A 68,731-nucleotide genomic window follows, 5' to 3' on the forward strand; every position below is an offset into this window, starting at 1 on the left:
GGGCTAGGACCTGTTATTTGGCGGGCCTTGTGGAGGGATGTAATCCATCTCCTACAAACATTACCAACTCCAGCCATCAAGAATCCAACTACGGTGTCCTGTACACAAGAGACAAAGTAAGAGACGCTGGGACATAGCTTAAGGCAGATCAGTTGAAAGTAAGACAAGTTTCTTCTACTCCTTAGTTTTCTGATTCATGCGATGCATGCATCCATGGCATCATGTAGTCTATGTTTCTTTGAAGTTTAGTGGATTGCAAAAGGTTACTATTTCTTTGCTATTTAAGATCCAAAGTCTAACAGTAGTTTACCCACAACGAACCCGCATTAATAAAGATCACATTCTCTAAGATTCAAAACTTAAATACCACATGAAAGTCAACAACAGTTTCTAATGACTTTTCGTTAAAAAAAAAAACAAAAAAAAATTATAACCTCATCGGCGATCATTGCAATGAGGGCAGAGTTGCGAGCAGGGATCGAAGCTCTCCCAGCCATACTCACTCAAAACTACACACAAGGAAAAATCAATCCATCGAAGACAGTCAAATCAAAATCGGGTAATCAATTCCTGATCGGAGAAGCAAGCTCCAAGTTTTTTTCACTCGTGTTACCTTTGTTGATTCCTTCTTTGCTTTGATTGATGATTGATTCCAAAAAACTTGGATGGAAGCCAATAACCCAATTTAGCTGACTATATCCCTGTTCGTTTGGTTGCCGCAGGTTTCGGCGTCAGCGGCAGTGTCAATGATGACAGTTGTTGTTCGTTTCGCAGACGCTGCCGCTGATGCATATTATGTCGCGATCGCAGATTTATCGGCGTCAGCCGCAGGACGCGGCATTCGGATACGGCGTCAGACGTAGCTTTCTGTGTCAACGAAACGAACAAAAGTTGACGCAGAATGTTGTCGCTGCCGCTGCCGCCGGTACCTGCGGCAACCAAACGAACAGCCCTCATATTACCCTTACTACCTCCGATTGACCCTTCCCCGAGTTAGCCCAGTCAGCTTTCGCAGATACTGGGGATAAGTCCTTCGACATTATCTTAACCAAGAACCGCTTGGCGAACTCAAGACAACCCGTCTCCGTCTATCCGAAAAAAAAGCAAGTCCTGCCGCTCTCATAATAATTACTAGATTTTGATCCACGCGTCCGCACAGATAGAGCATGAGACGGCTCAGATATCCGTGCAATTTTAAGATATTCTGGTCCGAATCTTTATCCGGCGGATCCGGAATTTTATTATCCTTATCCGGATCCGGGGTTCTCAGATATCCAGGTATCGGATATCCTTCTAAAAATTGTAATATCCGGCGAATATCTAGATCCGGATTTGGATCCTTAAAATAAATAAAAAATAATAATAATATATATATAAAATATTAAAAATAATTTTAAAATAAAAATAATATAATATTTTTAATTATTTCTATGTATAATATTACAAAATTTACATAAACTTTATATAATAGTTAATAATAAAACTTAAGGATCCGGATATTCGGACTAAAAATTAAGATATCCGGATCCGGCTTTGACGGATCTAACATTTTTATTATCCGGATCCGGATACGGCCCCTCAGGATATCCGGATTTTCGGATCGGATCCGGATCGAATCCGGATCTCGGATAAAAGTTACAGGCCTACGCACGCGTGTATTTTTGAAAAAATATGATGCTATTTGTTTTTTATGTTACTATTTAGGGTTGGACAAAAAACTCGAATTCGAAAATTCAAACCGATAACAATCCGAATAAGTAGTATCAAATATGAACCGAAAATGATTAAATATCCGAATTATTAAAAATTGGGTAAATTTTGGTATTCGAAGAACTGAAACCTCATCCGATCCGAACCGAAGTATTTTGGGTATCCAAAATAGATTTATATACTTATATATATTAATTATTTCTAGATTTAATATATATTAAAACATCCAGAATATATATGATACTTTTAAGTTCGTTTAAATACTTGAAAATATATACAAATAATCAAACGTAAATATCAAAAATAGTTAAAATATACTCAAAACTCCAAAATTACTTAAATAATTATTAATTCTTTATCTAAATATTTAAACCAAACCAATTTAAATTGGTTATCCAAATCCGAACCGAATCTTCAAAGATCTGAACTGAACATGAAATCCGAAACATACCCGAAAATGAACCTGAACGCCCACCGCTAACCACTATTATATATCTTACCCATAAATTTATATGTTATCATATAATTAATCGTATTTTATACGTACCATCAAATAATTTTTTTTATAATTAATAATATTTATACATACCTTCATATAAATAATAAAATTTATTATATTTTTAAATTTCAATGTGAAATATAAAAACCATAATTTAAGTTAGTGTTTGAAATTGGGCTATTGTATTGTATTTTTCTTATATATATTGAAAATATTTTTATAATGGTTATTGGAAAATATGTTAGTAAAAATCAAATTTTCAATATATGTATATTTTTGAACTTTTGTTATAAATCAATTTTAAATTATTATTTTGATTTGAATATGTATATTAAGTAACATAAACCCATTATTTTTTTAATATAATGTAATAAACTTCTAATTTTTTAATAACATAAACCATTTACTTTTTTTTCTTAACTTACTGCTATCAATGTTTTCAAACATCACTATTATCTATTTTTTTAACTGTTATCTATGTTGTCAAACAAAAGTTTAAAGTACTTCTACTTTAATAAGATAGATTTTTTTTTCCAAACTTAATGTTATCCATGTTTCCAAAAAACATTATTTTTTTTTAACTGTTATCTATGTTGCCAAATAAAAGTTTAAAGTACTTCTACTCTGATAAGATATATTTCCTTTTTGAAGATCTGATAAGATATATTGCGCTTTTGTTGTGCAAAATTGTAATTAATGGCCAAGGTAACTAGCTGTTTGAGTGAACCAACTAAGTCTTATTTAGAACAGTAAAAAGACCGTCTTCTCTCTCAAGTCCCCTAGGGTTTTCAAAGTTCTGGCCGCCGCTCCTCGCCTCCGGTGGCTTCCATAGCACCGGAGGTGAATCTCTGTGTCTTATTTTCGATTTAGCATATCCGTGTCTTGCTCTTTTCTGCGTTTAAGATCTTTCTTGGTCCGGGGTGGGTGAGTTCTTGTGCTTGGAGGCGAGTGGAGGCGTGTTTGAGAGTTTATCCTTCGTGTGGTGGTGTTGATTCGTCCGTGCTCTGGTCAGTATTCGATCGTCATAGATCTGGTTGGTTTGCTGGCTACTGGATCTGCGTTTTCTTCCCCTCAGTGTCTGGTTACTTTTTGTGTTAGACTCTCTGTTCTCCATTTTAGTCAAGATTCTCTGTTTTGCCTTGCCTTTCTCATCCAACGGAGAGGTTGATTTCTCTGAATCCTTAATTGTCTCTTTGATTTCTCTGGTCTCTTCTCATCATCAGTGCGACTGTGGTGTTTTGACGAGTGCGTGAGCATACCAGGTTTAGCATCTTTACTGTGAAGAAGTTGGTTGGTGTTACCTCTCCTTGTGAAGGAGTCATCGCTACATTTGATTAATATAGTGTTAGTCGTTCCCGGTTTGTTTGATTGACCTCATAATCCCTCTGTGGCTTCTTATTGGATGTTTGAAGCAGTATAATGAGGTTGGGGTTTGATCCATTCGGATGAAGTTGTAGCTGTTGAGGGGTTTGTCCCAGGTGTTTTAGGTTCTTGACTCCGGGAGTCGAGGTTGGTGTGTGTGGTTGATGCTATTCGGCGTGGTTTTGTCTCTTCATCGTGAATAGGAAGTTCAGGTGAGTTTCGGCTCCGCTTTGGTCTATCGCCTACTTGTTCGCTTGGCTATCTTTGGTCTTTCATTAGACCTATGGTTATGAAGGCCTCGACTATTTTATCTCTGAGCTTTGAAGGATTGTAAGAAAGTCTTTAGTCGTAGAAATTTGTGTTAGTCTCGTAAGTTATGTTTAAGATGCCTATGTGTGGGCTTTAGTTTCCCTCCTATGGGACATGTTTCCGGGGATTTCATTGTGTTCCGCCGGCTTATGTATTACAAACTTGGATTTTAATATAAATCGATTGACGGAAAAAAAAAAAAACTAGCTGTTTGAGTAGAAATGGAATCATCTCCTCTCATGCCCCTATATCTCATAACACAATCTCAAAAGGACCCTTTTGTTCTTTTAATTTTATATGTCAAACGAAAAATCATAAAATTAAAATGAAAACATTAATATTTTTTATTTGATTTATACAATTTGATAAAAATATTTCAAAAATCCAAAAACGTTGTTTTCTATATTTTCGAAAAAATCATCAAAATATGATTAAAAACGATTTTAAAATATTTTTTTTTGAATTTGAAAAGTATAGAATTTAAATATTTACCCATGGGTTCACTAATCCATAGGGGGGGGGGGGGGGGTTAGGGTTTAGTTTTGATAACTGGGAAGGATTTGATTTGGGAGTTTAGATTTTGATTAAAAAAAGAATTATGAAATAGGGGTATAGGAGATTCTAGGAGCTCATAGGAGATTTGGCATTTTACATTTGGGGCACGCTAGAAGTTGGCTCGTTGGCTCGTAGAAATGTCATATGGCTTAAACCGTACCTGAGTAGTCTCAACCCATAGCGGATTTAACAATTATGGACCAGGCAGATCCTTCGGATGATGTAGAAATGTCATATTGGTTCATATATATTCATGCCCCTCCCATATATCTAAGCTGTTTTGGGGACCGAGTCACTCACTATTAATCATGTTTAAAATATAATAGATCAATTCTATGGTTTTAATGTCAATCCAGAATAAGTGTAACTTATAAAAAGTTTAATCATTGAATTTTTTTTCTTGTTTAAATGACATGTATTAGATTAAAAAAAAATTTAACTTTCAGAAAAAAAATAGATTATAGAAAGCTAGAGAACATTAACAAATATATTTTACAATATATTTTATCATTTGAATTATTTACTTATATTACATTTCCAAAAAAGCCAAAAATAATTTATAGGCATATACTAAATCAGTTGATATAGAACAAGAGTTTTTCTTAGGTTCATCCCTTAGGATGAATCAACCAATATAATTTAGTTATTTAAGATTAAACATCTTTTAAAAATAAAACAAAATAATACAATTTGTTAAATTATATTGTAATTTCAAAATAAGTAAAAAAAGTAATAATTAATAAAAAAAAGGATTTTTTTAAATATTATTAACACTGTCAGCAAAACACTAAACCCTAAATCTTAAACCCTAAACCTTTGGATAAAATCTGAATCCTTGGATAAATCCTTAACTCTAAATCATAAATATTAAACTGAATCTTAAAAACACTAAATCCTAAATTCTTAATCGTAAACCTTGAATCCTTGGGTAAATCATGAATCCTTTACGGTTTATGATTTAGTGTTTTGCTGATACCGTTAACAATAGTAAAAAAACTTTGTTTTGGTAATTGCTACTTATTTTTATCTATTCTAAAATTATAATATAATTTAACAAATTCTTATTATTATTATTTATTTTTAAATATGGATCTTAAATAATTAAATCATTTTGGTTGGTGAACCTGTAGGTTTTTTTACTTTTATAATTAAATCACTCTAGCTGATGAACCCAAGAAAAACTCATAGAATAAATGAAAGTTAAGGCGCTAAGAAAGTTGAACGATATCAAACGCCTTGTTTTTGTGTTGAATGATATCAATCAGACCTAGTTTTCTATGTTGGTAGGTTAAAGAGCTAAAGTGTGGACATTCATCACTTCTGAAGCAAATGAGTAACATGAATCACAAGTAATGTTGTTGCTGCTGTTGGCAATAGAGAATACTAAAAGCTGACATTGAGACATTGGGTGCTAAGGTAATAAGAGAATCGTCTTTCTACATAACAATCTTGAAAAATACATTTGTGAATCACAGACTTTTTATTTTTGGACAATGAATCACAGACACTCATGGCTTGTACAGTCTTGTCTTGTAACATTACAAGATTCTTAATAAGAAAATTGCTTTCTATTTATAGAATGTTTAATCATCCGTTTTTATCCAATTATAAAAAGGGAAGGTGAAATCATATTCACGTGACTTTTCTAATATCTCCTCACATTAGATACCGACAATCTCGGCGAGTTCTATGTTAGATCGACCAAACCAAACCACAACTTATGTTTCAGAAAGAAGAACAAAGAAACAGAGGAGAAAAGAAGATGCCAAACAAGTAAAACAAAAAAAAGCCGTCCATCTTTCTTTTCTTCTCGTACGTTTTAGTCAAAATGAGTTTGAGTAAGCTTCAACGCGTCATTGGAGCCGTCAAAGATCAGGCAAGAGTAGGTTTAGCCAAAGTCGGAGGTTGAAGCAGGTCTTTAACGAAACTAGAAATAACCATCGTCAAAGCAACAGGCAACATGACATGACGACAACCCATCGAATGAGAAATACGTACGTCAGAGAGATCATAAGCCTAACATCTTACTCACGCAACTGCGTAAGCGCTTGTGTGTTGATTCTTTCAAGACGTTTCAACCAAGACCAATACTGGTTTATTGCTCTCAAAACCTTGATTTTGATCTAGAGGTTGTTAACGCAAGGCGACCGAGCCTACGAGAAAGAGATCTTCTTCACGACCAGGCGTGGAACTAGGTTTTTTAACTTGTCTGACTTCAAAGACGCAAACCGGTCTGATTCGTGGGACTACTCTGCTTTTCTTAGGAAGTATGCTGTGTGTCTGGATGAACGGCTTGATTTTCGGATGCAAAGGAGAGGGAAGCACGGTGGTGATAATGATGATTCTAGTGAGGAAGATAGATGATCTTCGAGAGACCAATACCAAAACTCGGTCGAGAGCTCTCCTGGTGAAGTCTAAACCGGTCACAGTGATGAAAATAGAGAAAATCTTTACAAGGGTTCAACTTTTGCAAAAGCTTCTTGATCGGTTCTTGGCTTGTCATCCAACATGTAATACCTTAATTAACTACTTTCAGTTTCTTGCAGATTGTACAGGAAATCCAGGTTTCAATTTCCGGAGCAAGCGATTTATTCAACAATTATGCGATTACGGAAGAAAGACTTACAAGGATTTCTCAACATGGTGCAAGTAAATCCAGTCAGGCATGATCTTCATAGGACGGCTCAAATGATGCAGTTAGACGTAGATCCTCATAAGGCAGGTAGTATTGTCGGTTATCGAATCGTCTTTGTAATCTTTCTCATAATTGTAATATCTAAATAAATCCCCGACAAAAAAAAAACTACTTTCAGTTAACTTGCCTTTTACTTGCAAGTCAAGGCTCTTTTACCCCCACTCTCAACTTTCTTGATTAACAAATTAGGTTTCTAAGGTTTTTACCCTAATTTCAACTTTCTAGGCTTACAACTTCAAGAAGTAATGCGAAGAACAACAGGGTGGTGATTGTGGCTCTGACCCTATAGTAAAAGAGAGTTTTTAGATATATTACATCATAACATAGATCATGGGAGTGTTGATAGATCGATTCATGGAACTAGACATTCATGATTCCATCAAAGTCTATGAAATCTTCGGTAAAGTTTCTAAACAGTTGGATAAGTTAGATCCATTTTACGGGTGGTTATTAGTGTATATAGCTGGTTTAGGTTGGTTTAGTATAGAATCATACCGATGGTTAAGTCTCATTTAGCTTAAACCATTGTATATAAATTGAACCCAATGTACATTTTACAGGATTAAGAAATCATATTCACATTAATCAATATGGTATCAGAGCCATCAACGGCTTCTCCTTCTTCGATTAAAGATTCTTGAGCTCTTTTCATGGTGTATCGTCTCTATTGATGTCGCTTAGCTTCCAAAATTTTCGAATCTTAGCTGATTTCTTCGATCTTCTCGCTTCCATCATCAATTTCACTTTCTGATTCGTCATTTTCCTCGTTTCCTTCCTCTGATTCTCTCTGATTCTTGGTTATATCACGCTTCACACTTTTCTTGGGCTCCGTTCTCTTCTTCGATGGCGTCTTCGCAATCGATTCCAGGATTTCAAGATCATTATGAGAATCCATACTTCCTCCATAGCCACGATCATGCTGGTTTGGTCCTCGTCTCCGATCGTCTTTCTTCTGGTGCAGAGTTTCATTCATGGAGTCACTTAGTTCGAATGGCTTTGAATGTGCGCAACAAGCTCGGATTTATTGACAGTATGATTCCTAAACTGCCTGAGACTCATCGTGATGATGGATCTTGGTCAAGATGCAATGATATGGTTGCAACTTGGCTAATGAACTCGATTTCTAAAAAAAATTGTTCCAAGTTTTTTGTTTAAGTCCACTATTGAATCGATCTAGAAGAATTTGCTAGCTCGTTTCAAGCAAGATGATGCTCCTAGGGTGTATGAGATTGAGCAACACCTAGGTAGTATACAACAAGGATCGATGGATGTAACAACATACTACACTGAGTTGATTACGATATGGAAGGAGTACAAGAACTATGTGGAGATCCCAGTCTGCACTTGTGGTAAATGCGAGTGTAATGCTGCTCAATCTTGGAGTCTCTGCAGAAACGAAGTCGAGTTACAAAGTTAATAATAGGACTTAATGAGTCTTTTGAGTACATCTGGCGACAGATCTTAATGTTGAAACCTCTCCCGAATATTGAAGATGTGTTTAATCTCATTACTCAAGATGAGAGACAGAGAGTTGTGAAGCCATCTTTGAAGGTTGATAATGTGATCTTTCAGGCTTATGGACTATATGTTCCTTCTACTTTCACTGGATATATTGATAATCCGGTTCTTTCTGCTCAGTAGCAGAACAACTATCATTAGAAGCAACACCATGTGTGTACCTACTGTGGCCAGTTTGGACATATTGCTCAAAAATGTTTCAAACTTCACGGCTACCCTCCAGGACACCGGCTTCATGATAATTCTGTTTTGCAATAGGGCTCAGGTCAGGTGTCGACTACACAGAACAGTCATTACAGTAATCAATGTTCCATGCAGTCTCAGCCGCAACAGCCATATATGAAAAACAATACGATAGCTAATGTTGTCAGCTCCAATTCATGATCGGTTCTAGTTAACCTTGATCTTAGTATCATAAACGTGGATCAAGTTAATAATCTCATTCAAACTTCAATGTCAAGTTCATCCTTCTGCGTTTGTTATTCATGTTCATTGTGCTTCTATAACTGATGCTGGTTACATGTATCCTCAATCCTCAACTGGTATAATACATTGTCTTTCTACAAACTTAAGTTATGAACACCAAACTTTAACATTTCATCACCAATGCCTTTCCATGTTATACAACTTTCTTCCTAGTGGTTCTTGGATTCTTGACAATGGAGCCACTACCCATGTGTGTTCTGACTTGACATGGTTTAGTGTTCTCTCTATAGTGGTTGGTGTAATAATCTCACTACCAAATGGCGTTAGGGAAATCATTAGTCATATAAGAACTATTCATCTATGTCATACGATTGTTTTACATAATGTGTTGCATGTTCCTTCATTTCAGTTTAATCTCATTAGCATCAATACTTTGATTAAAGACACAAAATGTTCTGCTCACTTTTATCCTGAATGTTGCTTGCTTGAAGAGTCTATTAAGGGCTTGATGATTGGTAGAGGAACTCTTACGTGCAATCTCTATATTCTTGATACAGTCGTTGATCTTGCTACCATCAATCTTTGTGGAACCTTGCAAGGGGATGGACATCTTTGGCATCAACGCCTTGGACATCCATCATTGAACAAGTTACAACATATTCCTGGTATTTCATCTGTGTCTAAGTCTAGTTCTACTTCTATAGTTTAATGTCTTGTTTGTCTATTAGCGAAACAAAAGAGGTTACCATATGTGTCTCATAATCATCTTTCGGACAACCCATTTGATATTGTTCATCTTGATATATGGGGTCCATTTTTAATAGAGTCAATTGAGGGTTATAAATATTTTTTAACAGTTGTTGATGATTGTACCCGTGTGACATGGATATATCTTTTACGAAATAAAAGTGATGTTTCAACAGTATTTCCATTGTTTCTTACTCATGTTAAAACTCAATATAACTTATCTATTAAGTGTATCCGATTTGACAGCGCTCCTGAATTAGCATTTTCTCATATGATTGAAGAACATAGCATAGTTCACCAATTTTCTTATGCTTATACTCCACAACATAATTTTGTTGTGGAACGCAAACATCAACATTTGATCAATGTTGCTAGAGCTCTTATGTTTCAGTCAAATATCCATATCTCATATTGGTCTGATTGTGTATATGCTGTTGTGTTTCTCATAAACAGAACACCATTTTACTTCTAAAGAACAAATCTCCCTATGAACTGCTCATAAACAAAGCTCATGTTTACTCTTTTCTTCGAACATTTGATTGTTTGTGATATGTGTCTACTCTTGATAAGGATATGAACAAATTTACTCGTGTTGAATCTTGTGTTTTCATTGGTTTTCCATCGGGTGTAAAAGGGTATAAAGTCTTGAGTATAGAAACTAATATCATCTCGGTTACTCGAAATCCTATTTTTCATGAACATGTTTTCCCTTTTAAAGATTTACATCATTCGCATTCACCTGATGTCATGTTTCCTAGTACTATATTGCCTACATCTACACATGTATCTCTTGATTCATTTAGTGAGGTTCATATTCATGCATCTTTTGCTCATGTTCATGATAGTTCATCACATGCATCGTCTTATAATGCCACCACGAATAAGACTGTTGCACGAACTACATAACATGCTCGCTTACTCTGTGCCCGGCCACAACGCACATCTAAGGTTCCATGTTATCTCTCTGACTATCACTGTTCTTTTATTCATAAAACAGAACCTCTTACTTCCACTTATACTCCTTTATATCCCTTATCCTCTATTGATACTTGTTCCAACCGTCAACCTCTTTTTCAATCCTATATTTTATCATATTCCCTTGAAAGAGAACCTAAAACTTTCAAAGAGGCCATGGCATCACCTCAGTTTAGGAAAATGATGGCAGATGAGTTGCATGTAATGGAGGATAATGAGACCTTCACAGTTGTTTCCTTACCACCTAGAAAGAACATTATGGGCTGTAAGTGGATTCACACGATTACATATCTTGCTGATGGTACGGTGGAACGTCCAAAGTCACGCCTCGATTCTAAAGGTTTCACACAATAAGAAGAAGTTGATTTCACTGACACCTTCTCTCATGTTGCTAAGCTTGCTAGTGTTAAAATATTACTTGCTTTAGTTGTGATAAAAGGTTGGTCTCTTTCTCAGATGGACGTATCCAATGCGTTTTTTCATAGTGAGCTGGATGAAGAAATACACATGACACTTCCTCAAGGATACACTTCAGCTTCATGTGTTATTCTTTCTAATCATGTATGGCGCTTGCACAAGTCAATTTATGGAGTCAAGCCTCCCGTCAGTGGTACCATTGCTTGTCTGATGAGTAGATACAATTTGGTTTCTCACAATCTCCTTTGGATAACAACCTCTTTGTGAAGAAGACTGGTTCAACCTTCACTGCAATCCTCATCTATGTCGATGATATAATGATTGTGAGTAATTGCAATGCAGAAGTTCTATCTCTCAAAGCAGCTCTGCATTCAAGCTTCAATATCAATGATTTGGGTGAATTGAGATTCTTCTTTGGCCTTGAAATAGCTCGCTCTGCTGCTGTCATCTCTGTATCTCAATGTCAGTATGCATTGAATCTTCTTGAAGATGCATGACGTCTTGCTTGTAAATCAAGTTTAGTGCCAATGGATCCGATTGTTAAGCTTCGTCGTGATTCTGGTACTCTACTTGATGATCCCAGCCCTTATCGTACACTCATTGGTCGTCCGCTTTATCTTACGATCACACGTCCTGACATTACCTATGCAGTGCATGCTCGGAGCCAATTCATGCCAGCACCAACGGATATTCATTTGCAAGCTGCTTATCGAGTGTTGAAGTATATTAAGAACAATCCAGGCCAGGGATTGTTCTACTCTGCAAAGTCTGAAGTGTGCCTCAATGCGTTTGCTGACTCTGATTGGGCTACTTGTCGAGACAATCGACGCTCGATTACATGATATTGTGTTTACCTTGGGAACTTGCTGATTACCTGGAAGTCCAAGAAACAAGATGTGGTCAGTAGAAGCAGCACTAAGGCTGAATATATGAGCATGGCACAAGCGACTCGTGAGCTTCTCTGGCTTCAACAACTTTTCACATGTCTTCATCTCAAAGTCTCCACTGGTGCAAAACTGTTTTGTGACAACAAATCATCTATGTATATTGCTACAAACCCTGTCTTCCATGAGAGGACAAAACATGTAGAGATTGATTGTCATAAAGTTAGAGATCAAGTGAAGAATGGATTCTTGAAGCTGATGCATGTTGCGAGTGCTAATTAACATGTTGATATACTGACGAAACCGCTACATCTCGGACCTTTCAACTCTATCCTTGGTCGCATGTCAACTTCAAGTCTTTTTACTCCACAAACATGCTTCATTTCAAAGACTTGAGAGGGGGGGGGAGTGTATTAGTGTATATAGCCGGTTTAGGTTGGTTTATTAGAGAATTATACCAATGGTCAAGTCTCATTTAGCTTAAACCATTGTATATATATTAAATCCAATGTACATTTTACAGAATTAAGAATTCATATTCACATTAATCAATACTGGTGTAAGAAATTGGGAGTTTCAAGATTTTTAGAGTATCTAGAATTAGAGAAGGTCACAAGGAAGAAACTTGATCTCATGGATGGGTTTATAAGAGAAAAACCTGCTTTAGCTGCACAAACACAAAGGTCATCATCAAAAAAGTCTTACAAATATAAGGAGGAAGAGGAGGAGGAGACAGAAACAGAGGAGATCAACGATAGTCGAGAAGATTTAAACTGAGACAAATAAAAAATTTCAAGAAGTGGTGACTAAACAAGATCAAGAAGGCGATTTGCTGGATGAAGCGGGTGAAACGGTAGGAACGGTTGCCGGTAATAGCTTGGTGTTAGCGTTGTTTGATAGAGCGGTTGAAACTGAAACTGCGTCTGAACAACCGGGGTGGGAAGCGTTTGATGATGATCGGCGGATTGAGAGACGGTTGTGGTGAAATCGGCTACGAGATTGTCGGGACAAAAGAGTGAGCTTGGAGGAGGATTTGATCCTTTTTTGCTTGATGGAATGTATCAGCACGGTGCGGTTAAATCGTCTACGGCTTATGGAGGTAGTGGAAATGCGAGTAGCGTTGCATGTGGTTCTGTAGAAAGACCACCGGGTAAAAAAATTAAATAAAAATATTTAAATTCTGTTTTAGGAGATAAAATTAGTTTTTATTTAAATTGAATTTCACTAAACATTATCCGATTCCGATTTTTAATGTTTGAAGTCGTCTAAAAATCTATTTTTTCTAACTAATAAAATTTATCAAGAAACTCAAATATAAGAATATTCAAAAATCTAATTATGGTTGAAATATGTAAACTACCAAAAATTATTCAAAATAACAGAAAATAGAAAATAGAAAAATCTCTAAACTACTCTAAACCTTAACATATGTAAGAAAGTTAATAGATTTAACTAATTTTAGATATTTTTGTATTATGTTATACATGAATCCAAAATACCTATTTCGTTGGTTTTTCTATAACGGTTTTGATCAAATTTCAGTATTTTGGTTTGGGTTCAGTTTGGATTTTAGGTTTGGTTAAAAACGCCTAGACCTAACACTTACAATATATTTTCGATTAAGTTTGGTTAATCCGAATTATAATCTGTTGTTGTTGCAATATGGTTATGTGGCCTTAATCTTAGCACTACCGGCGCCGACACCAACGGAGACAAAACCGGAAGAATAAGTCCGTGGACCCATTTGCGGCGTCACTAGAGGTGGCTCCACCACCGTACATGCAAGTGCAAATGAACGATATGGAGAATAAACAGGGATTATTGATGGAAGAACAAATAATGGGATCAATACAACATAAATGGAAGAAAATGTCACATGAACTTCATGCAAACCCAACAACAACATTTTCAAGTCCAATACTCCATGGGACATTGCTCTTACACACCTCGCTACTGTAACATAAAATAAAAAGGCCATTGAAGATGAGGAGCTTTCTCTTGTCTGAGGTAAATTGTAACTCGTCAAGATATGCCAACAAGGTGTTAATGATATCGCCTAGCTTTTACCTAGCTATATTAAAAGTTCGAGTGGTGAGTTTGTATCTATTAATTACCCTAATTTACTATAATATTCGAGCTATTTAATTAGCCCTTTTTACTGTATATATATAGTTCATATAGTAATTTAAGACTAAGATATATTACATGAATATCTGATCATTACATGCTACAATTATCTGACTCCAGAAATGGACAGTCAATAACCTTTGGTTGGATAAAGAATCCGAGGTCGTGGACAAGGATAAATTTTCAGAATGGGATATATATTTGAGTTCAGTTTCAAAAAAAAAGATATATATTTGAGTAGTGCAAATGGTTTGTATTATGAGGATAAGGAGTGCATGCATGTCACTATGTAAAAGATCATGAACAGCCAACCCAAAGAACAGTCTAGAGCTATGGTCCTATGGATTTATACGTGTGTTGAGATATATATAAGCCCAAAGCTCCAAAGCAAAGGAAAGGGAATCGTGTATAAGCATTATGAATTATTTGTACCTAGTATTAATTTTACATCACCTACAAATTTCAATCACAAGCAATGGAAAAGAAGTTGGTATATAATGGGGACTATAAGAGCTCGTAAAAACAATAAGGAACTTATATTTTTTTTTGGTGTAAATGTTAAGATAAAGGAAATTATATTGATCCTATTAACAATGTTCTTTAATGTTTCTTTTGACTTTTAGTGGTCGCATTTTCTCTTTATTTTTTGGCTTAAAGTGTTCGCAACTTCGCATGTTCATGCATGCGTGTCCTCGTCTACAAACACTTTGACCTTCATTTTTAATCTCTTTAAATCTTTTCCACGTTATATTATTCCTCGTAGTTTTCTGCATCTTTTTAAATTGATTCCTTATCACCCTCCTCTTTATGTGTTTCTGGTTCCTTTTGATTTTATATTCCTTTTTTACTAGTTTTTTAAAATAAATTTCTGTTTTCATACCAATTTTCTTTTTTTTGAATTTACATGTTAATATTACATGTTAATATATTACAAGATTTTGTATATTTTTTTCATAGGAATAACCTTTCAGTGATGTGTGATTATCCGTCGTTATTAAATAGAGAATATAGTTTCGTCGATTTGGTTCACTATCTGATTAGTAAACTAGCGACCATCATCGCAGTATGCTATACATACAATACTCTTGTGTTGCTTATGTTTTTTTTTTCTTTCTGAACTATTGCTTTGAGTTTCATTTGCTAAAGTTATCTTTGTAAGATAAATGACCATCAATAAATAAGATACGACTTATTAATTAGTGTGATTACGATAGAAATCCGTTAACAGTGATCAGAAAAACATATGCGCTTATTTGTGTACTACCACTAACCATAAAAAAGGGGAAATTGGTTTTCTAGAGAGAAGGAAGAGAGAGATAGGAAGAGAGAATTGGAGAGAAATTGTGTTTTTGGTTATTTAACAAATTTGGGTTTTTTTGTAGTTATAGGGGCAAATTTCCCAAAACATATTTTGTGGTATATTGCAAAACATATAATATGCTGTCTATCACTATGTTATATATATCTTCAATAATTGCATATAATATGATGTCTATCGCAATCAAAGAAACTAGCTTTGAGATGACACATTCGTCAATCCCTAGAGGTGCAGTTTGTGGGTCCGCCACTGATCCTATTATTTTTGATGTTGTGATCTCGCTATACATATTTCCTTTTTTAACTCAAAGATGTAATTTGTATGTAAAACTTAATTAAAAGGACACTAATTCTTTTAACCGACGTTTTTATTTTTAGAAAGGGAATTCTTTATTTTGACAAGAAAATCTAACGTTAAAATTGAGGAATTTGTAAGCTGTAACAATTAGAAAATTAAAAGAAATAAACAAACCCTAGAAAAGTAACCAGAAAGAAATGCTCATATGCTCTTTGTCTTTGTGTTTATGTTCCCGATGGTAATTAATTTCATTAAAGAGCAACAAAACAATGGAAGTAGGTTCCAGTGTAACCCTTTTTACATATTATGGGGCCCAGTGAATCCCAGATCGTAAGCCTTCTGAAACGACGAGGACGACTCGTGATCATGAGATTCGGTAAGGTACGTTGACATAGGAAGCGACACTCCACCTGCGTACTCTAGCAGATCTCCGGGTGTGACGCTAACGTGCACTCCATGACCCGTGAGTCCAAGAAAGTCTCTGGTCAAATGGTCAGCTTTCTGCCACGTTGAAGTCAAACCGTCAACAACAAGCTGGTCGTACTCAGACGAAGACGAGGACGTCATCATAACTCGGTCAGCACCAAGAAACTCGTTAACCGTCGTCAAAGGTCGGTGATGACCAACTGACCGAGTTTGTCCTCCGCCGCCGAAAGGACCGGAGCTGAGAGCGGTCGCTTTTTGGAGGAGAGCTGTCGCGGAAAGAGCTGCCGCGGTGGAGGGATGTGGTGCAGGGTTCACGTAAGGAGGTGGTGACGTGAAGAGCAAGGAAGAAGAGGAAGACTTGTTGAGCATAAAGTGACGATCTTGGAAACTAGGGCTTAGGTTTGTGAGATTGGTGGAAGGAGTTGAGATGATTCTTGCACTTTCTTCTGCTAATGCATCACAGAACGCTCTATGCGTTATGAAACTGTCTTTCCTGTTTATAGAAAAATATCCACCCAAAACAAATTAGATATGGAATATGTATGAACGAGACTTGCATATATATAATCGATGATGATGACGATGAAAGTGCAACAAGTGAAATAATTTAAGGTGGAACAGAGTTGGAGAAGTTTCAAGATAAAAGCTTTCGAAGCCTCAGTGTAATAATGGACCTATGCAAGGTAGATATAACAAGTCAAATTATAGATTGATAAAAACAATTCAGGATTCTTTTTCAGTATCATGATGAATAAGAAGATTCACATGCAGGCTTTTTATTATCTCCTTTAATAATGCAACACATAATACATATACAAAAAGAAACTAAAAAGTCATTTTCAATTGAACTATACTTATATACACACTCAGTAACTCTAATTTAAGAACCGTGAAATTGATTTATGTCTATCTCAGTACATGAAGTTTGGTTACAAATAACATTTCTCTACACTATATATTTTTCAATGTGTATATTCATGTTTTCTTCGGTGTATAAGCGATAATGATTTATGCCACTGCATTTAATTTGCACTCAAACTATATTCCATGGACAGAACGCTAGCAGTTTTGTCAAATATATAACCAAAAGGAAGCAGCTGAAATTAGTCACAGGAAAGCATTAAATTGACATATGCAAATACAACTACAATAGATTTCAAGAATATTTATATAGATTCACATATAACATGTGGACTGCCAAATCTCTCTAAGTAAAGAAAATAATCTAAATTTCTCACAGAAAACATCAGTAAGAATATCAAGAAATCAATATTAACAAGGAAGAAAGAAAGATCTTCATATAAGAACAGCATACATAAATAAGAATTAAAATAAAAAGCGTACCTCGAGAAAAGAGTGCCACAGTCACATCTATACTCTCTTGTACCACAGACCTTAGTATGAGCTTTCCAGTCAGATTGAACAGCATAGAACTTTGAACACTTCTCACATTTCCATTTCTTCTCTCCATGTTTCCTGCAAAAGTGTTTCTTGATCCCCGTGAGATCACCAAGCGCCCTAGATGGGTGATGATGAACACAGTTTGTATCTGGGCACACATAGACTTTCTTCTTTTGTTGTTCTTTGGTGTTTTTCTGCTTCAGTTTCCATGGAAGATTGTGACCTCTCCTATGAAGCTGTAGATTCTGATCTCTTTGAAACCCTTTGTTGCATATCTCACAAACGAATCTGTTTGTTGCAAGAAGTGTCTTTGGTGATAATGCAACTACCTCTGCATCTGGATCTGCCACATAAACCAGTTTCACATGAGAAAAAGAAAACACAAAGTAAGTCTCCGTAAAGAGATTACTTTCAGAGAAACCCTAATTGTAAAAAATAAAGTTCCCAGATTCTACTTGTAATAAAATAACAAATATGAATAAAGTCATCATATTCTATTAGCTAACCTAGTAATTGAACACCCATATGAAAAAAAAATCAAATGAAATACAAAACATATGAAAAAGGTTCCAAGATTCTACCAAGAATCAATGCCCAGATGAAAAAAACTACCAGATTCAACATTTATTCAAAGCCCAATTGAAATGGTTAAAGCCATATATCATATTTGTATTACCAGGATTTCCAGGAACGCCTCTTCTTTTCTTAGTCTTCTGAGTCTCTGTGTGTGTACATAGACGACTAGAGATGACATTGTTCAAGCCATTAAAATCTTGGATGGCACTGACAGTATTACCAGAAGAAGCACTTGCTTCAGCAGACAAAGAGCTTGGTCTATAGGACCAGTTGCGAGATGAAAACATATCCATAGCTATATGAAGAAGAAAACTCCAACTAGAGAAAAAACAAAGGTGAAAGGAAACTATCCAAACTTTGGTTTCTTGTGATCTCTTAAAACAAGTACCTAAAGAGTAAGAAGTCTACACAGAAAGACAGCATTCTTTGGCTATATATGTAAAAAACAAAAATCAATAATATTTAATTTGTTTTTTTTAAATTTCTTGGGTGTATATAATACACACATTTGTATGTACATATTTCAAAAGAAAGAGGACGACCATGATGGATTATTATTCTCCAAAGTCACTATCAATATAATGTACAATACATATATGTGTGTGCTTACAATAAATGCAAAGACTGTTTTGATTCCATTTTTGTACTAGTTTTTCTAGGTGCAGATAAGTATAACAGAGGAGAGATAGTGTGTTTGAAAGTGAGACTTTGACTTAGTGTCAAATACTCTTAGGAGTTTTAAGTCTGAACCATATATTTTTCAAATATTATCGCCTGTTTAAAAAAAATTATGTTGTTTTGGAAACTCTACAGCATGTCAGTGAAGAGTGATGATTACAGGACCAGTTTATCAGCATTTACTTGAAATTGGCTACTAAAAAGAAGAGTAGACCACAGAAAGAAAAGAAAGCAAGTTAATCAATTGGTCCAAAATAATGAGAAATATTGTGAGATAAGACTTAGCAGGCCTAATTGCCTTAAATAGAAGTAATAATTACTTATATACCAAAAACAAAGAATGCTTTTTGTTTATCAGGAAAGTATAAAGGAAACGCTTTTGTTGTATTTAATTTGTAAGAGAATCTAAACACACAATTACTTAGCCAAAGAAAAAACATTTTTCTTATGAAGAAGAACTACATTTAATCATAGAAACATTGAGCAACACACTAAATATTACTTTTTATTCAGTCCAATATAGGAAAATATATTTTCTCTAAGAAGATAGGTAACTTTTGTATATATGAATTGAAAATTCAAGCTCAGTGGAGTACTGGATCTCAGCTTCTTTTACATATGCAATGCATCGTGCCAGACTGCCAGTGAGAAAAAATCGAACATGTTGATATTTTTCTCCAATAGACTGTTTGAACTATCATCAGTAGTTAAGAAATCTAACTTTGTTCAAAGGCTGTCAATTAATAGTAGTTGCGTATTATAGATGTTCCAAGATTATTTTATTCTCACTTCAAAAATTCGATTTATCACCGAGAATAAAAAAGTATACATGTTAAATGTACTATAACTTTTTGAATTATTCTTTAAAAAAACTTTGGGGATTTTAATTCCATCTTTTCATGTATAATGCTATTTTATCTTTACTTTTTTTTTTTTACTTTATGTTTGGTGTTTACTGTTTATTATGAATTTGATGTTATTTTCTACGAAGGTTGCTGGAACTTTATCTTATTTTTCCTCCTAGACAATTTCTCTCATATAATACCCAAATTTCTTGAAAAGGCATACTGATTCGAGTGAAACTTATCATAAGCTATGCAATAAATCAAAACAAGTAGTGAAAGCTAGGAAAAAAGGAACAAGTGATTTAATGGATTCTTATTATTATATAAATTTTCTTTTCATTTTCAATTTTCCATATACATGCGTCTCTATCTAAAACAATCAAATAACTTAAGATATTATCAGTTATCGTATTTATTTCCAAATCAAACAATTTATATAAAAAAACTTATTTCACCTAAAGTTTACGAATTATGGGTTAATTTTGTCTATTTCTCAGCTTAAAGTTCAAACTTGGAACACAAAAATTCAACATCGTCCATTCATCATAGCCAAATTTTAGTTTAAATCACTCACCAAGATACAATTGTAGAGAAAGGAAAGAACACTCACAAAAGATATACTACTAATTAAGCAACAAATGCTCTAAAATCATTTTGGCTTTGAATATCAAAATAGAATATTTACTTTGTTGAATTTTTTTCTGTGTCTTCCTATGATATTTATTCTTGTGTATGACTTTGTGTTATCTTCCTTTTTCAGTTTACCCTTTATAGATTTTTAATTAATATTCTCATTTTTTTGTTCACAATATTCTCATATATCCTTTGAAAAGTCTTCATGCCCAAAAACAAAAGACTTACACCACCAACAAGACATTTTCCACACTTACATGATACATCCACTCTTTAACTTTTTTTTTTCTATAAAGAATATTCCACACCAAAAGTCTCTTAAGTCTACTTTGCCCCTAGACGTATCTTATTGTTCATAAGATTCATGATAACCCATGTCTATTTTAGTAAACCGATGGGTACCTTGTAAGATTTTCAATAGAATCCCTTTAGGTCGAAAACATGTGAGCGATGACCATCATGAGACACGAATGTGACTAAACCCATGCAGAACCGAATTTTTATTTTTTATTTTTAAAAGGCTTTTGAATTGTGAAATTCTGTTATATGTGCTGCCTAGTGCCTATATGTAGGAAATAAACAAATAAATATACATGACTATTAACAATCTTGTAACGGTTGACAAAAAAAAAAACATTCTTGTAACGAATTAAGGGGATGAGAAGAAATAACATTATATCGAAGTTTAAGATGATTTTTTATAAAATAAAAGTATGCATAAAACATACTTGTTTACCCTTTCTGGTAAGGATACATAGACCCGGAGAGGGTCTAACCGGGTGACCATTTTGAGTGTGGCAGCACTCTGCTCGTAAGCAGACGCGTTGTTCGATTAGTCTGGTCATCTCTTCATAAGCTGCAGCTTTGTCGTTCCTAAGGAAATGGACTCGAGCCAAACCTTGGTGCGCACGTGTGTGCCTCACTTTCAAAGCATTTATGTAACAATCCGCAGCTATGTCTAGTTTCTCACAATCCACTTACACACTCCCAAGATTGTTTAGAGCCTAGACACAAAACAAACAATATAAAACTACTCTGAATCCATACTAAATGCAGGGCCGGTCCTGAAAAAAATTGGCCTATAGAATTTTTCTTATAAACTGTATTAAACTACTTTTTAGTCTCTAAAATCTCAGGACCGAGCCCTATGACGACGAGAGGTGAAAGAGGCGTACCTGACCTTTACGCGAGGAACACTTAAGAGCGTCTTCAAGAAGAGACACAACAGTGGAAGAACTCGAGGCTAGACTCTGCTAAGGCATAAGCTTGGAGGAAGTAAGCTTCAAATGATCTCTTTATTGTAATGGATTTTTTAGCAACCCACATTATTTCAATCACACGAATGTATAAGATATCTTGATTTTAAAACATTTAATTTAAACTCTTGACTTTTGAAAATTTGATTGAAAATATATCAGATTTTTTATATGTTAGTTTAGTTATACCAATATCCTTTAATATTTCTACATTATATCAAAGGAGAAAAAATGTTTGGAAACATAGAGTTCATGTTTGAATATGTGGGTTTGGGTTCTTCGGATCCTAAACGTTTGACATAACTAAATGTTTTAAAATTTATAGTTTAAGTTAGGATTGCTTCCTTTTGGTTTCGGATTGGTTCGGACTCATAATTTCAAATATCTGTAAAATAAATTTAATTTTTGAATACATAACAGGTTGAGATTGGTTTGGATATTAGAATCCAAAAAAAAAACACGAAGTACCCAAACACACAAAAAAGACTTGAAACACAATATATCCGAAATCCAAAAAAAAAATGCTTGAAAAGTATTCATATACTCAAAAGATTCAAAATTTTACCCGTAAACCTAATCCATAGAACCGAAAACACCCAAAATATATTTTTTTTAAATTAAAATTTTACCCAGAATTCCAAACTATAACCGAAAACCCAAACCAGAAACTTAAAAGCATCTATAACGCGAAAAACATATATGAAATATCCAAACATACCTAATATACACAAATCATTCCAAGTACTTTTGGTACTCGATCGAGTCTCGGATAAGATCCAAACTGTAGCAGAGATTTGCCGGTCCAAAAAGATATTGAATAGGTAATTTGATCAGGACTCAGACCCGAACTGCACCTATATTTTCGGGTTGGTTTCAATTTTAGTTTTTCAGATCCGAAAAATTGTCGAAGCGTATAAAAAAGTTAAATAAATATGTACAGATAAAACCTGAAATAATAACGTATAACAACCACAAAACATTAATTCATATAAAACTTTTATATAATAAAAAATCCGTGCTGGTTAAAATCTAATCTTAATTAAGTGTTACCTAAACATAATCTATTTTTAATTAGTACAAACTTAAAATTAGTAACATTTTAAATTGTCATCCCAGAAGTGTAGAAACCATCCTTGTCATGGTTTATGCGTATTCTCCGGTCACCACATGTCACCTCCTACTGAACCAGAATACTTGGTCTTCACGCACCGCTTTACTAAGAAAATCCAAAAACGAAGAATCCAAAGCAAACCATCACTCATTCAACTTCCAAGGATTTGAACTTTCACGCGTGTTCCTTCCCTTTTGTTGTAAAGATTTGACACCCATAATGTATCAGTGAAAACGTTCGCCTCTCCGGTGGTGGGCTTCGGCCGTCACTGCCGTGAGAGGGCTCCCTCTCTGTGTCTCCTCTCCTCCACCCTTCGCTGTGTCTCCTTTCCGGATCTCGAAATCTAAGCTAGCGTTGTGAGAGTGGAGCTTTCAAGGCGGTTGTGTGTTTGCTCGGTGGTGGGGAGGTTTGGCCGGGGCTCTAGCTTCATGTGGTAGATCTGAGGGGTCGGATTAAGCGCGTGGACCCCAAGCTCTCCCTGGTTCTCTCATCCTCTCCCACGGCAGTGGAGTGCTCTCCGGTGAAGAGGCGTGGCGGTTAGGGCTTCGTTTCGGGGTGGCTTGACGCGTAAGGGCTGGTCTCTCTGGATCTGGAACTCCGGTTGACTAACTATCAGTTTGTTTGCCTGCTATGAGGACGGCAGGCTCTGCTGAGAAGGAGGAAAGCTGGAGGCGGTGGAGGCGAGTGGTTTGCGGGGTGCGGTCTAGACCAATTCAAGCGGCTGCTCCGTACTGGCGATACCTTCCAGCTTCGGTGGTTTCCTTTTCCCTTTTGTGCTCTCTGTTTTCTTTTCAGGTTCTCTCCAAAGACGAGTCTCTCTGTTGTGTCCGGTGATATCTATCACCCTATGCTTTGCTGGTTTCCTTACTGACGGAAGTGCTTCATCTCTCGGCTTGTTCGGCTCCGATGCTCCGGCTTTAGGCGATGAATCGCGGTCGACGTGGCGCCTCTTCGGAGGAAGGTTCCGGCGGATTCAATTCGGTGGCGGCCGTCATCTCTTTTGCTCTTCTCGCGGTATTTTAGGGTTTCGTGGTCTGTTCCGGTTTTGGTAAACCGTTTGTTGCGTTGGGTTGGTTCTATTTTTCTTTTTAGCTTTTATTTTTTTTTTTTTTTTTTTTTTTTTAGCTTTCTTAATTTCCAGCTGTTGTATGTTTTAAAAAAATCCAAAAAAAAAAAAAAATTAAAAAAAAAAAAATAATGTATCAGTGGAACTTACCGTACCGGAAAGATGACTTGGAAGCTGGCGGTGGCTCAAGGTCGAGACCTTTATACCCAACCATGCATGAAACTCCGGAGCTCCGGTGGGGATTCATACGCAAGGTTTACTCTATAATCGCCTTTCAGCTTCTAGCCACCATCGCCGTCTCCGCCACCGTCGTCACCGTCCGTCCAATCGCTCTGTTTTTCGCCACCACAGGCGCAGGACTAGGTCTCTACATAGTCATCATCATCACCCCCTTCATAGGTAAACAAATATTACATTAATAAGACATCAAAAAAGTTTGGATTCATTTACACGCTTCTGTGTATTAATTGTTTTGTCGGTTTAGTGTTGTGCCCGTTGTACTATTACCACCAGAAACATCCTGTGAACTACTTACTCTTGGGGGTGTTCACTTTGGCTCTGGCTTTTGTCGTTGGACTGACATGTGCCTTCACCAATGGTAAGATGGCTTTGATTCTGTTTCTATTGTGTATGTTTGAAGTCTTGTTCTGTGTGTTGGAACAGGGAAAGTGATTCTTGAGTCAGCAATCCTGACGACAGTTGTGGTGCTTTCCCTCACCGTCTACACCTTCTGGGCTGCTAAGAGAGGATATGACTTCAACTTCCTTGGACCATTCTTGTTTGGTGCTCTCATCGTGCTCGTTGTCTTTGCCATGATACAAGTAACGCCACTTGTTCCAAACTCGCATTAGAGTTTTAGGCTTAGCTAGTGAAATGTAGTAGCGTTTTCAGCTACAAGTAAGAAACTTGCACCTCACGCATTAGCCTATTGAATGTCGTACCATTCTTTTTAGGCTAACAAGTTAGAAACTTGAGAGAATGGAAGTTTTAACCTATGAAATGTGGTAGCCTAACTGTGTTTTTGATTAATGTCGTGCAGGTTTTTTTCCCGTTAGGGAGGACATCGGTGATGATTTATGGTTTCTTGGCATCGGTAATATTCTGCGGGTACATAGTCTATGATACAGACAATCTGATCAAACGTTACACATATGATGAGTATATTTGGGCAGCGGTTTCTCTCTACCTGGACATCATCAATCTCTTCTTGTCTCTTCTTACTATATTTAGAGCTTTACAGAGATAGACGATTGTGAGAATGTGGTAGCTAGTTAAAAATGTTCTTCATCTCTCGAAACTGTTATAATAATAAGGAACGTGTGGATTTTTGAATATATTTTGGTTACTGTTCCCACGTTCATGTGATTGTAGAGAGGACACAGAAAACAGAAAATAGATTCTCTGAGAGTGAACCAAATATTTCTACAACTTCTCTCGTGTTTACTTCTATGTTCAGATCATTAACCATATAAAATCTCCAGTTTATCGACAATCTTTGATAATAATACTTATAGGGAACAAGGGATACAGCTCCTTCACCATTAAAACTCAGTACCAGATACCAAAATGCCTACAACACTACCACAAACTTTACACAAAGACAAGGAGAAACATATGTGTTTTTGGAAAGCAGAGGTCCAAACACTGAGACACCTAACCAATACAAGAAAACCAAAAGATAGTAGAGACAAAGGAACTATGATCAAAAGCATCAACAACAGAGCAGAGCGGAGCAGCAGCTTCTATAAGCCCCTGTTACAAAGTCATGACACTTGTATAAAGTCTACACATTCAGATTCATGAGATGGGAGAGTTAAGAGAGCTGCAAAAATTTACCTGGTGAGAGCAGATTAGGCAGGATCACGAAACTCCAAGGAAACTTTTAAAGTAGTCTAGGTAAGACCGGTATCAAGAAGAACCTGAGGAATGTCTTTTGTCTTCAGAAGAAGTATCGCCAGAAACATTTGGATGAATATTTACCAGTAGACTAGAGACAGTTCAAGAGGGTTGGTCACAAGAAAGAGCTTCCCATGCCCTTCTTCCTTTTACAAAAAAAAATCAGGAAAGGGTTGAAGAGGAAGACCACTAAACACAAGTAGCAAGGATTTAAGGCTGGACATAAACGAAAGAAAAGAAGACTCAAAAGGATGAAAAGAAAAGATATGAACAAGGAGGGAGACAAAGCAGGAAGGGTAAGATTAAGACCATTGCAACTTGGAAGAATAGAGACAGGAACCTAATTGCTAACTAACCCACTTAAGAAAAGAAGCCAAGACTCTAAAAGAGAAACCTATAGAAAGGGAAAAGAGGAAATGCCCCATGAACTTAGCATTCACCAACCCAGGGTATATATGTTAGATAGAGACTGGTGAATTTCTAGCTAGCCATCCTAAATGCTAAACCAAGAATCCGCTTCCTGAGTGTTTCTACTCACTATAGCAATCTGCTCCACCAAGGATAGGATAGGATAGGAGATCCAGTAACAACTGACCAACTCTGCTGTGAAGACTTGACTGCTTCCACGTTGTTCCTTTACCACCACCATCAGACGCTAGTACACAAAATCAAACCAGCTACTTATTTATGTATTGCAGAAAACTAAAACTAACCCCTGTTGCCCCACCTAAAGACTCGTGATATTCTCATTCATGGTCAAGGTTGAGCATGCGACGCAGTGTCACAGTGGCAGAGACAGTAGTGTGAAAAGGGTTATCAGCAGATGAGGTTGGAGAAACAGGCGCAGACTTGGCAGCTTGGGGAGGTGGGAAGCTCAAAGAAACGGTACTCTTTTGCCTGAGAGAGAACTTAGGAATGGGGAGAGAAGTAGGTGGAGGAGAGTTGGAGTAAGTAGGACCTGCCCAAAGCTCAGAGTAAGAAAGGCTTCTCCTTTTCTCAACAAACTCACAACGGATCTGAGAGCCTCTACCGCAAGGAGCCTGAGGAAGAGGTCCTTTGGTTAAAGAGGTTCTCTTTGGCCTTGGAAGCAAACCCACTCCATATCCATAATGGAATGTTCTGCAATTGATTTGCCTGAAAGTTTTCGATCTAAAACCATCACTATGTCGTCCAACAGTTTTCTTCCCATGTTCTGCAGCTAAGATTAGCGTTTCCATTTTCAATCACAGGATCAGCTCGTCTCTAAAGCTGAAAGCAAACAGTTTATACAAAGTAAGCTCGTCATCATCACATCCTAAAAAGGTAACAGATTCTATTAGAGAAATTCACCTGGAGTAAGAAAAGGCTATTGATCGATTTCTTCTCGTTAGAAGAAGATACAGAGATGATTGCTTCTTTACTAGTGGATCAATGATCTCCGTTTGGAAGAAAATCTGTTAGGGTTTTTAAGCAGCCTTCATGGATACGAAGAGCCTACGGATCAGAGAAATGAGGTTAGAGAGAGAGAGAGCAGAGGAACAGAGCACTTCCTTTTTAAGTGGCACAGTCATTCCGCTCATGTTATATTACATTAATACCCTTCCATTTACACTAATCTCTCTGCCTTACTTATTTACAAACACATATCCTTGAAACTTGAAAGCCACTTTAGTCCATTTTCACAATTGCAGTATTAATTTTATGTTAGTTCTGCAGGTGAATAAGTTTCTTAGTTTAATAAGACAACAATAATGCTTTCATATTAATTTGAACCCGCTAACATCGCTTTCTCGTCCATAGTTAACCAAAGATCAGTTTATGTTTTCGTGAGTTATTTTCATCTAGGATCACTTTATGAGTTTATATTACATTTGAAGACCGTTTCAGCTACTAGGGTAGTTTTTCAGTGTGGAATGATCATTCTGTCCTGGACACCAATCTTTTTTTCTTTCTTTTTTGTTACAATTTCAATTCTCTATTCTTTCTCCCAACGAAGAAAAAATTAACTCTTTACTCATTAAAATCACTTAAATCAGAGGAACTTCTGCCTAGTCTACTTCCATTGTCTGGAAATTAAGAATTCTCAGCCTCATATTTACCACAATCTCAAGTGGTTAGCTTCGATTTGATAATGAATCCCATGAATTCAGATGAAACCCTAATCTCCTAAAAATTGGGAGAAATCATTTTCGGTGGTGAAGATTGACTAGTGCTTGTCGGAGATACCATAACCTCACCGTAAATCACCACTCAGCCGGAATACGGAGTACTAGATCGAGGCTTCTCTCTTCCATCGTATCTAAGAGGAAAAGTGATATGAAGAAATAGGTGAACTTTTTGTCATTTTGAATGTTGATCCCAAAATTTCTGTAATTTCAGTGGATTTAGATCTGGTAATTTTTGTTTTTTGACCCATTGGTTTGTGATTTTAGTCAGGAGTTGTAACTAAAATAAAAAAGAAAATAGAGAATGAACATATGTTTTATTGTACGTCTTATTTACTGCTCTAGATTGGAAGAATGATATCAAAATTTGATTCAATACGATACATGATTACATATTTAAAACATAACTCATGTTTCATGTTCTAGATTTCAAGGTTTACATGGTGTACACGTAGTGTGATCTTGTGTACATGTGGATAGAATTTCGAAGATGTGCATGTGGATTACATGTGTACATAGCAATTATGGGGTTGATACTTACTATGTCTTTGTTTTTTTCAGTGATGAAGATGAGAAGAAGATGAATAGAAAAAAAAAAGATGAGAGAGGAGAAGAGAAAGCAAAAAGGAAACGGAGTCTCAAAGTGATTTAACAAATGGAACCTACTCATTCTGGTTAGGGTAATTTAGGAATTTTGTAACCTGAAAAGACACCACAACCATAAAGTATGTTATTTTTTTTTTTTTTTTTTTTTTGCAGCAAACGGCTATTCTATTACTCAAACTTGAGGTGGTCTGGGTAACCAGACTGGAATAGAACAACCAATAAAACATATAGATCTATGAAAAGAACGTGCATTCCTAGCTAACGAATCTGCAGTCTCATTTTGCGTCCTTGGTAGATAGATGATCTTGAAGTCCGAAAAACATAAACGGATGGTTTGAATGATTTCCAGCTCAGTTGAGAAGTTGGGCCACAGTTGTGGTTTTTGTATCATTGCAATCAGGTATTTGCAGTCCGTCCCAAATCTCTGACAGGTCGAATGTTGTATTATGCTCTCCATTGCCCATCTTAGCGCTTCTAGCTCTGAGTGTAAAGGTGTTTCGCGCCGTGTTAAGTTCCTGGATCCCATAAGTTGAATTTTTCTGGTGCTATCCTTCCTGACCCATCCCATTCCACTAAACTGAGCTGTGGAGGTCCACGAACCATCCACCATACAGATATCACCCAAGCTTAAGGCCTGTGTTTCTTCTTCAGGTTGTCCCTGTAGAGGAGCAGATATAATTTCCTTCGCATTGTGTCAAGCTTGGCACTCACTCTCTGCATACCTTACTAATTCCAATGGGTCTCTATCTATGCCTCTGAAAACTTATCATTCCTGGCTTTCCAGATGTACCAAATTATCCAAGGATAAGGATCCCTATCATCTTCCGGCTTCATTATGTTATTCTTCCTTCAGAACAGATAATCCATGTTAGCGTAAACACTTGATACATGAAAGATTTGAGAGCTCGATGGTGTAGATGATAATGTCCATGCTTGTAAGGCTGGTGGGCATTCAAAGATCGCATGAGTAACAGTTTCCTCTGGCTCTCCACATCTCGGGCAGTAGTTATCACATCGCATGTTACGACGTATCAGATTCCTTGTTACCGCTACTTGTCCAGAGATTAATTGCCATATAAGGTGGCAAATTTTTTGTGGCGCATTCACTGTCCAAGCAAAGGCTTGGAGTTTAGTTATACTGGGATGTATAAATTCTAAAGCCTCCTCCGTTCTCATCACATTTGTAGCAACCCAATATCCAGACTTAACCGTATACTGACCATTTTTGGTATAGCTCCAACAAAAAGTATCCCGTCGGTGAGTATGACTTATGGCCATGCTTCGAATCATTGGAATGTCTTCTTGATCCACATATTGTTCCAGCAAACCTACATCCCAATTCTTTGACTCAAAATCAATAAGACTACTGACAGTCATTTTGGGGTTTACAACTGGGACTCTTGCTCGAGCTGGCCTTGCTGGCATTGAAGGAATCCAAGGTTCCTCCCACACATTAATTTCATATCCTGAATGCACCTTGCTCCTAATACCCAAAAGTAGTAGCTTCATCGCCGCTATAATACTCGTCCAAATATACGATGGTGTATCCACAGCGCCAGTTCGCAAAGGCGAACTTAGACGGTAATACTTCCACCGAAGAACTTTCGCCACTAATGAATCTGGAAATTGAACAAGCCGCCAGAGCTGTTTAGCCAGAAGAGCTAGATTGAATTCATGGATCAAACGAAAACCAATTCCTCCCTCCTCTCTAGGCGCACACATTTTCTCCCATTTTGCCCAGTGAATTCCTCTCTTTGGCGGATTCGAACTCCATCAGAACTGTGCAATGGCACTTGCTAGGTTTTCACATATTTCCAAGGGAAGTAGGAAACTGGACATGACATAAGTCGGAAGAGCTAGCAATATAGATTTGATGAGGACTTCTTTTCCTCCTTTTGACAGCCATCTACCAGTCCAACCATTCACTCTGTGTAGTAACTTTTCTTTTAAGAAAGCAAATAGCTTACACTTCGATCCACTAATATCCTCTGGGATTCCTAAGTAGGAATCCATTCCTCCTTCATTCTGAATATCAAGTGTATCTTTGATCTGCTGTCGATCGTTCGCTGGAATCCTTTTACCAAAGAGTAAAGAGGATTTATCGAAATTGATGCATTGACCTGATGCTTTCCCGTATGTCCTGACTACTTTCATAACTTCTTCACATTCACGGGGCTCCACCTTACAAAAGAAAAGACTATCATCAGCAAAGAAAAGGTGAGATACCGAGGGGCTAGCGTGTATGTTACAGAAGAAAAGGCTATCATCATAAAGTATGTTAGAGTGTTAAAAGAGAAGTGAAAAGTATGTTACAATGTAATTTTTTCAAAAATCAAATCACATCAATTTTAGATTGAATACATCCCCTCCCCCCTAATCTCATATGAGTATATGTAAACCCTATTTCTTTAAATCACATGTTGGGCCACAACATGTCGACCTATTAGTTTATTAGAACTCATTGTAGAGGAAGGGACTCAGATGGTCGTACTGAACTGCGGTCACTTCTCTATAACCTCCCTCTAGAACTACTGAAACACTATGTGCATCATATATCGCATCTTTGCAACCCTCTCTCTAACCTTATTGAACACTATATGCATCATATATGAGGCCTTGCAAGCTTCCTAACTAAACCCATTTATCCATCTTTTTCTTTTTAACTTTTAGATAAGAGGTCATTTATTAATTCAGGATAAGTTTAGAAACGCTTTTGTAGTCATTGTCAAATCAATTTAGTTTCTAATATATACTTCACTATGTTTACAAAATGAAAATGGCCCATGTGATGTCCAAAAAGCAGAAAGCAGAGCGAAGGATGTAGTGGATGGATCACTAGATAAAAAAAAAGAACGAATGTTATAAGAATCTCTCTACATAACTTCATTATCATTGCAGCAAAACTGTACAGACGCGTAGAAGCATTACGAAAACGAGATGACATATAAATACAAAAAGAGAAGATACACGTAATCACATACACGCAAACAAACTCAATACACTGATTGATACACACATAAACAAAAGAGAACCTCTATGTCCTACCAAAGGAAGAAACACGAACTCTGCATGGAAGGACCACTTGATGTGTCAAAACGAAAGCGTCTCGGGGGCTACTCTGTTCTTTCTTCTTCTCTCTCTCTCTCTTTAGAGATTTGGGGTTAGGAGATTAGAGATCACACGCCGTAAGTAGGAGGAGATTTCCTTGGTCCATTCTCTGATCCTGCTGCCTTATCGAACGCGTCCGATGCCGACCTTCTCCTAAACCGAAAGGGTTCCTTTCCTCCTGCGTTTGCTCCGTTAACATCCCAAAGGATTCACTTTTCGTTAGTAACTTCTCATACATCACTCAAAACCATACATATATATCTTTTAAAACTATACATCATAAAGACTTTAAGGGGATATATGAACAGCCATAAAACAATACGTTAGGTATGTGACAAAACGGCGTACCTAATTCAACCATTATTATGCAAATCAAACGACAATAATATCAAAGATAGCCAAACAAAGAGACCACTATGCAGACAACACTTACATGTCATCCTATCAATGTTTAATAACAAATTGACGAAACTACCCCTAAACAAATTAAGTTAGGGTACTGTACTAGTAACTGTATCACCTACCAACTGACTTTTTTTTTGTCATCCCTACCAAAATGGAAGCAAAGCGGGGTAAAAGTTAAGAACTCACCAGAGAAAGGACTGGGGGATACCGGTGTAGTTGAACCGGCCGGCGACACCGGAGCGGAACCGCTTTGGTAACCTGGTGGTTTTATTATCATGATGCTTCGTGTTACTTTCACTGCCTCTTCCGGTGAATCTCCGCCGTACGACCTCACGTCCGATTGATCTAAATCACGGCCAAATAATCCGAACAAGGAAAAAAACAAACAAACATGAGATGGACGATCATGCCGTGCAATATTATCGGTTTTGATGTTACTTTTCTTTTATCATTTTAATGATCTAATTTTAGTTTCTGTTTGATCAGCGATGGCGTACCATTGGCGGAGCTTGGCCGGAAACTGAAAGTATGGTGTTTCTGAAGCTTGCCAAGGCCGTTCTCTGGCAGAGGACCAGCGACGGTATCATCCCAAAGATGATCTAGTAAGCCCATGGCATCAACTCTAATAGTTTCAAGATCGTAAAGTTAAATAGTTAATTATTCCACAAATGTTGTAGAGAGTGATCGATATTATTGACGAAGGTGTTGATGATTTTAAAGACGATCGGGGAGATCTAAACCGTTGATCTTAGTTTTACGTGTCGCTCGGATCCTAGCTCACGTAAGGTGGATAAGGGCGATTGAAGTAGGACCATAATCGATAAGATCCAGATATTTAGATCGGAGGGTCAGAAATCCATCATCTCACGTGCCGCATCTCTCGCTTCCATTTTATTTACGATAGGACCCTTACCTTTATCTAGTTCGAGATCGAAGACCCCCTCGATTTCAATTTATTTACATAACCATCCGCGTCCTTAGCCGCCAGCAATGTCTTCGACCTTGACTAGCAGCAGGGCTTTTATTATTTGGGTCATAATAAAAAATAAAGCCCATAAAAAGCCCAAATTAAATTATCGAACGTTGTTTCGATACTCATTACAAAACAGCCCCAAATGTTTTGAATAGAGCCAATTGAGTCCTCTGATCCTTTTATCTTCTTCAAATGGGGAGTCTCTTCATCTCCACCGTGCCTCTGTTGCCGTTCCGGATTCAGACGCAGACCCGACTTGCTGTAATCAGTACGCGAGCGAATACCCGATCATTCAATCACAAGCCGACAAGGATTTGCACGAAAGTTAGAGGTTTGGGAGGAAATGGAAGAGGGCAGAATGATTCGAGGTTCGTTGATGAAAATGGCGGAGTTGAGGACATGGAAGGTTACTTGGATCATCTCTCACTTGAATACGACTCCGTATGGGACACAAAGCCATCCTGGTATGTCTCAGTTACAGTTCTCTCATCTTCAGACAACAAAGCTTAGTTTCTTGTCATCGAAATAATTACTGGTCTGAACTCAAATTACGGGGTTCTAGCATCTTCAGACAAAGCTGGTTTCAAAGTCGTTGACTTTCGGACAAATATTGGTCTGAACTCAATTACAAATCCTAACATATTCAGACAACAAAGCTGGTTTCTTCTCGTCGAACAAATATTGGTCTGAATAAGTCAGTTATGAGTTTACTAATATGTGTATGTTTGGTTCTTTCGCTCTCTAGTAGATGATCAGACAGATGTTACTATATGTTTTTTTCAGGTGTCAGCCATGGACGATAGTGGTGACGGGTTTATCAATAGTGGCATGTAGCTGGGTGATTTTACATTCGGTTTTAGTTTCATCGCTTGCCGTTGCTTTAATTGCCGCTTGGTGGTACATTTTCCTTTACAGCTACCCAAAGGTATGCTTTTTCTTATTCATCACAGGGCAATGAATCCGAGTTACACTACTACTACTACTACTTGTTATAACATCTTTGGACAATGCTGGTTCGGTTCTTTTGAACAAATCTTTGGACTTGCGTCTGAGGGGTTTATGTTCTGTCTGGTTGTTGAATTTGGGTATTTCAGTCTTACTCAGAAATGATTGCTGAAAGAAGGGCAAGAGTAGCTGATGGCTTTGAAGACATTTACGGCAAAAACAAGAAGACTCTGTAGACAAATCCCCTCTCCTTATGTTTGAATTACCACATTCGTTTGCTTGTCGCTTAAACCATGTATCTATCGGTTCATCTTAGTTTCAATTCACATATATGTTTGGATAACAAAGCTCTTGAATTTTGAAGATCTTATCAAACCAAACAGCATAAGTTTATAATACTGAAGTGAAAACTAAACAGAGAAGCGAGTGAAAGTTGATTCCGAGGTCTTGTAGATGATGGAAACGAAACTCAACTCAACTCATTACATAAGCTGAGAGTCTAATTTGATTTACTAGAAACCATAAAAGATGAGTAGTATAAGTAACCTTTCTTCTCAAACTGACACCAAATGTTTCCCACGGATGATGTGGATCTTAACTGCGTAAACCAAATCTTTGTTACGCAAGAGCTCGCACACGACGCGGTCTTGTTTCTTCAGTTTGTTCCTATCGCAGATCTTTACCCATTTTTTGATGCACACACGTTGGTCCTTCCACTTGGCTGTTTTGGCCTCTAGTTTCCCCTTTGGGTCCAAGTAGTAAATGTAGTCTTTAAACCTTAGGCAGTAGTCTTTCACCAGCTGTGCATGAACCAACTTTGGTGTTGAGAAAGCAAAACAAAACAAACGTCAAGTTGTTGTTATTATATAACAATAATAATAGCATTGAAAGAGAGAGAATCTATAGGTCTTTACCAGCTCGTATTTCCTGTTCTTCACGCCTGTCTCAAAATGTATATTCGTTGGATCATCCAGATACACCTCCGGGTTTTCGATTATGGCCTTTACTGTAAAGGAGAAAACATGTCTCAGTATTATTAGGGTTTATTATAAGCATCCATCACACAGATTAGTAAGCTAATTTACCTTTCTCCCTTGTCTTTGGGACTCGTTCCACAGCACAAGAAGTATCCCCAACTTCAGACACATCTTTTATCACTTTGGACTTTCCTTGAGAACCTCAATAAGACGAAATAAAAATAAAAATAAAAATAAACAAGCGTTACACAAAATTATCAAAGTGGTGGGTGAATGTATGTATATATTTTTGTACCTTTCGTCACTACTTTTCGTTTGACATGAGTGGCTGTGTCTTCATCACTATCTGGAGCATAAGAACTGTCACTGCTGGTGGAGTCCTCTTCCAAATCCAAATCCAAGCGACCAAACTCTTCAGCATAATCACTGTCAGAACTCTCCACAACTTCCTTTTTCTTCTTTCCTGGAAGATAGATTCTCAATGTCTATACATAATAAACACAACAACTCAAGCCATGTACAAAAAAGAAAAAAAAAGAAGATGAGCTAAACCTTTGTTCTTGGGTATCTTGGATTCAGAACCAGTGTCTGTCTCTTTGACTTCACTGTTTAGAGAATGATCACTGTCCTCTTTGCCATCAGATTCCTCCTTAATCACTTCCTCTTTCGACTTCCCTGTTCAAGAGAACATTTTGTTAGTCTTATATCACATCTAACGAACTAGTGAATGAAGAAAAAAGCTAAACCTTTGGTCTTGCTTCTCAAGATTGTATTGGCCATTTCGAATTCAGAAGAAGTGCCTGTGTCTGTGTCTTTGCTGTTGCTGAGAGAGTAAACACTGTCTTCTTCTTCTTCTTCTTCTTCATCATCAGCTTCCACTTTTGCCTTTCCTGGAAGAAAAAAAACAACAAGTCTATATAAGCAAAACCACATAAAAAGACGTCTGAAGAAGGAGGTAACCTTTGTCATTGCTTCTCTGAACTGTATTGGCGCTCTCAGACTCAGCATTAGTATCTTCTGTGTCATCGCTGCTTAGAGCACAGATACTGTCTTCTCCTTCTTCTTCTTCAGCCATTGCTCTAGCCTGTTTACATCCATCAAGGCCATAGATGCTGACCTCGAAGATGTTGTCTCCGTTATAGACAAAGGTCATAAAGTCTCCATCGACGAGAGCATTATCCTTAACGAATTTGGGCCACCCTTGTTCCAAGTACACTTCCTCTTCCTCTTGCTTCAGCCTCATGGCTACCTTCCAAAGGCATCCACCAGTGCCCTGGAGAATCACCGTCTTGGGCAGATGTCGTGGAAGTTCATCGTAGTAGGAGATGGGGATAAGCTGCAGCCAACAATAAAAATGTATGTTAACTTGAAGGCCAAGACTCGTGAGACAAAAAAACCACAAATTCGAGTTATCAACATATTCTTGTGTAAAACAACTATATTCAAACTGATTTTTCGTGTAAAGGTAGAGACTCCACATTCAATCTCAAGGAAAAAAAAAAACAACTTTCTACAACACAAACTATTCTATCCTATCAAAGAGAGGTGAAACAGAAGAGCAAGAGGCTTTCGCAATTAGCTAGAAAGTATGTTAGTTACCATAGAGTCTGAGCTAAAATGGGAGATGAAAACTTTGAAGAAACGAGGAAGACTATCAGTGGAAGCCATTGCAAGAGGAACTCTGTCTGAGGGAATGAGAGACAGAGAGTGACAAGGAGAAGACAGGATTTCTTGAGGGTAAAATAGATAGGGGACAGAGAGAGAATGAGAAGAGAAGAGACAAATTTCAAAAGGAACGGAACTCTTTCTTTGGGTCAAAAGAAAAGTACTTCTTTCTATCTCTTCTCGTCATTGATTCGTTGTTATAACTGAAACGTACATCAACCTCTGCGACCCGATGAAAGGACTGTTCAGCCTTGTGTTTGACTCTTGACTTAAGAGTACTCAAAGAAAGGACAGTGTCACACAGATTTGGCTCTAAAACCGGTGAAAGTCTCGTCTCATTTTGTGTAACGTAAACATCAGCCAACCCGGTTTAGTAAATTAGTAGGATGCAAAAGCAAGAACAATTCGGTTTCACCACCATCCGGTCTCACTCAAGATCTTATACCTAACCGAACTGTCAATTTCAAAAAAAAAAAAAGTTATCCTATTTAAATTTAAACTAAACCGAACTCTATTAAAATTGACATTAATCTGAATTTATTTATATATAAAGAAAAAAGAACATTTAATTAGATTTCTGAACATAAATAAATAGTCTCCAAAACCGGAGAACCCAAAATTTACAACTGATTAAATATGTTAAGGGACCCTCCTTTACTTTAGTTAACCGAAATTAACGAGAGGAAAGAAGAGGATAAGAAAAGTAATTCAACAATAATGCAGAAATAAGAACAATTGGGTTTCTATATCTTTAACCAAACCCAAACCGTCAATTTCAAAAAAGAAAAGTGAACATTGACGAATATGAAACTAAAATAGAGAAATTTGACATTAATCTGAATTCATAATTTAAAATAGAGAAATTCCATGTGATAACAGTTTTTGTCACAAAAATAGTCATCAATGATCAAAATAAGTTTTACTAAAAAATTTTACTTTAGGGTTAACTAATCTAGACTTATGATTTAGAGTTATGGGATTGATTTTAGAGATAGGGTTTCAAATTTTTTTAAAAAAAAAGAAAAAAAAACTATTTTAGTTATTTTTTAAAATTATTTTTATGACAAAAACATAAAAATGACTATCTGAAAGAATTGTCTTAAGAATACAACTAATAATTAGATTAATGAACAAGGTTGACAAAAAAAGATAGATAAAAGTTGCAAAAGGGAAATTTATAAAAAGAAAAAGACTAGGATAACACAAAACCAAGTTTTTGTTCTCAAACTAGCACTCAATGTTCAAAGTCACAAAAATAAGTTTTATTAAAGAGGTAAATATACACTTATACCCCTTGAGTTAATTAATTCAAATCTTAGAGTTTAGAGTTAAGGGGTGGGGTTTTAGAATTAAGGTTTAAAATTTTATAAAATAAAAAATAAATACTAAAAAATTAAAAATAAAAATTAAAAAAAAACAGTTTCAAAACGTATTTTTGAATTATAAAAAGAAAATTTGAAAAAAAATAAAAAACAATTTCGAAAAAAAAGTTTCAAAAAAAATTAGAAAAGATTTTGAATCTGAAAACATATAATCTGAAACTATAAATTTTTTTTTCATTTTTTATTTTATTTTATTTTATTTGTTTTTATTTATTTTTGTTTGTTTATTTAATTTTAAACCAATGGTATTAAGGATATTTTACGCTGTAATGAATATCATTTTTGTGACTTTCTTCTTCTAGTGCCATTTTTGAGACAAAAACTCAAAAGACAATTGCCCATTTATAAAAGCCAAATTTTGGTCGGTTTTAATTCGGTAAACCCGGAAGCAATATAATAATAATCGATACCACTGAATAGGGGTGGATATTTTACCCGATATCCGAAGCGGCACCCGAACCCTATCCGAAAAATCCGAACCGAAATCCGAACCGAAGTAGCAAAATACCCGAACGAGTATTGAATAAGGAGAGATTGGATACCCGAACCCCGAACGGATAATATCCGAACCCGAATGGATATCCGAAGATAACCGAACATATGTATGATTAACCTTATATTTCTAGTTTACATCTCTCATTTTATATAAAATATTTATATTGATACTACACATACTTTAAGTTCATATGATATACATACAATTACGGAAAAAATGATTTGCTACTCACTTAAAATGCATGTCAAGTTTTTTATTTAAAAAATTAACAAAAAGTTACATCCAAAATTTAAAAAAAATAATTAAATTAATGTATTTTTAGTTTTAAAATGTTATGTCCAAATCTATTAACCATTAAATCTATTAAAAAAAAATAGTTAACTGAAAGTTATATTTTTAAATACAAGAAACTTGAAAAATGAAAATTTTAGGAGGTGTTATTGGTTTATATATTTTGATTGATTTAGAAATTCATATAGTATTTATAAATCCAAGTAAAATATACAAATCCAGAGGTTTTCCCTCGGATTTGAGTCTTTGTATTTTTAACAGAAAAATCCAAGCAAATTCATTCAAATCCATTATAAAATCAAATATATTAGTAAATCCGTGCGATTGAATAACACTTGATTTTATATAGAATTTATGAATCATTAAACCATTAACACATGATTTTAATACATATTTGAAAATCATAGAACCAATAACACTAGATTTAGTTCGGATTTTCAAATCTATAAAAATACAACAACCAATAATCCCTACTTAGTTTTTTTTTTCAAAATCTAAATATCCGAACCCGATCCGAAATAACCGAATCCGAACTAAAAATAATCGAATCCGACCCGAAGTACAGAAATACCCGAACAGATTCTACACCTCTATACCGAAATATCCGAAAATCCGAAATATCCGATACCCCGAACGCCCATCCTTACCACCTAACCAAGAGGGAAGAAGAGGGTAAAAATGTAATTGAAGAAAGAGAATATGTATAGACGGAGAATTTGGTTAATGAATTTTGTCCACAAAAAAAGATAGATCGATCGAGGGCGATGCCAAGCGGTGGAAACGGAGTCGGTAACGGCGCAGGCACAAGCGGAGGTAGTCAGACGTTCAAGCCTTACCGTCACCTGAAAACCCTAGAAGGGCACACGGCGGCGATCTCGTGCGTGAAATACTCCAACGACGGAAACCTTCTGGCCTCCGCCTCCCTGGACAAGAGCATGATCCTATGGTCGGCAACGAACTACTCCCTGATCCATCGATACGAAGGACACTCGAGTGGTGTCTCGGATCTAGCATGGTCCTCCGATTCGCACTACACGTGCTCGGCCTCGGACGACTGCACGCTTCGGATCTGGGACGCACGGGCTCCCTACGAGTGTCTCAAGGTGCTGAGAGGCCACACCAACTTCGTCTTCTGCGTTAACTTCAACCCTCCCTCGAATCTGATCGTGTCCGGTTCGTTCGATGAGACGATTCGGATCTGGGAGGTGAAGACGGGCAGGTGCGTGCGCGTCATTAAGGAGGCTCACTCGATGCCTATTACGAGCGTGCATTTCAATCGCGACGGGTCCTTGATTGTGTCGGGGAGTCACGATGGGTCCTGTAAGATATGGGATGCCAAGGAAGGGACTTGCTTGAAGACTTTGATTGATGACAAGTCTCCTGCTGTTTCTTTCGCCAAGTTCTCCCCTAATGGCAAGTTCATCCTCGTTGCCACTCTTGATAGTACTCTCGTAACTCTCCCTCCCTCCCTCCTCCTTCCATTCAAACTTTACTAATCTTCTTTCATTAATTATTACTCTCTCTCTCTTTTCCTGGACCACAGAAGCTCTCTAACTATGCTTCTGGCAAGTTTATAAAGGTATACACAGGACATACCAACAAAGTGTTCTGCATCACATCCGCCTTTTCTGTGACCAACGGCAAGTACATTGTCAGCGGATCTGAAGACAACTGTGTCTATCTCTGGGATCTTCAGCATAAAACTATACTGCAGAGACTACAAGGCCACACTGACGCTGTCATCTCTGTCACTTGCCATCCTCTTCACAACCAGATTGCTTCTTCCGCTAATCATTTAGATAGAACCATCAGGATTTGGAAACAGGAGGATGCTTAGAACAACATACCAACAATGTAATTTGCCTTGTCAGATTTGATTATACACCTTCAGGTGTGAGTGATTGCAATGTAAAATCTGCTGCATGGTGGTCATGAAACCATACTATCACATGTTATTAATATCCACACTTTCTATCTTATTTATCAAACTTACAATGTACTGAATCAATATCAAGTCCCCTGCGATTAGTGAATTCATAAACTCTATAATTTCTCTCTCGGATTCAACATTCAACAGTAAGGAAGGCAGCACCAAGAATGAGTTGTACAACTTGTTACGCTCAATCCTTTACCTTCTCTACAGAGCAGTCTCCAGCTGACTGTCTTTGCAAGTATGCCCCATCACAAGTTTCCTTCATGAGAAACTTTTGCTAATAGAGACCAATGTGACATATAATTTCATTTCTACTATTAGACCAAACCAAAAACTAACCACAAAAAAAACTTCCATAGATTCTGGATGTGCTAGACAGTTCCGTATAAGTTTACGAAAGCCTTGTAAAACATTTCCAATATTATTATTTTTGGTTTTGTCAAGCACATGCACTACCAAATGAAGACATAAAGATATATGACAATAAAACTTATGGAGCCATACCCTAACAATAAATTGGGCCATTGCATCATCTAGGTTTAAAGTTTTAACTTTTAACCTTAGACAAGTTAAGTTGGGTTGGGACAGTTGGTCACAAAGGCTTTGATGGCAGAGTCCCTTGTATATTAATTGAGAAGTGTTACAACATTTTTTTTTGTATCCATGTGTCATCACTAAAATGATTCTAAAAATCTTTAGAGAAATATGCTGGTCTATTTAAATATATAATAAAGTTTTTATTAAACTAACTATAAATTTATTATTATTTTTTTCATTATTTCCTTAAATAAAAATTTACGGAATTTCCTAATGTAACTAAAGTATATATATATATATCAATTAATTATTTTGAATGGTAAAGATCCGATAAAAATTAGTGTATCTTCTATCATATTTGTCTAATTTAAAATTATTAAAATAAATTAAACAACCACATTAGCCATATAATAAAAATTTCAATTTTTCTGTATATGTTATATTTTGATTTTTTTAAAACGACTATAAATTATTAAAACTGTTAAAAGTATCACATTCAAATTTTGTGATCCATGATTTAATTTTTTTATAATAAAAAGATACAAATGATTACAAAATCATATAAGCAGAAAGTCTCATTTAATAAGTATTAAGATTAAGATATATATATATATATATATATCATTTTAAATTTAAATAGATACCATATAAAAAAACATAAATATTTCAATTTTCAAATTTACTTTCAACAACTTTTTTGAACAAATATTGACAACTTATTTTTTTTTAAATTTAAAAATTACTAAACTATTATTTGCTGAATAATATTATTTGCAAATTTTGTGATTTGTGGGATCATTCCCGCCGGATGTGCTAATCATTACATGCCATCTTTAAAAGCCGGTTCCATTGTGAAAGTCTATCATTTTGAGGTTGTTATGCGCTCAAGCATGTACAAGATAACTGATCATCCATTCCTCATTCGTTTCATCCCACCAACCATTTTTGATGAAATCATCACGGGTGCTCCTGAGATCAATCTACAGTCATGATTAGACTGTTCGACAACTTTCAAGTGATTGCAAACACAAACCTAGAATTCCCAAGTATATTATCATATTGCAGTTGGGTTTATATTATGTTTCGATATCATAACTGATATTTAAACTCGCAAATGTGGTTGGAAAATCTGTTATGTCCAGGGCTCTGACCTCACCAAAGACACAACTCGAGTCGTTATCCGTCTCCTCAATGACCCGTAAGAAACACCAACACACAATTTCCTTCATATTACCGTCTATATTGTGCTAACATCAATGATCAAAAATATTTCCTACCCATGATATGTGGTCGTCTATTTATCTCTCTTACTTATCAAATTAATTTCACACAAACATTTATTCTACAGCTTAAAAGAAACCACAACAACCAAACAATCAAAACACCAAAAACTAGAATCTCCAAAAAAGACGAATCATTAATGATCACATTTTTTTGTGTCTAATCTTACAAATAAACTTCAAAACAAATATATCAAACCAATCACCTCAATTAAAACTCAGCGACACATACATCGAATCAGCTAAACAAATACAAACTACACGGCTAGCTATTTAACAATTTACAAACTTACTTTCGCAAATGCTTACGAAGAAGACGAAGACGACAACCAAGATCACTGAAATCATCTAAACAAAATAGCAGAATCAGTTACGAACTCTGATAAATACAACTAACAACGATTTTTGTTTACATATTACCCATCAAATAAAAGAGAAACAAACACATGCACACCAAGAGATATAAGAGACAATCCTGACAGACACAAAGGCGGTAAGAACATCTCCACCTGATCACTCCCCTTGTCTTATGAAAATAGCTTACATGCCCAATGTTAACATGCCAATGCTATAGTCTTCTTATGAGAAATACATAAATTTATTTAAAACCCATTAAGGCACAAATACTCAGAACTGTCACTCATTTTATAGTTATTTCTACAATTCTTCATTTTAAATGTCCGGTAAAAGCAACAATTTAAAAACAAAACATATAACAAACATAAAAAGGATAATAAAAATTCTTACTTAATACACACAACTTACACAACTAAAGTAGAAAAAAAATATCCAGAAACAAAAAGTACTATCAACAACCTTAATATAATTTATGTACTCTCAATAGTATAAGAAACAAATTAAAAAGACAAACAAACAATAAGTTTCAGTAACACATCAAACAACACCACGAACTATATCAATCACATTACTAACCCAGTTTAGTCATTCATAACTGGAGAACAATACCTACACAGTTCATCATCACAACTCTAACCCTATAACAATAAAAAAAACTTGAAAAACGATGATCAACCCAAAACGCAAAATTCACAACTACAATAACCCTAGCAAATATTGAGATAAAACAAAAACTCTCTTCATAACTTCGCGTTTGCGCGGAGGCAATGCCCCTAGTAAATTTAACATTTCATCTAAAAAAATATGAAAGTGGTACTATGAATGTGGCATTTATGACAATTTTCCAACCTTTTTGGGCTGATGTCAAATTAATATTATTTAAAATGTAATTGAGCTTAGAGCATCTCCAACGTAAAATCCTATTTTTTGCTCTGGAATTGAGTAAAAGTGAAAATAAAGTAAAATTGTTCTAACCTTACTCTATTTTCTGCTCCATAATAGAGTGGTGAACAAAAAAAAAATAGATTATTCCATGGAGTGAATTTCATTATAGAATAAAATATGAAGTTGGGTTGTTTCATATTTACTTTTAATCAGAGAAAAAAATAGGGCAATTGTCAATAATAGCACCTTTTGAAGTTTATGTCTCAAAAAGAGCACTAGAAGGAGAAAGTCACAAAAATGACATTCATTAAAGGGTAAAATGTCCCTAATATCCTTGATTTAAATTAAATAAACAAAAAAAAATAAATAAAAAATAAATAAATAAAAAAAATAAAATTTTTTTATAGTTTCAGATTATATGTTTTCAGATTCGAAATTTTTATAATTTAAAAAAAAAATTTGAATTTTTTTTATTTTTTTTTCAAATTTTCTTTTTATAGTTTAAAAATAATTTTTGAAACAATTTTATAAATTTTTATTTTTTATTTTAGTATTTATTTTTTAAAAAATTTTAAACCCTAATTCCAAAACCTCACCCTCTTAACTCTAAACCCTAAGGTTTGGATTAATTAACCCAAGAGGTATAAGTGTATATTTACCTCTTTAATGAAACCTATTTTTGTGACTTTGAGCCTTAAGTGCTACTTTGGGAACAAAAACTTGGTTTGGTGCTATCTTAGTCTTTTTCTCAAAAAAATAGGGTGGGGGTGCTTAACATTGGGCTAATAAAAAACAAAACATTATATTATAGGCCCGATAATAATTGGTATTTACATACACATTAACCTAATAAAAAAACTTGGACTGAAAACATGAATCTAAGCATATTTCTCCGCCGTACCCGGGCAACCGTAGCGTCCCTTTGCCGCGTTTTCTCGGCCGCAACGGCGGAGACGACGGAGAGTGGAGCTCTGGTAGGAGGAGGGAGAGACACTCTAGGAGGGAGGCTATTAAGGCTTACGTATACCAAACGCAGCGCGGTGGTTAGTATACGGAAATGGAAAGAAGAAGGGCATACGGTTGGCAAGTACGAGCTTAATCGGATCGTTAGGGAGCTTCGTAAGATTAAGCGATACAAACACGCTCTTGAGGTTGAGTTTCGTTTACTCCGATTACTAAGTGGATTGATGATAAAAGTGTTCTTCTTCTTCTTGTGTAGATATGTGAGTGGATGGTTGTGCAGGAAGATATAAAGCTGCAACCTGGTGATTATGCTGTACATTTGGATTTGATTTCTAAGATCCGTGGCTTGAACAGCGCTGAGAAGTTCTTCCAAGACATGCCAGATCAAATGCGAGACCATGCTGCTTGCACATCTCTTCTCCATACCTATGTCAAGAACAAGCTCTCTGATAAAGCCGAAGCCTTGTTTGAGAGGATGGCCGAATGTGGTTTCTTGAAGTCTTCTTGTCTGCCTTACAATCACATGTTGTCCATGTACATCTCCAATGGGCAGTTTGAGAAAGTCCCCGAGATTATTAAGGAGCTCAAGAGCAAGACTTCGCCTGACATTGTTACCTATAATCTCTGGATGACTGCTTTTGCCTCCCGGAATGATGTGGAAGCCGCCGAGAAAGTTTATCTTAAGGTAAAGAAGGAAGCAAACTTGAGTCCTGACTGGGTGACTTACAGCGTCCTCACCAATCTCTATGCTAAGACGGGTAATCTCGATAAGGCTAAACTTGCTTTGAAGGAGATGGAGAAGTTAGTCTCTAAGAGACACAGGGTTGCTTATGCATCTCTCATTAGTCTGCACGGGAACTTGGGGGACAAAGATGGAGTTGACTCTACCTGGAAGATGATTAAGTCATCTTTCAACAAGATGAATGATGCAGAGTATCTCAGCATGATATCTTCACTGCTCAAGCTTGGAGACTTCGAGCAAGCCAAAGGTTTGTACGATGAGTGGGAGTCTGTTTCTGGGACAAGAGATGCTAGAATCCCCAATCTAATCCTTGCGGAGTACATGAACAGAGCGGAGGAGACTCACCTGGGAGACAAGTTTTACGAACGAATGGTGGAGAAAGGGATAAACCCTAGCTATTCTACATTCGAGATTCTCACATGGGGGTATCTCAAGCGTAAAGACATGGACAAAGTGTTGGATTGTTTCGGGAAAGCCATTGATGCTGTGAAGAAATGGACTGTGAATGTAAGGTTGCTTAAAGCGGTGTGCAAGGAACTCGAGGAACAAGGACATGTTAAAGGAGCAGAGAAGCTTATGGCTATTCTCCAAAAGGTTGGTCATGTGAACACTCAGCTCTACAATTCTTTGTTGCGTACCTACGCGAAAGCCGGTGAAATGGCACTCATAGTTGAAGAGAGGATGGCAAAGGACAACGTAGAGATGGATGAAGAGACTAAGGAGCTTATAAGACTAACTAGTCTAATGCGTGTGACTGAATTCTCGACCACCATTTCTTGAGCCTCAAAGCTGCAGAGTTAGTATCGGTTGGAAAACTTAACTCGTTTTGGAGTGCAGAGTCAGTATCGGTTGGAAAACTGAACTCGTTTTGGAGTGAATCCTGGAAGCTTTTTGCTATATTTAGAGAGGAGATATGATGAATCAGTAATTTGCTCGGACAGTTAGAGCTGATGGAGAGTGATGTGTCCAAGGCTGCAAAGGATTGCTCTTTTTTTGTCAAAAATTTTATATTGCTAGAACTTTTTGTTTGGTGCCAATTTTTATTTGTTGGTTTCTTTTCTCTATAGTTAGTTCTCTATAGGGTGATGATGTCAAATGATCTTTGAGAGGTTGACTAACTGAAAAAAACCTACTTCGACTCTTCTTGTTGGGTGGTTATGACTTTGTGTAAGCTTCAAAGACTTGTGTCCAGAGTGGATTTGTTCGCTTAGTCTACTATTTTAAAGTTTAACCATTAACCAATATATTTTGGTATATCGATTAAGCAAGTAGGTGTCTAAATTTTCATCAAAAGTGTTAATAGAAAATTATAGCTTTTTATGCTGGTTGGCAAACTACATTTGGTTAATTGTTCGAATCTTATTCTTTATTTTATTTTAAATTTGAATTACATGGTTGGTTGTAATTGTAAAACTATAATTGGCAGGCTTAAGAATTTGTGGAAATATAAGTTAAACTAGATTAAGATCCGCACTCTTGCGCGGAATGAATATCTAGTATACAATTTTTCAAATATACTATTATTTATTTTGCATTTTTATGAATTATAAAATAAATAAATAATAAATATATATTGAATAATTGAGAGGTAAGTAACAATTACAAATATAATTAAATTGACACGAATACATAAATCAAAATAAATACTATTTCTATTTAACAACTATATTTACCTATTTACTATGCTATATAGTTAAATTTAAATGAAATTAACATACACATATAGTATACTTTTTAATATGGTTTTCTTTTAAATAAAATATCATACTCATATGATTTTATGATCATTTTTATTTTTATAACAAAAAAAATTAAACTGCTGAAAACAAAAATTTCAATGTGAGCTTTTAATAATTTTAGTAATATTTATAATCATATTTAAAAATACAGTGCATATTGTAATATTAAAATATCAAGTTCTGTTCAATGCAAATTTAAGAACTAAAATATCTATTTTTTATGGCATATAATTTGATTTAAATAGTATTAAAATTTATATACTTTTAATATGAATATCTAATAAAAGAGAATTTCTATTCATATAATTTATGATCATTTGTATCTTGTTACATCAAAAAATTAAACCATTGATCACAATTTTTTAATGTAAGACGTTTATCAATTTTAGTAATTTAAAATCAATTTTAGTAATTTAAAATCTTTTTTAAAAATTCAAAATATAACATATACGAAAATATAAGTTTTAAAAATAATGATAAAAGTTTTTAAAAAATCTTTATTATTCAATATCATTAATTGCAATATATATTTTGATTATATTAGATAATTTTGTAATTTTTATTTAAGGAAATAATGAAAATCCTTTTTACATCAATAATTAATTTATGATTAGTTTTATAAAAAATATAGTATATGTTTAGACGGACCAGCTTAATTTTCTAGTGATTCAAAAATCATTTTAATGATGACACGTGTCATAGATAAAAAAATTGCAATATTTTTCCTTTAATATATAAGGGATTAAAATTATGGTTGGTATTTAAATACGAAAACTTGTAGGTTTAGTAGTTTGCTTATTGAATATCATATGCATCCAAGTTTTTGGGTTTTGATCTTTTATACAAATTTACGGTTTCTCAGTTGAATTACGTTATAGTAAAAAATTAAAACCCCATAAACACATTATAAAATTATAATTTGAAGTTTAGGTAACGCCCTGCTTTACTTGTAGAAGTTATGGTCATTTTGAGGAACGACTTAAAGCATAGCATTAAACTAAACAACGTAATTAAATATTAGAGGATGCGTTTACCCAATACAACTCAACCCACTCCCTCGACATGATCTCCTTAATCTTTCATTAGAAACCATAAAAATATTCTAATTTTATTTATTTTGCCAACAACTATAATATTTTAATTTGTCAACAGAATATCTATACTATACTAAAAGGGGATATAAGCTCCTCCTAGAGTGTCCACGTAGGCACAAAAAATCGTCCAATCAGAGAGTCCGAAGTTGTCACGTCATCTCATTTATTTTTTCGTAAAAAATGAAAAAAACAATGCAAAGGAAATGATCGAACCCGGGTTAGTATGACATAAATATATGACATATACCACTAAGCCATTGAAACTTCCTTGGACACATATACAAGAATCACTAAATATGTAATCACAAACTCTTATATACATTTACAATAATATGGATTCAACTTTCAAGACTCCGATACTTAGTAAGTGACTAAGCTAATATATTCTTTGAAAGTGTGTGAACATTGACAAATATGAAAAAGCATAGATTTTTGTTTTCGTGACAAAGTTAAGAATTTTGTAAAAGTAAGTTTAACATATAAATTTTCGTGACAAATATGAAAAAGCATAGATTTTTGTACAATTTTGACAAAACAACTCAAAACATAGTTCTCTAATGTCTTAATAAAATATTATTTAAGGGTGCAATAATTAAATATATCAATTCAATAAATTTTGTAATTTATAGACAAAACAATAACACAACAAATTTTGAAACATTTGTTTAACCTATCGATTTCTTTTCATGAGAATCCAACTAAACAAGATAAGAAAACAATTAGATTTATTTAATTACCATTTTATTCCATTTTAATTAATTTTAAATTGTAATAATGTATCTTTTTGAAGTTACAAAAAAATAATGTTCTTTCTTTATACATTAGCATTATATATAGATTCCATATACACAAATAAATATTATATAACAACATAAGCTTGCTTTCTCCGATTCATATGAAACTTTTTAAGTTATGCACCAAAGCAAATTAATTAAATCAATCAAATTGTTAGAATAAAACAAATTAATATATAATTTTATTTTAAATTAAATTATTTAAAAAATGTATTTTCATTAAAAAAATAATAATAAATAAGTAAAACTGATTTGATGGTAATTTTTATAACATATATATATTATGTGAAAGAAATATAAGCTTAATATGGAAAAAAATCTTAAATACAAAAAACTCTAAAATTAACAAAAAAAACTAATAAAAATTAAACTATGATATCAATTGAAAGCTTCTTAGACAATATTAATAAACTATTTAAACGTTAATTACACAAATTTGATTTTTTTTGCCAGCCAAAAGTTTATTATTAATTAGCATCAATTATTTCAAGATATTTAAGAAATGATGGACTTAAATGATATATGAACTATGAATAGTAGTACTTTGTAAAGCTGACTTAGATAACACATTTGCACATCATTTCCAGTCCTTTTTGATTCAGTTTTCATATTCAGATTTGTTTTTTGACTGTTAAGAAGATTGATAACTGTAAAAATGTCTCCTTCAAATATTATATGTCTATAACCAAATCCCCAACATGATACAACTTTGTTTAAAAAGTAAATAATTTCACTTTTCTTATATTATATAATAAATATATATTATTTACTGATAATAAAAATATAGTTATTCATCTATCACAAATATCTATGCAAATATGTGAATCAAGTACAACAATCAAACAACACAATGATTTCCATAAAGAAAATTCTAAAAATATATTTATATTAGGCAGTCTTATTTTATATTCTTTAAATAATGTAATACAATATTATACATTATTTTTTTAGAATTGAGAAATACATATATATCAGTTAGACAAATTAAGCGATAATTAGACAAATTTGATTTTTTTTGCCAGCCAAAGGTTTATTATTAATTAGTATCAGTTATTTCAAGATGTTTAAGAAATGATGGACAAAAAAATAAAATGAACAAAAATGATATATGAACTATGAATAGTATTTTGTAAAGCTCACTTAGATAACACATCTCCACATCCATTTCCAGTCCTTTTTGATGCCTAAATTCAATTTCTTCAGAGAAGTTATTCCACAAAGAGATCGTATGAGATATTGTTCTGATATTCAGATTTGTTTCTTGACTGTTAAGAAGATTGATAACTGTAAAAATGTCTCATTCAAATATGATATGTGTATAACCGAGTCTCCAACATGAGACAAGTTTGTTTTAAAAGTAAATAATTTTATTTTTCTTATATTATATAATAAATATATATTATTTACTGATAATAAAAATATAGTTATTCATCTATCATAAATAACTATGCAAATATGTGAATCAAGTATAACAATCAAACAACATAATGATTTCCATATAGAAAATTTTAAAAATATATTTATGTTATGTAGTCTTATTTATATTCTTTAAATAATGTAATACAATATTATATATTATTTTTTTAGAATTAAGAAATACATATAATATCTTATCCGCGCGTAGCGCGGTTAAAAAATCTAGTTAATTTAATAATTCTGAATACTCTTGAAAGGGAAAAATAAAATTTAAGATGATAATTGTTTTTACTAATATTGATGTTGCACGTATTATATCGAAAAGAAAACTTTTCATGAGCAAAATTATATGAAAACAAAGTTATAGTCTAGTAACTTTCATTAATGCTGGCGTTGTCCCCACAAATACCAAGCTGCTTGTTATGTGAATATGACAAAAAAAACTATATACTTCTTCCGTTTCAAATTAAGTGTCATTGTACATAAATTTTTTCGTTACAAAATAAATATCGTTTTCGACTTTTAATAAAAAATTTATTAATTTTATTCAGCAACTTATTTTTCTATTAGTTAAAATATGGTTAAGTGTATAGGTAATTGTGTTTTTATTTAGAAAATATACAAAATTAATTGTTTCTTTAATATATGTGCACAAAATCAAAACGACACTGAAAATGAAACATATGGAGTATAATGTAAAATGATTGTTTTGTTTTGAAAATTTGACATGAAAGGGTGTTTAACTCTTGTTTCATCCTCTAAGAACATCTTGAGAAGAAACTTCAAATATATAGCTATTTGCTCTCCAAGAAAGAACTCCAAAACTTCAAATTTAGAGCAAAACTCTAAATTTAAAGTTTCATTTTTTATTTGTATCTTGGTCCTTATAATTAATTACACACCATATTTATGATTTATTTATTTTCTCATTTATCGTTTAATCTTTAAAATTTTTGTATATTTTAAATATTTCAAATTAATTTTTATAAATTTAAATTTAACACTTAAAATTAAATAAAATGTTAAAATAAGAATTTATAATACTTTAAAACTAGAATTAGACAACAAAAATCTTACAAAAGAAACTTAATTAAAAACTTTAAACAGATACATGAAGACATAAATATTACACAAATTAAAATATTACAACAACACTAATAGTCTAATAAATTTGTTCCAGGACTTCTAAAATATTTTCCAAACATATTTTGTGTAACCGAAGATAGAGCATTATGGAAATAATTTTATGTAATAATGTGATATTTTGCTTTTAGTTTAATATTTAATTAAGTATTTCTATTTATAATTTTATATTTTAATGTAATATTTTATTAATTAATATTACTACGATATTTCTACATATGTGTGCTGGCTATTTATAAAAAAATATGGATTTAAATTAATTATGGTGGATATAAGTAATATAGTGTAAATCACAAATAATTTTTAAAGTTAAATTTGAAGTTTTGCTTTTGGAAAAAAAAAACACTTTGAAACTTTAAATATAGAGTTTTGCAAACTCAAACTCTAAAATAGATAGTATTTTTAGAGATGCTCTATGATGAAGCCAAATTCAAATTATAAATCATTAATTTCCTTTCTCTGTTGTCAACGGATAATTAAATTTTCTTTTAACTAAAACAAAAAAAAAACAACTTAAATGGCGGCACTGAAAACTTTATAATATTACCTAAAATAAATAATAATTAGCATTCCAAACAATTTGTCGTCAACGTCTCCCTCTACTTTCCAAATACATCGTGGGTAATATTTATAGTTGAGGTTCAGGTTAGAAGTTGGGCAAGATCAAACCTCTTCTCCTCTTTCTTTTTTCTTCGCCTTCTAATCTTCTTGGAAGATTAATTCAAAGTTCGTTTAACTTTTATATCAGTTTAAAATGGGTGACATTATCGGTCACAAAGATAGGCAAATATGGTTATCCTCTCATGTCCTCCAAGATCCCTTGTTTGATCATTCCAAGAAACATCAGGTTTATATCCTCATATATACAAGTTTTTATAACTGATTATTATCATATTAGTTTGATCTTGTTTTATATCATTAAAATCGTTCTTAACTTCTTTGTTTCTCGTACAGTTGCATAAATCCCTCAAGAACCACAACTACCACCATCATGGCAGCGGTGGATTCCGTCGACCCGGTGCACCTCCTCTCAGAGAAAATTTTTCTATGGTAAATTTTGACTGACTTTTTTGAGAAAGAGTAATTTTTGACTGACTTTTGTCAATATTTTGTAAACTAAATTTAAAGAGTCTTTTTCGATACTGGAAGAAATATTTGTTTAATTAATATTTACATATTTTATTGTGTGTTTTAAAACCTCAAAACTAAAAATATGCCAATATATTTTTATGAGTTGTGCAGAAGTATAATACAAGGCAAAATAATTGGCAAAGGAGTAAGGGAGAGGACCAAATGCAAGCATTTTTCTTGGTTTCGCCGGGCCGTACAACACCTGGCACTGGCGTTTTTCTCCCGGCCAACGCTTCTCATCCGCCAACCAATAAACCAGGTAACTATTAATGAATTTTATACTTAATTAGTATGAAGAAAAATGTTTCTAATTGGATAATCATATATTTTCCAACTGCTTATACTAAAATCTTTGTAACTTTCGGTTCAAAACCACTACCGGTAGATGAACAACTTCAGGGGTTATCTTTACTTTCAACTTCCATTTAACGTTAACACTTCTTTTTATAAAAAGAGAAATTTTGTTTTTGTTTTGTATTAAAGCATAAAACCTTTAAAATCCGTTTTCATGTTTTTTATAAATTAGTTTCTGTTGCGAATGATTAATACTTCCGAAATCACGTTTAGTTATTCCATTACATATTGTTACCAATCACAACTTTGATGTTATGATTTTTATTACTTGTATTGTAACAAACAAAAACTATATGGCCGCAGCTTACTCGCCGGTGCTTCTCCCGACGCGTGTTGTTCAAGCGCTCAATCTTAATGTTCACAACAACGGAATTCACATTTCCCCCCGTTCAGGTTTTTCCGGCGGCCATCATTCTCTTCTTAAAGAAAAAAACATATGCAGACTGTATTTAAAACCATCATGTCAAATAGAAAAAGAACAATTTTAAATGTAATTTATTTTGTTTTGAATGTAGAAATTCGAGAAACTGATTCTAAGTTGAAGAGCGAAATGGGGCAAACACCTATGGACGTTGAAGTCAAAACTCCGATTGATTCGCCGGAGAAACTTCTCCCGGATGAATGGATTTATTAATGATCCGACCAGGGTGCCACTGACCAATTTTTACATATATTAATGTGGAGAAGTAGAGTCAAATAAAAAGAAATATTATAATGAAAAATTCTTGTGTCGTGTATGCTTCGTTGCCTTTGGATTAGTAGTCATTATACCCCAAAATAAGATCAACCCATTTGTCACTACTGTATATATTCATGTTGTGATATAAGTTATAACCAATTTGCAAGTTTGTCTCTCCTTCTCTCTCTTTGTTTTGTTCTTTTTAAAGTTTGCATAGCTTAGTTGTTGTCACAATGTCTAAGTTAATCACTAATATTAGGCTAAAAGGAGAATCAAGTATGCAGTAAAACCCTTTAAAAAAAAGTATGCAGTAAACCTTTTACAATCGGTGCAAGAGTTAAAATCAATCAACATTTTGCTGCTTTCTGCAAAACTTATATAGCATCTCCAGTATATTATTGCATTGGAATTCAAGTAACACTATACTAGAATTGAGTTTCTCTACAATCATACTCTATTCAGAATAAAAAAAAATTAACAAATATAAATAAATAAATGAATTACCCTATTTTAAGTAACATATTTAACTCTATTGTGAAATAAAAAATAAATCAGATTTGAAAAGATTTTACTATAAAAATCTATTTACAGTAAAAACAGAGAAAGGTTGAAAATATCATCGAAACTATATATATAATAGAATAACAAAATAATTTAAAAACATTTGTTTCAAATTGTCACTAGAATGATATAGTTTTAAAATAATCTAATATATCAAATGACTACAAAAAAATGGGCTTTTGTCAAAATTAACCTATAATTTCAAGTCAGCCCTAAAACCAACCTCTTTTTTTCCATTATTATTCACCCATAAAATCTCCAAACCCTCCTTAAAGAAATATTTTAAGTTTTCAATCACTTTAACAAATATTTAAAGTGACGGTCACAGTTTATAAAACTAAAATCTCTGCAACTAAGAAAAAGAAAAAATAAATAGAAGCCAAAATCCTTAAGGAAGTCATTAATAGTATTTTGTTTTAGTTAATAAATTGTAATCTTATTTAAAATTTAATAAAATAATTATTTTGGTTTCAATTTATATTAAGGTTTAGGTGAAAGCGTTAGCGTCGTGAAAATTAGCGTTTTTATTTTTTGTAGCTATTTTTTATTTAATTTAATATTTTTTAATTAATAATCTATGTGGAAATTTGATTGGTTTTAAAGGGTGGGGTGAATTTAAAGGTTCTGTCCTTTATTAAATACTCTGATAGTTAAAGGCAGCCAATTAAATTAAGACAGAGCCATTCATTACTAGTGAGCAGGACCTGCTTCTCCTTATCGTAATGAACCTTCAGTAAGAAAATCACATTTGTTTATCTTGAGGCTCCAGTAATGTGCTAATGAACAATGTGCACTTCCACATGCAGAGTCCTGAATAGAAAAGGCTTAGAGATGTAAGTAAGAAGGTGAGAGTTGATCAAAGCTGCTGCCATGTAAATCCATGTTAGTTTCTTAACCTCAGTGACCCCTATTTTAGGAAAAAAGAGTCTACTGCAGAAATCATTAAGGAGATCCTACAGGAGCAGCAGCGGTAACATTCATCACTTTTACAGGGCATTTCATGATATCATCAGTTTTTGGTTGTAAGGAATTTATTTTTGTTTGTGTGAAATGGGTGATAACCATGATTCTATCTGTTGTAGTTCCTCTAACATCGACAATGGTAGCTCCGTTCAAGGCTTTAGAGAACGTGGAGAAATCATTTGAGCTGTACTCGCAAGTTGTAATCACAGGGAATTTCAGTTCGATGAAGAAAGATCCTTAATTTGGCTTCACAATCATCAGTTAGAATCCCTGAGTGAGTTGAAAACTCAACCGTGTCAGAAGAACCAACCAGTCCGTTTGAGAAGACAGTGTGAGCAGAAGCTAATGTTGAGCTTGAGTCACAAGGTCATGATCATGAAGATCCCAACAACTAGACAGCATTGGAGCGAGCTTTTGTTTATTTAAAACCAGGATATCTAATTCATAAAATATTTTAGTGTTAACACATTCAAATGTGGTTAGAAAGTTAAGTTGGACTCAATCTTAGATATATGGTTTTGGATGGTTATCTTGTAAGAGGCAAAAACTCTGTAAAACCTCTACAGTTGGAGTGAACCACCGGAGCAAGAAGTGTGGTGGATGAGAGCCAGTGATGGGAATAACAAAACAAGTCAAGGGAATGTTAAACTCAGTGGCAAGAGACTGAAGCCAAGAGTCGTCTCTCTCATTTTTTTCCATCAAGAATGCACACTACTGCTGGGTTTCCCGGTGAAGGCTGAGTCAGTGAATGCATCAATCTGTATATCAACAACACTCATCGATCATAATACTTAGGCAAGGAAGAAGGAAATGAAGTCACAACAGTATATTGTCAGAAACGAAACAAAAAAAAAGGGAAGAAAATATAGTTACCATGTAGAAATTTAGAGGCTTCTTCATATCATGACTATACATGCCTCTTCTTCTGTTTGAAATCTGCATTTTTCAACTTGGATTTATATTCAGCAAAACACACAACTCTAGAAATATGATTAACAAAGATGTGTTTTAGCCATACATCTTCAAGACAAAGACGTAACATTGCTACAAGATTTGCTCGAAACTCAAGACAGTGGAAACTTATTAGGACTGTTTTACGGTTGAGTAGCATTTCAGATAGGTTCATACGGTCTGTTGCTGAATGAGACTCCAGTAACGTGCCATACATCTTCAAGACAAAGACGTAACATTGCTACAAGATTTGTCTCGAAACTCAAGAAAATGGAAATTTATTAGGACTGTTTTACGGTTGAGTAGCATTTCAGATAGGTTCATACGGTCTGTTGCTGAATGAGACTCCAGTAACGTGCTTAGAGAGATCTAAATGAATAAACTATAGAATCACAAAGCTTTAAAAGAAACTCAAGACAATAATAAGAAGTCCTTCTCTTATTCAATCAATCAAGCAAAGCTTAATAACAATTCAATCAAGCTCTCTAGCTTTCACAACTCACAAGTTCTTATCATCGACATCAGCATATATATATAGAGAGCTATATTTCCTAATCCTATAAGTTAACATATATGTTAACTTCCAATTCCTCAACATGATAGGATTAGGTTAATTGCTTGTTTCCTAAGTTTCCTTTTTCTTCAAGCTTAACTCAACATTCTCCCCCTTAAGCTTGAACTCCTCATCGCACACATCTTGTACTCCAATCAAACTTCTCATTTCCTTGAATTTAATTCTTCCAAGTGACTTTGTAAGGATGTCCGCTTTCTGTTCATTCCCCGGAACGTGCTCAACCTCTACTTGCTCGTTTTCAACACATTCTCTAATAAAATGGAACCTTCGATGTATATGCTTACTACGGCCATGAAACACAGGATTTCTAGTAAGCGCGATCGCAGATTTATTGTCAACTCGTATGACCACACGTCCACATGCCTTGCCAAGAACTTCACTCAATAGTTCTTGTAACCAAATTGCTTGTTTTGCAGCCTCGGTCGCGGCCATAAACTCTGCCTCACAGCTTGATAAAGCCACTATCTCTTGTTTAGTTGAACACCAAGATATAGGGCTATCACCAAGGTAAAACACATGACCCGTTGTACTCTTTCCATCATCATCATCCACATTATGTGAGGCATCGCTATAACCTTCAAGTTTTAGACCTTTACCACGCGCAAAGAACAGTCCAAGAGAACACGTGCCTCGCAAGTATCTTAAGACTTGTTTTAGTGCAGCACCATGCGGTTCTTTAGGCTCTTGCATATATCTACTGAGCAATCCAACAGAGAAAGACAAGTCTGGTCGAGTATGTAACAGGTAACGAAGACAGCCAATGCTCCGACGGTACCTCGTCTCATCGATCCTCTTCTCATTAGTCGCCTTAGACATCTTTGCATTCATCTCCAACGGTGTATGTGTAAGGTTACACGTGTTCATCTCGGTTTCTTCAAGGATCTTCTTTGCATATCTCTCTTGTACTAAGATAATGCCATCCTCTCTTTGATGAAATTCGATTCCTAAGTAATAGGTTAGCTTACCAAGATCACTCATCTCAAATTGTCTTGCCATTCCATTTTTAAACATTAATATCATATCGAGGGAAGAGCCGGTGACAAGTAGGTCATCTACATACACGACCACCACAAGAAGATTTCCACTTTCTTCCTTCCGGTAAAGTGACGGCTCCTTCGAGCATCTTTTGAAGTTAAGCCCACGCAGTATTTGATTCAGTTTGATGTTCCAAGCCCTAGGTGCTTGGCGTAGTCCGTATAGAGCCTTCCTTAGTTTATAAACTTTAGTCTCTTCTCCTTTTACAATAAACCCTTCTGGTTGCACAACATACACATCTTCCTTTAGTTCTCCATGGAGAAATGCGGTCTTTACGTCTAGGTGATGAACCTCCCATCCATTTGAAGCCGCGAGAGCAATGATCAAGCGTATAGTCTCGACACGAGCCACTGGTGCAAACACCTCGTCATAATCAATTCCATGTTTTTGTACATATCCTTTTGCCACCAACCGAGCTTTGTACTTGCTAATGCTTCCATTGGCATTGCGTTTGATCTTGAACACCCATTTAAGCCCGATTGGCTTTACTCCAACCGGTAGCTCAACAAGGTCCCATGTGTTATTCTTTTCTATAGAGAAGATCTCATCTTTACACGCATCAATCCATACTTTTATCTCTTTTGCTTCCTTAAAGTCCCATGGCTCATCATTTATTATCATCAACAAACGTTCTCCGTCTACTTGAGCCAACAAGACGTAATCATCGAGATAAGAAGGCTTTGTAGTCAACCTTTGAGATCGTCTAGGTTGCACTTCATCCTCTTCATCCTCGTGCTCTTCTTCTTCTTCTTCTTCATCGATAGCCTCAACAACTTCGTTTTCTTCCTCAGCCGTGATGTCCCCTTTATCACCTATCTTCTTCATTGAAACAATAAATTCTCCTTCTCCATTATGTTCTGTTTTCTCTGTTTTGTTCCAGCTCCACTCCTTTCTTTCATCGAAGATAACATCCCTACTCACGATGATTCTCTTGCTCGATGGATCATAAAGGCGATAAGCCTTTGATCCTGGTTCCGTTCCCAAGTGCACAAGTACCCTTGACCTATCATCAAGTTTCTTTCTACCAGCTCTCTCTGTTCGTGCATAACACACACATCCAAACACTCGCAGATGAGTAAGGTTTGGTTTGTAGGAACGTAGGGCCTCGTATGGTGTCTTCCCGTCCAGAGCCCTTGTCGCAACACGGTTAATAAGGTAAGTAGAGTGTCTTACTGCCTCTCCCCAATACATATTTGGCACATGCATGTGCTTTAGAATACTCCTCGTCATCTCCAAAAGGGTTCGGTTACGTCTTTCGACTACTCCGTTTTGTTGAGGAGAATAGGGTGCCGTTAGGTGTCGCATAATACCATTCTTTTCACAATAGTCTTGAAATTTAAGAGACAAGAATTCTCCTCCTCTGTCTGACCGAAAAGTTTTTACTTTGTGTTGTGTTTCTTGTTCCACAAGTTTCTTGAATTTCTTGAATTTGTCGAAGGCTTCCCCTTTCTCTTTCATTAAGATTGTCCACATATACCTCGTATGATCATCGATAATCACAAAAACATATCGCTTTTGTGCAGGAGTTGGAGGTGAGATTGTTCCGCAAAGGTCTCCGTGTATTAGTTCCAACGGTTTCGAAGCTCTAAATCGTGTTTCTTTTGGAAACGGCTTTCTTGTTTGCTTTCCAAGTAAGCAGGAGAAACAGGTTTCCTCATCGTTGGTGAGCTTTGGTACGCCAACAACAAGCTCCATGTTTATCATTAATTTTAACTTCTCGCCGTTTATGTGGCCTAACCGGGCATGCCATATCGATGCTTCATTAGTTGATGCTATTTGCAGACAATGCAATTGATCAGCTTGTAAAACTACTTTGTATAGTCTATTATTCGATCGTGTAGTCTTCACCATAACTCTACCATTACGATCAAGCAATGTTAATGTCTCATCCTTCATTCGTACTTCACAGCCAACCTCGGTGGCTTGCCCTAGGCTAACTATATTGCTTCTCAGTCCAGGAATGTAGTATACATTCTTCAACACCTTCTTCTCGCCATTATTGAAGATAAAGCGAACAGAACCTTTGCCCTTTATATCAATTCGGGAGTCATCTCCAAATCTCACCTTTCCTAAGATGGTTTCATCAAGTTCATAGAAGAATAAACGGTTTCCACTCATGTGGTTACTCGCGCCATTGTCGAGATACCATACGTTCATTGTATCCAAGTCAGCTTCGAATACATTTGGATTCACTTTGTTTTCATTGAGATAGACGACCTCGTTCATCATTAGTTCATCAGCTTCATGAGTGTCTTCCTCCTTCTTCTCAACTGCTTCTTGGAGTTTTAGTTGCTTGTCAGGACAGTCCGAAGCGTAGTGGCCAAGTTTATCGCAGCAGAAGCAGGTGATATGTGAGATATCTCCGGCCAGACGTCGCTTATAAGCCTCTTTCTGGCTTGCAAACGTTCCTTGACGTCCTCGGCCTCTTCCTCTCCAGGCACCGCGACCGCTCCTTCCTCGACCTCTTCCATAGCCTCCAATACTTTCTTGTCCAGAATCTGTGTACATAAGTTTGTTTTGATCCTCATGTTCTTCTTCCTCGTCTTCAGCGATTCTCTCTTCATAGGCTTTTAGCCTTCCAACGATGTCCTCAAAGCTTGTAGTATTTAGGTCAAGAAGTTGTTCGATCGAAGAAACAATCTGAATGTACTTCTTCCTAGGTAAGATTTTGAGAAACTTCTTAACTATCTTAGACTCTTCTATAACTTCTCCCAAAGCTGTGGCTTTAGAAGAGATCTCAGATAGTTTTCCTACAAAAGTATCAATCGTATCTCCATCTTTCATCTTGAGTCTATCAAACTCCGCCATTAACGTTTGCAGTCTAGCTTCTCTAACTCTTTCTGCTCCAAGATTTCGTGCTTTGATTGCATCCCACACGCCTTTCGCCGTGTCCAAGTCGCCAACTTGGAGAATCAATGCTTCAGGTATAGATTGAAACAAGAATGCGATCGCCATGTTATTTTTCTTTTCATCCTTTACTCCAGGATCAATCGTTTCCCAAACCTCGCTAACCTTGAGTGCTATCTTCATCCTCATACACCAAACAGTATAATTTGATGTAGTTAACATTGGAAACTTTATTGAGGTTCGTGCAGCCTCTTTGTTTCCCGTAGGTTCTTCTTTAACTTCCGCCATTGTTGTATGTGATTTCCCTTAAGCTCTGATACCAAATATAGAATCACAAAGCTTTAAAAGAAACTCAAGACAATAATAAGAAGTCCTTCTCTTATTCAATCAATCAAGCAAAGCTTAATAACAATTCAATCAAGCTCTCTAGCTTTCACAACTCACAAGTTCTTATCATCGACATCAGCATATATATATAGAGAGATATATTTCCTAATCCTATAAGTTAACATATATGTTAACTTCCAATTCCTCAACATGATAGGATTAGGTTAATTGCTTGTTTCCTAAGTTTCCTTTTTCTTCAAGCTTAACTCAACATAAACAACATGCAACAAAAGGTGCAATAAGGTTTATGGCTTATGTTTAAACGAGTTTTAAAATCTAATTGTAATGACAATTGTAATACATATGTTTTACTTACCACAAAAAAAAAGGGTCCCAAACAAATAATTGTAATGACAACACTAGCCCCACAAATATGGTCAGAAAACATAAACATTTCATATCAGTGGTTTTCTGTCTTTATTAATTAATTGAAGGAGCTTGTTTTGTAGCAATACATGAGATCTCAGATTAGACCAAGACATGGCCTTCCATTACAGTAACTGCTTTGCCTCTCAGGAGAACCCTCTGCTTCTCCTTGTCCAAATGAATCTCAAGTGTTCCACTCCTACGCGAAGCCTAACCAGATTTCCCATAATAGAGAATCATTCTCTGTGCTCTAAGACACTACTTGAAAAAGAAAAAAAAAGAGAGAGAGAGAGAGAGTACTTGGTGGGCTAAGAAGTCACACTTGTTCATCTTGAGGCTCCAGTAATGTGCCAATGCACAATGTGCACTTCCACAAACAGGGTCCTGAAACAAAGGGGTGAAACCAATGGATGATAATGATACGAAGAAGAAACACATGAATATATGAATTTGACATAAGATAGCAAAATAACATTAAGAGACATATAATAATAAGCATAAGAAATGTTTAGTTCACTCCAACGATGCAGCTACTATTTTACCTCATTAACTCCAAGTTTAGGAGCAAAGTAACGACTGTGAAAATCATAAGCCGATCCTGGAGAAGCAGCAGCTGTCACAATGATGCCATCGCAAGGGCAGTTCAAGATATCATCCATTACTGGTTGCAACTCAGTGACAGATTCCAAAGATGGAAGCACAACCTTGGCAAACAAGAGAGTCAGTCAAAAAAAAAAAAAAAAAAAAAAAAAACAAGAGAGTCAGTCAAATTATGTGAACAAACAAACAAGACACATAACAGGAAACTATATATTACGAGGATGTTGTTGGTCGCAGTAGCTTTAATATCAAGAATGGTAGCACCGTTCAAGGCCTTGGTGATCATGGAGGAGGATGCATCACTGAGATTGATATCACAAGTTGGAACCACAGGGAAATTCAACTCGATCAAAAAGGATCCTCCTTTGGCTTCACCATCATCAACTCGCTTGGCTGTAAGAACCCCTGACCTTGTGACAAACTCGACATTGTCTGAATAAACCAAACCATTGGAGAAGAGACAGTGAGCAGATGCCAAAGTTGCATGACCACATAGATCCACCTAACAAGTTAAAAAACAATTTTAAATGGAAATGGATCAAAATTGTTTTCTCTTCAAAAAAAAAAAGAAAAGAAAAGTAACCTCGGCTAGAGGGGTAAACCAACGGAGACCGAAGCGAGCTTCGAAACCAGTGATGGGAGTAAGGAAAGAAGATTGGGAGATGTTGAATTCGGCGGCGAGAGACTGAAGCCACGCGTCGTCTCTGATCTCGTTGTTGAGGAAGCAAACCGCTGCTGGGTTCCCTTTGAAAGCGGAATCCGTGAAAGCATCCACCTGTCAAACACCAAACTCATCCTCTGTCAATAATAAATAAATACAAAAGAGAAAGTAAGATGATGATTTACCACCAAGTACTTGACGCCTTTCTTCTTCTTCTCCATGATTTGAACAGAAAGAGGAAGAAGAAGAAGAAGAAGAAGAAGAAGAAGAAGAAATCTCTTTGTTAACTGTTTTCTTGGTTCAAGCTTAAAAGATAACACGACATCCCAATAAGGAAATAACAGATTGGTCAAGATTAATTCTACCAACCATAAAAAAAATATATAAAACAAAAATACACTACCAAATCATTATACAAATTTCCAACAACCACACATATTCATCTTTAAACAAAAAGATATGGAATATGAATATGCTTCCAGACAGATAAGAAAAAAAGAGGCAATTAAATTTAGCTGAAAGTACATAGAATTATAGGTAATTTAGGTATCATGCAAGATTCAAAAACATTTGCAAAATCGGTAAACTGATGTAAGTGAATTTACGCTTTTTTGTCAAACTCGTAGGAAAATAGTGTTTGTCAGCCCTGTGTCAGATAAAAATACAGTTGAAAATATTGTAGAGAATATATGAAATATTTTGTAGAGTTGTAACAGTTAAATATAAAAGTTAACATGGATATATAATATCCAGAAATGATCATGTTAACAAAAGAAAGTGCAAATTAAATAGATATTGTGAAGTTCAAATGTTCACTAATCCAATTTCAGTGGCACCTATGTAGATTTAATAATAACATGACGATAATCCGCACGCATGCGTGGAGTGAATTTTTTATCTTATTGTTTATTCATTAAATGATTTTAACATTTTGCAACACTACAATCTTTATCGATTATAAAATGACGAATATAAATGTTGGTATCTTAAGTGTATCATCGTTGTTGAAGAGTTAACGTATTAAAACTCATTTTAAATTATTTTTATAACTTCATATGTACAAAAGAAAATTAAGTTTTGCAGCTAACACAAATCACCAAAACCACATAGGCAACATCGATTGTAAAATGAAGAAAGGGGATTAGGTTTTATGCTCTCAATTTATTTAACTCTATAAAATTGTGTTTTTGTTTCTGTTTCACCGATATGTTTTTTTTTTTTCTTTTTTAACTTCTTCTATGAATTCGGTGAATTACATAAGTATCAATTTAAAAAGATGGACATCTGTAAAAATTAGTTCCACTCCAGATACATATCTAAAAATCAAAATTTTAAAGAAAATCACTGGCAAACTCTATTCACACGTTAGTGTTCAATCTAATATATCAAACTGTTATAGAATATAAGTGAAGACTCGAAATATAAATATATGTCTAGCATATATTCACCGATTCTTACAATTATAATAGCTAGATAGAGTATTAGGGATAAACAAGTATTAGACGAGAATGATCAAATCTCTCATTCTTTGAACAAACTCAAAAGGAGTTAACTGGAATTCCTTCTTGCCTATCCAATCTAACGGCTTTCCCTCCCCCGAGCCCAATTTTTAGCAACATGATAGTATGAACTCTTCCCCAATGTAAACATTTTGAAAGCAAAAATCTCTATTTGAAAGGGCTTCTTCCTATACCTATGAATTCCTTTGGACCCATAAATGATACATCGGACTTGTCATAATATTTCATAAAAAAAATTTAAGAATAAAAATCAAGACAAAATTATTTAATATGAATGAAATACTATATATATATATATATATATATATATATATATATATAGTGCTTCCAATATTAAAAATCACTTCTATTTGAAGAACCGTATTTTTGGGATTGTGAGGATCAAATAAAATATTAGAAACCACATATTTAAAAAATAATTTGTATACATAAAAATATATACATTTCAGTAAGCACATAAATCAAAACTAATACATTTTGTTTATTTACAATCAATTTTTGGTAAATAAATACTTTTATTTACTTTATATGGTATATAATTAAACTTTAGTGATATTGACATATATATATATATATTGTATATTTTAATAAAAATATTTATTATTGACACTTCATACTCATATGATTTTATTAACATCTGTATATTTGTTGTAACAAAAATCTAAACCGTTAATCACAAAACTTTTAATTTGAGAATTTTCAATACAAATATCAGAATTAAAATATTAAGATCTCAATAGTTTTCACTACAAATTTTGAAATTAAATATTTTTTATATTTTTATATAGTATATAATTTAATTTAAAATATATTAATATATATATATACTATGAATATCTATTAATGAGATTTCATATTTATACAATTTATGATCATTTGTATCTTGTTTGAACAAAAAAATTAAACCATTTATCACAAATTTTCAATGTGGGACTTTACCATTTTTAGTAATTTATTGTCATTTAAAAAAATTCAAAATATAACATATAAGAAAAATCCAATTTTTTTTATTATATGCTTAATGTGATTTTTAATTTCTTTTGAAAATATAAAATTAAAAAAAAACAAGAGATGATACAAAAATTATTATCACATATGTATTATTCATAATCATTAATTTTCATATATATGTTAATTGTATTACGTAATTTCGGAGCTTTTATTTAAGAAAAGAATTGAGAATATTCATTTCTACACTAATAATGTATATTTATATTACAGTTTGATAATTAATTTCTATTCTGATAGTTAGTTTAATAATAAGTATAATATATATTTATATGGACCAACTTAATTTTCTAAGGATTCTAATAATCATCCTAGTGATGACACGTGTCAACGAAAACTTGTTGTAATGGTCCAAAATTAATATATAGGGGATCATTTTAGCGATGTGTGAAGTTAATTCATATTCTGATACCAGGTTAAGATACTTTATAGTGTTGGATTTCATATAATATATATATATATATATATATATATATATATATATTTGTGTGTGTGTGTAAATACATAATTTAGAATTTATATATTATAAGTGTTGCATGTGGTGAATATATAAGAATTAAGCTGAATTTCATAACTATTTTAGGAAATAAAAATAGGGGGGGTTTTGCAAATATGACTCAAAACTAACTCATGACTTTTTTGAAATTTTTGTTTGACTTATTCATCCAAGAAGTTCGGATTATTCACGAAAATGCTATTACTTTTTTTCGAAAATGAGTGTTATGCTCTATCATCTTCATATTCTTCAACTATTTTCAATATTTCTAGTACCATTAATACACCAACCACCATGAACACTCAATTTGAAGCTCTTAATGCACAAATATTGACATTCTATGTCTTTTTTAGAGACGGATTCTCTCGAAGTCTTCCAAATTTTCTTTCTTAACAAAAAAATAAACATGTTAGTTTTGCAGTTGACTGAATTATGCCAAAAATTTGACTTCCTATAGAAGACTTCCTGGAAAGCTTTCCGTCCGAAGATTCCTGTGACATCTTTTCTATTGTCGGTGGAAGTTTTCTCACTGTCGAAGGAAGTCTGTGTAGATTAGTTTTGCAACTGACAGCTAAAACTTAAATATTTTTATTAGAAGACTTGCCTAGAACTCTTTTGAAAGAAGATTTCCCTGGAACTCTTCTAGTTTTCTATTCCTGGTCAAACATTTGGTTACGAAAAAAAAATTTCTAACAAAAATTAAATAATTAAATTTTAATTGTCAACTACAAAACTAACCTACACAAACTTCAGTGAGAAGACTTACTGTGACTGTTGAGAAGACTTCTCATGAACTTTATTAGCGGATATTACATTTTTAATCTGGATAGAGCACGTAATAGTTAATTAATACATCATAAATCCAACAAATAAAAACATAACCCTAAGATGCCAAAAAAAACATAACCCTAAATCCTAAACATTAAACGCTAAATCATATCCTTAAACCATAAATCTTAATCCTAACCGTTAAATCATACCCTTAAACCCTAAACATCAAACTCTAAAACTTAAACACTACTCCTTAAACAATATCCATTAAACCCTAAACCGTAAAATTCAACCCTAAACCCTAATATTATTAGTTTTTATATTTTCAATAAATGTCATTTTGTACAACTTTTTCACTGGATCCTACATCTAAAATATAAAACCAAAATACATTAGAAAATCATATACATAATCCATCAAACCCTGTCTTCTCTCTTTTAGATATATATTTCAAATGTTTATTCAAGACTCTTAACCTTTTCTTTTTGAAAATTTTTCCACAACCACACGTATACATAGTTAAACAAAAAAAGATATGAAGTATGAATATGCATATGAAATTTTGCTGAATATACATAAACACATAGGTAACTAGGTATCCATGCATGATTCAATAATATTTTCAAAATTGATAAATGTATGTAAGTGAATTTACTCTATTTGTCAAACCCATAGGAAAATAGTGTTTGTCAGACCCGTGTTAGAACAATTATAGTTAAAGATATTGTAGAAAGTAGAAAAGATTTTGTAAAGTAGTAGTTCATGTTGTTTACAATGGTTAAAGATAAAGGCTAACTTAGATAATATCCATAACTGATCATGTTAACAAAATTGTTTGCAAATTAAATAGATTGTATGAATTCAATAATCCAAGTTCGGTGTGATCTATATAGTTTTAATACTCATCCTTTTAACATTGTGTAAAGTTAAATAATAGTGTGATGTCCTTTAATATTTTCGGAAATAAATCAAATAAATAGTGTTACAAAACAAAAAAAAATTGAAAAAAATATGAACTACTGATGAAATACTTATATTAACTTGTGGTATTTTTTTCCAATTCTAAAAATGTTTAAATCATAATTTCAGATTTTGTTTTACAGAAAGTAGAATTCGCGTTCGAAGTGAAAAATGAAATCCACTTTTTTCATTGAATCTGCTATGTTTAGAATACGTGATCTACGTAAATAATAGTAATCTAAAAATATTTGGAATATATATTCCACTCTTAACCTATCGCTCTAATCGGTAGAAATAAGAATCTACATATTACTATAAATCTAAAATCTGTAGAAAACGGAATCTACGCATTACTATAAATCTAAAACCTGTAGAAATCGAGTTTAAACATGTTTACTGTATTCTACATTTAGTAGAATATAAATTCTACTTCCGAAAATATGGGAAGAAAATATTTGAAAATATTTAGTCTCCATATATGAAAAAAGTGATTTTTCACAAAACAAAATTAAAAAATAAATCGTGCTAAGCCTTCTTGTCACGTCATCTTCTATATTCCATTGATTGTTCACATAAGTTTCACATTATTTCTACCATGAATTCAAGTATTGAAAACTTAAACTATCTGTCCCGTGGAGGTTTGTAGATTCTCATGAGTTTCAATTATAACTGTTTGTGTCGGGATCTAGCTGATTTGGTTGTGTTTACAATTTGTTTGTGTTAGAGAATGGTTGAACAAGGAATGGAAGGAAGTCAACCAGTTGACTTTATGAAGCATCCTCCAGGGATAAAGGACAACAACAGTCCCTTTGTATTTGGTGATATATGCAAATACTGTATCATGATGAAGGATACATGAGAATCTGAGTTGTTTTGCTTTCTGAGAAAACCCAATTTATATTTGTCCCTAGAATGTTTTTGAAAGAAACAAAAAATTCAAAAGGATGAATCAAGCTTTGTTGTTTTTGGTTTCAGACATGGAAGCTCTCAGAGAAAAAGAGAGATACAACTACTCTATTTTTTATTCTTATGAAATTTGTTTTGTAGCAGGAAAGAGATAGCGAGAGTGATGAATACAAATAATTAAAGGTTGGACCATTGATGATAACATGAAAAATTCTTCACTTAAGATTTTTTTTCATGTAAGAGGAGAAGGTGTATGATTTTTGTTTCTGCGTCATGCTGTAAGGTCAAAAGAGAGTAAAAGGAGATAAATATGTAAGCTTTAGGGCAAAATACAAATTTTATACAGAGATGAAGCCGAT

General features: G+C 34.5%; 10 protein-coding genes and 1 long non-coding RNA gene across 16 annotated transcripts; 6 read left to right on the forward strand and 5 right to left on the reverse strand.

Moving 5' to 3' along the window:
* The first annotated feature begins 6,762 nt into the window (after positions 1-6,762).
* LOC117131680 lies at positions 6,763-16,133 on the forward strand. The gene is made up of 2 exons (XR_004454853.1): positions 6,763-6,893; positions 6,982-16,133. It is a non-coding gene; the product is annotated as an uncharacterized LOC117131680 (long non-coding RNA).
* LOC103868197 (protein indeterminate-domain 12) lies at positions 14,927-23,956 on the reverse strand. Of its 2 annotated transcripts, XM_033283836.1 has the most exons (4): positions 21,574-23,956; positions 18,343-21,402; positions 17,610-18,009; positions 14,927-16,758 (listed from the first exon to the last, which is right to left on the reverse strand). In XM_033283836.1, exons 2-4 carry the CDS (start codon positions 18,533-18,535, stop codon positions 16,137-16,139), a joined length of 1,215 nt encoding a protein of 404 aa, XP_033139727.1. In that variant the 5' UTR covers positions 18,536-21,402; positions 21,574-23,956; the 3' UTR covers positions 14,927-16,136. The 2 variants fall into 2 exon arrangements, with proteins under 2 accessions (XP_033139727.1, XP_009144549.1); XM_009146301.3 differs by having other exon boundaries at positions 18,343-23,956.
* Positions 23,957-23,962: 6 nt separating this feature from the next.
* Positions 23,963-25,531, forward strand: LOC103868195 (protein LIFEGUARD 3). Its single transcript, XM_033283838.1, has 4 exons — positions 23,963-24,230; positions 24,316-24,429; positions 24,495-24,652; positions 24,871-25,531. The coding sequence occupies exons 1-4, from the start codon at positions 23,963-23,965 to the stop codon at positions 25,075-25,077; spliced, it is 747 nt and encodes a 248-aa protein (XP_033139729.1). The 3' UTR covers positions 25,078-25,531.
* Positions 25,313-30,721, reverse strand: LOC108872053. The gene is made up of 3 exons (XM_033283839.1): positions 27,057-30,721; positions 25,668-26,975; positions 25,313-25,583 (listed from the first exon to the last, which is right to left on the reverse strand). The coding sequence occupies exon 2, from the start codon at positions 26,942-26,944 to the stop codon at positions 26,474-26,476; it is 471 nt and encodes a 156-aa protein (XP_033139730.1). The 5' UTR covers positions 26,945-26,975; positions 27,057-30,721; the 3' UTR covers positions 25,313-25,583; positions 25,668-26,473.
* Positions 30,722-31,317: 596 nt separating this feature from the next.
* LOC103868194 (dormancy-associated protein homolog 3) lies at positions 31,318-32,721 on the reverse strand. 2 transcript variants are annotated; one of them, XM_009146299.3, is made up of 3 exons: positions 32,488-32,721; positions 32,177-32,335; positions 31,318-31,763 (listed from the first exon to the last, which is right to left on the reverse strand). In XM_009146299.3, exons 1-3 carry the CDS (start codon positions 32,600-32,602, stop codon positions 31,654-31,656), a joined length of 384 nt encoding a protein of 127 aa, XP_009144547.1. In that variant the 5' UTR covers positions 32,603-32,721; the 3' UTR covers positions 31,318-31,653. The 2 variants fall into 2 exon arrangements, with proteins under 2 accessions (XP_009144547.1, XP_033139731.1); XM_033283840.1 differs by having other exon boundaries at positions 31,318-31,774.
* A 190-nt stretch (positions 32,722-32,911) lies between these two features.
* On the forward strand, positions 32,912-34,288 carry LOC103868192. Its single transcript, XM_009146296.3, has 3 exons — positions 32,912-33,427; positions 33,747-33,888; positions 34,058-34,288. Exons 1-3 carry the CDS (start codon positions 33,156-33,158, stop codon positions 34,142-34,144), a joined length of 501 nt encoding a protein of 166 aa, XP_009144544.1. The 5' UTR covers positions 32,912-33,155; the 3' UTR covers positions 34,145-34,288.
* Positions 34,279-37,836, reverse strand: LOC103868193 (B3 domain-containing protein At4g34400). Of its 3 annotated transcripts, XM_009146297.3 has the most exons (8): positions 36,485-37,836; positions 35,846-36,221; positions 35,632-35,775; positions 35,438-35,560; positions 35,181-35,348; positions 34,994-35,086; positions 34,823-34,914; positions 34,279-34,723 (listed from the first exon to the last, which is right to left on the reverse strand). In XM_009146297.3, exons 1-8 carry the CDS (start codon positions 36,551-36,553, stop codon positions 34,463-34,465), a joined length of 1,326 nt encoding a protein of 441 aa, XP_009144545.1. In that variant the 5' UTR covers positions 36,554-37,836; the 3' UTR covers positions 34,279-34,462. The 3 variants fall into 3 exon arrangements, with proteins under 3 accessions (XP_009144545.1, XP_033139726.1, XP_033139725.1); XM_033283835.1 differs by having other exon boundaries at positions 34,994-35,077; positions 35,846-37,836; XM_033283834.1 differs by having other exon boundaries at positions 35,846-37,834.
* A 1,587-nt stretch (positions 37,837-39,423) lies between these two features.
* Positions 39,424-40,752, forward strand: LOC103868191 (COMPASS-like H3K4 histone methylase component WDR5B). Its single transcript, XM_009146294.3, has 2 exons — positions 39,424-40,170; positions 40,263-40,752. Exons 1-2 carry the CDS (start codon positions 39,484-39,486, stop codon positions 40,554-40,556), a joined length of 981 nt encoding a protein of 326 aa, XP_009144542.1. The 5' UTR covers positions 39,424-39,483; the 3' UTR covers positions 40,557-40,752.
* A 3,781-nt stretch (positions 40,753-44,533) lies between these two features.
* LOC103868190 (pentatricopeptide repeat-containing protein At4g02820, mitochondrial) lies at positions 44,534-46,647 on the forward strand. Of its 2 annotated transcripts, none has more exons than XM_009146292.3 (2): positions 44,534-44,862; positions 44,931-46,647. In XM_009146292.3, exons 1-2 carry the CDS (start codon positions 44,584-44,586, stop codon positions 46,194-46,196), a joined length of 1,545 nt encoding a protein of 514 aa, XP_009144540.1. In that variant the 5' UTR covers positions 44,534-44,583; the 3' UTR covers positions 46,197-46,647. The 2 variants fall into 2 exon arrangements, with proteins under 2 accessions (XP_009144540.1, XP_033141461.1); XM_033285570.1 differs by having other exon boundaries at positions 44,595-44,830.
* Positions 46,648-52,264: 5,617 nt separating this feature from the next.
* On the forward strand, positions 52,265-55,819 carry LOC103868189. The gene is made up of 6 exons (XM_009146291.2): positions 52,265-52,449; positions 52,557-52,652; positions 52,845-52,992; positions 53,391-53,480; positions 53,603-55,297; positions 55,410-55,819. The coding sequence occupies exons 1-5, from the start codon at positions 52,357-52,359 to the stop codon at positions 53,719-53,721; spliced, it is 546 nt and encodes a 181-aa protein (XP_009144539.1). The 5' UTR covers positions 52,265-52,356; the 3' UTR covers positions 53,722-55,297; positions 55,410-55,819.
* A 5,522-nt stretch (positions 55,820-61,341) lies between these two features.
* LOC103868187 (uncharacterized isomerase BH0283) lies at positions 61,342-63,168 on the reverse strand. Its single transcript, XM_009146290.3, has 6 exons — positions 62,897-63,168; positions 62,634-62,825; positions 62,268-62,552; positions 61,993-62,154; positions 61,751-61,834; positions 61,342-61,660 (listed from the first exon to the last, which is right to left on the reverse strand). The coding sequence occupies exons 1-6, from the start codon at positions 62,930-62,932 to the stop codon at positions 61,553-61,555; spliced, it is 867 nt and encodes a 288-aa protein (XP_009144538.1). The 5' UTR covers positions 62,933-63,168; the 3' UTR covers positions 61,342-61,552.
* Between the last annotated feature and the right edge of the window lie 5,563 nt (positions 63,169-68,731).

Source organism: Brassica rapa, chromosome A02, assembly GCF_000309985.2.
Source record: "Brassica rapa cultivar Chiifu-401-42 chromosome A02, CAAS_Brap_v3.01, whole genome shotgun sequence".
Taxonomy (NCBI): Eukaryota; Viridiplantae; Streptophyta; class Magnoliopsida; order Brassicales; family Brassicaceae; genus Brassica; species Brassica rapa.

What these genes read in the sequence shown, in the direction of transcription:
- LOC103868197 (XM_033283836.1), bottom strand. Translation starts at nt 18,535, where the DNA reads ATGGATATGTTTTCATCTCGCAACTGGTCCTATAGACCAAGCTCTTTG. An exon ending in AGGCGTTCCTGGAAATCCTG is followed by an intron (nt 18,010 to 18,342) that starts GTAATACAAATA and finishes TTTATGTGGCAG; the next exon opens with ATCCAGATGCAGAGGTAGTT. An exon ending in TGTGGCACTCTTTTCTCGAG is followed by an intron (nt 16,759 to 17,609) that starts GTACGCTTTTTA and finishes TTCTATAAACAG; the next exon opens with GAAAGACAGTTTCATAACGC.
- LOC103868195 (XM_033283838.1), top strand. Translation starts at nt 23,963, where the DNA reads ATGTATCAGTGGAACTTACCGTACCGGAAAGATGACTTGGAAGCTGGC. An exon ending in GACATGTGCCTTCACCAATG is followed by an intron (nt 24,430 to 24,494) that starts GTAAGATGGCTT and finishes GTGTTGGAACAG; the next exon opens with GGAAAGTGATTCTTGAGTCA. An exon ending in TTGTCTTTGCCATGATACAA is followed by an intron (nt 24,653 to 24,870) that starts GTAACGCCACTT and finishes AATGTCGTGCAG; the next exon opens with GTTTTTTTCCCGTTAGGGAG.
- LOC108872053 (XM_033283839.1), bottom strand. Translation starts at nt 26,944, where the DNA reads ATGGAAACGCTAATCTTAGCTGCAGAACATGGGAAGAAAACTGTTGGA.
- LOC103868194 (XM_033283840.1), bottom strand. Translation starts at nt 32,602, where the DNA reads ATGGGCTTACTAGATCATCTTTGGGATGATACCGTCGCTGGTCCTCTG. An exon ending in CCGGCCAAGCTCCGCCAATG is followed by an intron (nt 32,336 to 32,487) that starts GTACGCCATCGC and finishes GCCGTGATTTAG; the next exon opens with ATCAATCGGACGTGAGGTCG. An exon ending in ATCCCCCAGTCCTTTCTCTG is followed by an intron (nt 31,775 to 32,176) that starts GTGAGTTCTTAA and finishes GGATGTTAACGG; the next exon opens with AGCAAACGCAGGAGGAAAGG.
- LOC103868192 (XM_009146296.3), top strand. Translation starts at nt 33,156, where the DNA reads ATGGGGAGTCTCTTCATCTCCACCGTGCCTCTGTTGCCGTTCCGGATT. An exon ending in TGGGACACAAAGCCATCCTG is followed by an intron (nt 33,428 to 33,746) that starts GTATGTCTCAGT and finishes TGTTTTTTTCAG; the next exon opens with GTGTCAGCCATGGACGATAG. An exon ending in TCCTTTACAGCTACCCAAAG is followed by an intron (nt 33,889 to 34,057) that starts GTATGCTTTTTC and finishes TGGGTATTTCAG; the next exon opens with TCTTACTCAGAAATGATTGC.
- LOC103868193 (XM_033283834.1), bottom strand. Translation starts at nt 36,365, where the DNA reads ATGTGGAGTCTCTACCTTTACACGAAAAATCAGTTTGAATATAGTTGT. An exon ending in CCCAAAGACAAGGGAGAAAG is followed by an intron (nt 34,915 to 34,993) that starts GTAAATTAGCTT and finishes TCTCCTTTACAG; the next exon opens with TAAAGGCCATAATCGAAAAC. An exon ending in AGAACAGGAAATACGAGCTG is followed by an intron (nt 34,724 to 34,822) that starts GTAAAGACCTAT and finishes TCAACACCAAAG; the next exon opens with TTGGTTCATGCACAGCTGGT.
- LOC103868191 (XM_009146294.3), top strand. Translation starts at nt 39,484, where the DNA reads ATGCCAAGCGGTGGAAACGGAGTCGGTAACGGCGCAGGCACAAGCGGA. An exon ending in CCACTCTTGATAGTACTCTC is followed by an intron (nt 40,171 to 40,262) that starts GTAACTCTCCCT and finishes CCTGGACCACAG; the next exon opens with AAGCTCTCTAACTATGCTTC.
- LOC103868190 (XM_009146292.3), top strand. Translation starts at nt 44,584, where the DNA reads ATGAATCTAAGCATATTTCTCCGCCGTACCCGGGCAACCGTAGCGTCC. An exon ending in GATACAAACACGCTCTTGAG is followed by an intron (nt 44,863 to 44,930) that starts GTTGAGTTTCGT and finishes CTTCTTGTGTAG; the next exon opens with ATATGTGAGTGGATGGTTGT.
- LOC103868189 (XM_009146291.2), top strand. Translation starts at nt 52,357, where the DNA reads ATGGGTGACATTATCGGTCACAAAGATAGGCAAATATGGTTATCCTCT. An exon ending in ATCATTCCAAGAAACATCAG is followed by an intron (nt 52,450 to 52,556) that starts GTTTATATCCTC and finishes TTTCTCGTACAG; the next exon opens with TTGCATAAATCCCTCAAGAA. An exon ending in TCCGCCAACCAATAAACCAG is followed by an intron (nt 52,993 to 53,390) that starts GTAACTATTAAT and finishes ATATGGCCGCAG; the next exon opens with CTTACTCGCCGGTGCTTCTC.
- LOC103868187 (XM_009146290.3), bottom strand. Translation starts at nt 62,932, where the DNA reads ATGGAGAAGAAGAAGAAAGGCGTCAAGTACTTGGTG. An exon ending in GGTTTACCCCTCTAGCCGAG is followed by an intron (nt 62,553 to 62,633) that starts GTTACTTTTCTT and finishes TTAACTTGTTAG; the next exon opens with GTGGATCTATGTGGTCATGC. An exon ending in CTAAACTTGGAGTTAATGAG is followed by an intron (nt 61,835 to 61,992) that starts GTAAAATAGTAG and finishes CCTTTGTTTCAG; the next exon opens with GACCCTGTTTGTGGAAGTGC.